Genomic DNA, 72,089 nt, shown 5'->3' with positions numbered 1-72,089 from the left:
ATGTTGGCATGAGCTGCCTCATTCAGGGGAATAACCAAGAAGTCCTAATATTTGAAGTGTTTCACACCCTCTGAGTAGACCTCGAATATATTGGTACACTACATTAGATATATCAGTCCTTGGTTCTACGATGAATCAGAATAACTTTGTTAAGATTTAAAGAGAGGTAGGAAGATAGACATGGTTGGTAAATTCTTCTTGTATTCACACCAATACTAGAAAACCTTGACATAATCCAAACTCACATGATGAAATTATGAAGGAGAGATTAATAAATAATTAAAACATTGACCTCAAAATCATTGAAAAGAATGGGGAATCTTATAAAAAAGAATAAGAATTTAAGAAGGGGAGCAACACACCTGTCATATTTGTTGTAAGTCCTTTTGTCTTCTTCTGGGAAAATCACCCCAAATCTTCAGAAGGTCCCACCTTTGTAAATGCATGATATAGGCAGCCCTCACGAACAAAAATAGAGGAAGTCTCTAGTGTGTCTTGGTTCACCCACACCGATGAGTTATCCCATGTGTTAATTTGAACTTCAAGTTGGATGTCCTCCATTATAAGAGATCATGTTAACACATGAAAGAAATGAATACAAATATCAAGGTGAGGAAAGTTCAAAGCTAAGTCTAGTGTTCCTACTAAAATGTATGTGAAATAAACCATTAAATCATCAACAATGTCCTTCATCAAGCCTCATGATCTTATTCTCTAAAAGCCCTAATAAAGAAAGCAAGATTGAAAGAAAGAGGAATATGGGCATTACCTTAAAATAGGAAAATTTAGGGGCTTACACTCTGGAAGAAGGGGCATCAACTAGTAAATGATAAAGACCTATACAAGAAACTTGCAACAATGGAAGAAACCATAAACCAGGAGTAATAATAAGAGTTTCTCAAAAACCATAAGCAACAAAAAAAGAGAAGATTAGTAGTCCAAGAACTTCTTGTATACATTTCCACATTAGTGAATTGTGCGATATACCACATTGGAAAGTGTGAATCATATCACCAACGATCAAGATCTCATCGGGGACTATTCAGAGCATTCGAGTATCTTAGGACAGGCAGAACATCATTACCATCCGACATAGGTACTCGCATCAGAGCCTCCCTGCAATATATTGTTAATTAAGTGAGAGACATTTCATGCATCCTTTCTAAATGAGGCATGACGTCCCATCAAGAGTCTTCACATAAATCAACTAAGTAGTCAGCTTAAAGATGTAAATTTAAAAGACTTCATTCTACAGAATAGAATAAGGGTTCGGGGGGCAACTTTTATGGATCGTTCACAAGACCCATAAAAAAAGATCCTAGAGTGAACCTCAAGTTGAAAGGCATGCACAATAGGTAGACCTTCATTCTAATCATAAGCAGAAAATTTGGCTATCCAACACATCATTCGATCCAACCTAATAAATGTTTGCGCAACACGTCGCATCATATGTGAGCAGTTTCAACCTCTCTTAATTTATAAGGGCAAAAAATATCATTTTAGATATTCAAATTGATTCTCACTCACACTTTACTTCTAATTTATCTCACTGACTTGGATGTTAGAGTGCTAACTTTGCAGTTCAGTCCTCTCTTTGTCGCATCTGAAATAGAGTGCCACCGCAGCAAGACACGACTTCACTACTTCCCCTTTTATTTCATTTTATTTCTTCATGATCATCTTTTAATTATTAAAAAAATACTCAAATTTAATGATCATCGGAAAATAAAATGAATACAAAATAAATGAGATCCTTAAAGGTTTAGAAAAGAAAATTAGTTTTTTAATAAAAATTAGAAGAAGAAAAAATGTTGAATTTCTTTTTAATGGTATAGTAAATTTTAATATCAATAGTCTTTTCCATAATTATCACAAAAACTCTATCAAACAAATAATCATCAGCAAAATTCTTTTGAAGTGTTTCTTTAAACTATGTTTGTATTGATTGAATTAAATTATATAAATTTTCATCTATGTTCTATCATTTCAATTAATCAGAAGGAAAACAAGAAAGATAGAATGAAGTAAGGAATGTGATGGAAAATATTTTATCTCATTCTATCATGTTTTAATCCTTTAATTTGAACGCAATAATAAAATTATTTTATTTTATTATAAAATAATAAAATAAAATAATAAAACATTTATTCCATTTTGCTCAATTTTAATTTGCTCCACTCCATTCGTTTTAGAATATATTCGTATATTGAAGATGTGTTGTGTTGAAAGTATAATTCTTTGTGTCAAAGCAACATTTTTGACATAGTCTGTTATTGCCGAAATGCTCCGTGGGTCGAAATGTATAGATGTCGAAATATCAACAAAATTTTAGACTTATATTTACTTTTTTTAATTTTAGCTGAGTTAGTTAGGTTAGTTGGAGATTGTTTGGTGTGCAAGCAATCCCAACCTATAAATAGGGAGGTCCCCTATCATTAATTATAACACAACATAACACAATGAATGCAGTTACATAGCTGAATAAAGTTTCAGTGTGAAAAGTAAAGAAGATTCTCTATAGAAATATTCTTTTTCTTCCCCATTTTCTCCAAAACCCTAATTTCCCTTTCTTCCCAAATTCATTTCTTCTTTTCTTCTTCAATAATCATTGTGCAGTAGAATAATCTTGCAATCAAGGTTGGTTGATTTACTCGAGTGAAGAGTGAAGAACAAGAGGAGTAATTAATCAGAAGTATTGATTTTTGTTCATCAAGATTTGGTTTGGAATTCTCCATGGGTTTGGTGAAATTCCACATTAAAAATTTGGCAAATTTTCAACATTTGGTATCTAGAGCACTTGATGTGTGATTCTCGGGAATAATAATGTGATGAATCATTTGAATGAGCATTTTCTGGAGAATCTCCCCATTCTAAAGAATCAGAATTACGAGAATTTGTGCAAGCAAATAAAGATTATTTTTTGTTATCAAGATCTTTGGGATCTTGTGAAGGAGGAAGTGACGTTGCTTGCAGAAAATGCGACAAATGAAGAAAAGGCTACACACAAAGAATTGAAGAAGAAATATTATAAATATTTCTTTATGATTTATCAATATGTTGATGCAGATAATTGCGAAAAAGTCAGTGATGTTGAATCAACAAAAGAAACATGGGAAATTCTGGAGAAGTCATTTGGAGGCGCTAAGAAGGTGAGGTTACAAACTCACAAAAGAACGTATGAATTTCTTTAGATGAAAGAAAGTGAAAGAAAAACTGATTTTTTCACTAGGGTTACGAAACTAGTGAATCAAATCAAGATATGTGGATAAGCGTTGACATCAAGATCAGTTATCGCAAAGATATTGAGGTCATTGGCTCCAAAGTTTGACCACGTGGTAGTAGCCATAGGAAAGTCGAAAGACTTGTCAACATTGACAAAGGATTAGCTTCAGAGACACTTGAATCTCATGAACAAATAGTGGCTGAAAGAGCTGCAAGCAAGTCAAAAAGTGATGTGGCTTTATAGGCGCAATCAGTAAGACAAAAGAAAGGAAAAGGAAAATGGTTTGAAAATAAAGGTAGAAGAGGCTACAACAATTCGACTGGTAGAAAAAAACAACAAGAAGGAAATTCATCGAATGAGAGAAGACCCAAATACCAAAGTAACCACAGAGGTGGTGCTACAAGCAGAGGAAGATGTGGTGGTCAAAATCCTGGAAAAAAAGTCACATTCAGTGTTTCAATTGTTAGAAGTACGGTTACTACTCCAATGATTGTAAAAACAAAAGAATCAAGATAATGATGCAAAGTTTGCAAAGCATGAAGAAGAAGATATGTTGTTGATCTTCAAAACAAGAGATGAAGAAAGATTTAAGGACCAATGGTACTTGGACTTAGGATGCTCATTACACATGACAGGTAGAAAAGATTGATTTGTCAACATAAAACCCTCAATCAAGAACATGATAAAATTTACGAATGACAATATTCTAGCAGTTGAAGGTATTGGTTGTGTTATGATTATGAGGAAATATGGAAAAAGGTCAGTAATTTCCAATGTATTGTACATACCATGCATGAAAAGTAATTTGCTCAGCATATGGCAGTTAGTCGAAAAGAACTAAAAAGTGTTAATCAAAGATAAAATGATGAGAGTTCTCGACTCAGGTGGAAGATTAATCTTGAAGGCACATATACCTCTGAATAGAACCTTCAGGATTGAACTTAATATGATGGAGCACAAGTGTCTTGCAATTGCAATTAGCAGAGATGAATTGATATGGCACTATAGACTTGCACATCTCAATTTCAAAGACATCGGAGATCTGAAAAGAAGAAATATGGTTTTGAAGTTACAAGAAATCGAAATTCCAAATGAAGTGTGTGAGGAATGTGTACATGCAAAGCAATACTAGAACAACTTTAACAAGTATAAAGGAAGCAAGTCGAAGGCAATTCTTGAAGTCATATACTCTGATGTACGTGGTGCTTTCTAGGTGGATTCAATTGGAGGTAAAAGATACTTTGTCACATTCATAGATGACTTCAGTTGAAAATTATGGACTTACTTGATTGAGAAGAAAAGTGAAGTGATCGAGGTATTTTCCAAATTTAAATATATGGTCAAAAGACAAATTGGTTGAAAGCTCAAGATTCTAAGGAATGATGGTAGTGGAGAATATGTATCAAAAGACTTTGACACATTGTGTGAGAAAGAATGGATTATGCATGAGGTGGTGCCACCCTACACTCCACAGCAGAACGAAACTACAGAAAGAAAGAATAGAACCATCATGAATATGGTGAGAAGTATACTGAAAGGCAAGCATCCACCCAAAGAATTATGTGGAGAAGTTGTGTCGACTGTAACAAACATACTAAACAGATGTCCGAAGAAAAGGCTAGAAGGAATCACGCAAGAAGAATGTTGGTCTGGTATCAAATCTAGCTTGAGTCATCTAAAAGTATTTGGATTTATAGCACATAGACATGTGCTTGAACAGTTGATAAGAAAACTTGATGGCAAGTCGAGTCAAATGAACTTAATAGGATATCATTCGACTGGAGGATACAAGTTGTTCGACCCAGTGAATAAGCAAGTAGTGATTAGCAGGGAAATGATCATAGATGAGCTTAAGGAATGGGATTGAACTGAAAATGTAAAGAAGGATTCAGTGAGAATCCCATGTGAAGAACCAGCAAGTGAAGTTGAAAGAGAATTTCGACAAGAAGAAGTTAGAGGTCAAGCAAGCACAAGCAGACCTCAAAGAAAAAGAAACATGCCTGCAAGGTTGAAAGAATGTGTGATTACATTAGATGATATGGTCAATGAATGTAGTTGAGGCATTAAAGGATTCGAAGTGGATGAAAGTAATGAACGAAGAACGGAAGTCCATCGAAGTCAATAACACTTGGTCACTTGTCAAACTGCCTCAAAACAAGGAGGTATTCGATGTAAAGTGGGTATATATGGTAAAATTGAATCCCAAAGGAGAAGTAACTCAACACAAGGCAAGACTTGTGGCGAAAGGATTTCTTCAGAAAGAAGGAACCGACTTCGATGAAGTTTTTTCACCTATTGCTAGGATCAAAATAATCAAGTTGGTTGTTGGTCTAGCAAATATGAACAACTGGAATATATGTCAGATGGATATGAAATATGCATTCATGAATGATCCCTTAGATGAAGAAGTTTATGTCGCACAACCAGTTGGGTTTGTGAAACATGGAAAAGAAAACAAGGTATACAGGCTCCATAAATCCCTATATGGACTTAAGAGAGCTCTAAAAGCTTGGATAAGAAGATAGATAGTTTCCTAAGGGATAAGGAATTTGTGAAGCGTACAACTGAGCATGGAGTATATGAAAGAAGAAGAAATAGTGAATTACTTATACTATGTCTCTATGTCGATGACCTATTGATAATAGAAAGTTGCAAGAAGGAGATTGAAGACTTCAAACATGACTTAAGTGAGGAGTTTGAAATGTCAGACTTTGAAAATCTCTCACACTTCCTTGGTATTTAATTCTACAAGAGTGGTTGAGGCTTTATGATGCACCAAAGAAAATATGCAGGAAATACTCAAGAGATTGAGATGCAAGATTGCAACCCAACTTCGAATCCAGTTGTGCCCAGATTGAAAATGTCGAAAGACACAAATGAAGATGATGTCGATCTAACGCAGTACAGAAGACTCATTAGGTCACTTTGATACCTCTGCCACACAATGTCAGGCTTAGTTTATTGTGTAGGTATGGTGAGCAGATTCACACAGAAGTCAAAGGTATCACACCTAGTAGCGACAAAGAGGATACTAAGGTATCTGAAAGGAACTCTCGACTGTGACATTTTATTTTCTGCAGCTAATGAAGGAAAAGAATGCAATCGAGTGGATTACACTGACTCAAGTTGGTGTAGTCATGTTGAGGATAGAAAATATATAGCTGACTATGTGTTTATGCTAGGTGGTGCATCAGTTGCTTGGAGTTCCAGAAAAGAACCAGTAGTAGCACTGTCGTCGTGTGATCATTGAGCAATTAGCATGAATATCGACATGAACTAGTGGTAGTACATAGTTGCTTCCCTCTGAGAATGTCAAGCAATATGGATGGTGAATTTGATCGAAGAGTTACAGCGAGGGATCATTGAGCAATTAGCATGAAGATCGACATGATGTCTGTTATCAATCTGGCGAAGAATTTGATAGCACATGGAAGAAGCAAGCACATCGAAATGAGGTTCCAGTATCTTCGAGAGCAAGTGGAAAGAGCGAAATTGAACTTAGAACATTGCAGAATTGAGAATCGGATTGCATACATCACAGCGAAAGGCGTACATGTCTAAATGTTCAAAAGATTAAAAGCAATGATGAATGTAGGTAGCTTAGGCATAATGAATTAGGTGGTACATTGAAATTATAATTCTTTGTGTCAAAGCAACATTTTCGACAGAGTCTGTTGTTGTCGAAATGCTCTGTGTGTCGAAATTTATAGTTGTCGAAATATCGACAAAATTTTAGACTTAACTTTATTTTGTTATTTTAGCTGAGTTATTTAGTTTAGTTGGATATTGTTTGGTGTGCAAGCAATCTCATCCCATAAATAGGGAGGTTCCCTATCATTAATTGTAACACAACACAACACAACACAACAAATGCAGTTGCATAATTGAATAAAATTTCAGTGTGAAAATCGGAGAAGTTTTTTTGCAAAAATATTCTTCTTCTTTCTCTTTTCTTAAAAACTCTAATTTCCCTTTCTTCCCAAATTTATTTCTTCTTTTCTTCAATAATCATTGTGCAGTACAATAATCTTGTAACTAAGATTGGTTGATTCACTCGAATGAAGAGTGAAGAACAAAAGGAATAATCACTTAGAAAATCTTATTCTTATTCATCATGATTTTATTTTAAATTCTCTATAAATTTGAATTCCACGTTGAAAACTTGACTAATTTCAAATATATTGTTCTGGTGACACAAATATCTTGCTCTCAATAATATTAATTAGTAATTTTTATTATTATTTTGATCCCAACATTGACGAAGCATAGAGACATGTTAAGGAAAAAGAACACAGGCGATGGTTAGGTGACTTTATACTCCACCTTTTTTCATATTTTTGTGTTTACAATAAAAAACATATTATATTTTAAAATTAAGCTTAATTTCTTTTCTAGCTTATTTTTAACGTGTAAGCTTGTCTCATAATTTTTACTAATATCATTTCGATCTTACCTTTACTTGTGTAATCCATATTGATGCTCTTTCCATTTATGAAAATGGATTGCATACTTTTTCTTTTTTCTTTTAGCAAAAAGAGAGCAATAGCCCAAGATATAATAGAAAAAGGAAACGAGGTACAAAAATAAAGGAATGTTAATTCAAAATCTCAAATCTATTTAATTCTAAAATTAAATAATTCAAAATTATTTCTATTAAAATTCAAAGATAAATCAAATTATATATATATATATATATATATATATATATATATATATATATATATATAACCACCACATAAAATTAGGTAATTTTAGATTATTTCTATTAAAATTCAAAGATAAATATTATATATATCTGAGCATCACATAAAATAAGAGACTAATAAATTTAAGTTAGTTAACCTAGATGTATAATGATTTTCTTTCCTATAAATATGAGTTGTTAAAAAATTTAAATTCCTCATACTAAACCTACAGTTTTCTGATATGATTTACCAAAGTTTTTATTATTAACTTTTCAACCATAATTTGTCCAATTTTAAATTATTGCATATTCCATGGCTAAAATAACTCCCATAATCTCTGCAATAAAAACACTAACTGAATACAAATTACAAGCAAAATTCTCCAAACGGTCACTTCTACGATTTCTAAAAATTCAGCGGCAAGCTGCTTGCGGAGGGAAGCCACCACAGGCTCATCTATGATGACCTTTATCCAACTATGCTGAGGGAGACACCCCTTGATAATTTTTAATTTAGGAGGGTGAATAATAACAGAAATTTTTTAACACTACAAAATCCTGGATGGAAGAATTTGCACAGCCAAAAGTAGTATGACCTGCTAACTTTATCCAGGATTCTATGGTAGAACAAGCAGAGTTCCAAAAAATAATTTTATCTTGAGACCTGGCCAAATTACGGAACTGCCAAATACAATAAACAGAATTTATGATAGTCGAAATCAAAACTGCCTTGCATTGAGGAGAAGCAGACATATTCATAACAGACCAGCAGTCCTGCAGGCAAGAGATATGAAAATCAATTTTGTTCCCCAACCACTTCCAAACAGATTTAACATACTTACAATTAAAGAAGAGATCTAAAATGGACTCCTCATGATTAAAACACAAACTGCAGATCGAAGGCACGTGAAATCCCCTCTTGGAAACTTTGTCATGAGTGGAAAACAAAACTAGAGTCAATTTCCAAAGTAAAAGAGAATTGGAGAATGGAATAAAAGAGCGCCAAATCATCGTTCTCCAATCACTGGTTTGAACATTATCATTGAGGAAAATGTAATCATTCTTGACCGCTTCCAAATTCTAATATCTTCCATCAAATTATTAAAAAATACATTTAAAACAAGATGTAGCACAGCCGGACACAGTTGAACAAAACCTGCAGCAATAGCAACTTGCTATGCATTATCTCCCTCAATTTAAACTTCAGGAATTGTTGTCTATCCGCAGGAATTTGCAAAATTGAAAATTGTTGCATACCTTTGTGGCAGAAAGGTAGTCATAGTTTAATGTATGATATGAGAGAGAAAAAGAAATTCTAAAATAAACTAAAAGACAATACTTTTAGAATTTTTATTCAAATACCCTTGATTTAAAAAATAATAATCAAAATAATCCTGATTTCAAAAAAAAATTCAATCTACCCCACTTTTTAGAGGAGACGTCATATCAATTGGCATCTGCTCTTAAACTTAGAGAGGAGACGCCAATTGAATTGGTTAGTGCTCCTTGTGTTGTCAATCCAATTGACGCCTATGTGTTAAACTTTAAGGGATGCACCAATTGGAATGACACCAGTGTGTGTTTTGTAATTATTTTAAAAAATATATTCTAGATGATAGACAAAGTCGAAATCGGACCAATTCATATTAATATTAATACCCCACTACGCCAAAAACTGGAATAGACAGCGCCCCTTAGAGGGCGCTTTATTACAAAAGCGCACTCTAAAGTGAAGAGAAAAAATAAGGAGCATACTACTAGAATAGACAGCGCACTTTAGAGGGCGCTTTTGTAACAAAGCGCACTCTAAAGTGAAGCGAAAAAATAATGAGGAAATGGAGGGACACCAATAGAGGACGCTTTATTGAAAGCGCCCTCTAAGGGTAACCTTAGAGGGCGCTTCTAAAAAAGCGCTCTCTAAATCCATGTACATTTCCAGTTTATAAGGCGCTTTTGGAAAGCCTTAGAGAGCGCTTTTAGAAGCGCACTCTTAGGCCCCCTTTAGAGGACGCTTTTGTAACAAAGCGCCCTCTAAAGTGAAGCCAAAAAAAAATAATGAGGAAATGGAGGGACAACAATAAAGGGCGCTTTAGTGAAAGCGCCCTCTAAGGTTACCCTTAGAGGGCGCTTTTAAAAAAGCGCTCTCTAAGTCCATGTACATTTCCAGTTTAGAAGGCGCTTTTGGAAAGCCTTAGAGAGCGCTTTCAGAAGCGCCCTCTTAGGCCCCCTTTAGAGGACGCTTTTTTTACAAAAGCGCCCTCTAAGGTCCCCTTTAGTAAATATTAAAATTATAACATATACTGCATGTCTCTTTATTTTCCCTCTCTATAAGCTATTTCGTTTACGTAACTGGGTTTTCTCTCAACTGCGATTACTCTCTACTGCGATTACTCTCGTCCTCCGTTCGTTCTCCCTCCCTCACCGTCATCGTCGCCGTCGCCTTTTTCTGCTGCTGCGTTCACGTTCACTGAGTTATCCTCTTCCACCGTCACTGTTCACTTTCTTCTCCATCGTTATCGTCACCTTTAAGGTATTTCTCTTCTCCATCGTTACCGTTCACTTTCTTCATGTGTTTGATTAGGGCATTTTCTAAACTTAGTTTTTCATTTTGTGCATTATGTTGATTAATGTTGTTTAGGGCAAACTGAGTTTTTTATTTCTGATTGAAAACTGATATATTTGAAGTGTGTTTGAGCTTGTGCTTGGAAGTTTGATGATTATGGATGCAAGTTTGTTCATGTTCCAAACACCATAAGTTTGCATTGGTCTTTTGCATGCAGTAGGTGTGTGTGAGTTTGTATTCAATAATGATAAAAAAAAAGAGTTTAGATTGTTGTAACATGAGAGAAATGGAAGGTATATGAATGTGTTGACGTATTGAATCATTGTCTTACTTGGGTCTTATTGAATCATTTCTATATTACAGATAAAATGGTTAACCAAGACGATACCCATGCCGCGAATGAATCACGTAATAATGTTGAAAAAGAAATCAAACGAGGATTGACTGTTATGAAGTCAATCATTCGTGCATGAGACAAGGGTGTAAAATTTGAAGTACATTGGAGTGCTGAAGACCAACTAATTGAGCCTAACGGTTCAATGTTGGCAAGTTACATTGGTTTCCTTGTTCGACAACATATTCCGATTACATGTGATAATTGGAGAAGTCCGGACTTGAAGGTTGGCAAGGAAAAAATATGGTCGGAGATACAGGTACTTACCATATATTGTTATATGTTTTTTTGTTGACTATTTGTTAACCATATATTGTTATAATATTACTTTATAATAACACACTCCATTTGTATGTTTTTTAGAGATCCTTTCACATCGATGAAAACCGGCAAAAATATTGTATTCAATTGGCCGGAAAAAGACTCCGAGGATTTCGATCCTTTTTGTGCAACAAATTTCTCAAGGATGAGGAAGGAAAATTTGTTGAAGGAGAACGGCCAATGAAGTATGCCGAGATTATTTCAGCCGATGAATGGGATAACTTTGTCGCCAAACGAAGAAACGAAAAATTCCATGTAATGTCTATTAATTATGGTATTATACAATTGTTAAGTTACTTGGTTCTAATATGCCTTAAACTTTTTTATCCAGGAATTAAGCGACAAAAATAGGAAAAGGGCATCAAAACCCGCGTATCCGTACAAAAAAGGGCGTACGGGTTATGCACGGTTACAACAAAGAATTGTGAGTATATTCAAATGCTATGAGCTTATACATTGTCACAATATGTTATAATTGATGATCTTATAATCTAATTCAATGTGTAGCTAGCCGAGGAGAAAAGTGACGCAACATCTCTTCCGGAGCACATATTATGGAAGGCTGCTCGGGTTGGGAAGGATGGGGCTGTCGTTGAAGCGGTCCAAAATGTTTATGACGAATGTGTAAGTATATGTAACATTATTTCTTTAATTATATCGAAAATTTTGTTAGACATATAATTCAATTTTAATCTCCTCTAATAATATTTCATGAGACTTTATCCCAAACCGTACCTTCAACCGAGGTCCAGGATTGCAGGAGCGTACTTAGTCGAATACTAAATGTTCCTGAGTATTCCGGTCGTGTGAGGGGTAAGGGTTTTGGTGTGACTCCGTCGTCATTTTATAAAAAACCAAAAACAAAAAATCCTACCAACAAAGAGGTGATGGAGACCTTGGCGGAGTTAAGGGCACAAGTACTCCAACTGCAAATCGAGAATGCAAGGTATAGAGAGGAAAGGTGCGCCTCCGAGGCAAAAGATACTAGTGACCGAGCTAGTATCAATTATCAACCGAAATTTTCCGAGGTAATTATATATGTTATTATGAAATTAAAATAGCACTTTTTTACTTGACACATATACAAGTTAACAATAACATTTATTATTGGTTTAGGGCATTTCACCTTGTCAGTTGTATCTATCGTCACCAACTTATCGCATGGTTGGCAAGGAAAAAGTGCACAATACTTCGGGTGAATTACTTCACCATAATCCCCTCCCGGTGGGATTTATGAAAGTTTCGGTTGACCTCGTATTAGATACGGACGCCCGTCTACCATTACCTGACGTTGTTTCAGAGAGAACGTTGATGCGAGATGCAGTCGGATCCTTTGTTGGTTGGCCGTCAGATCTAATTTTCCCTGATGCCGAGGTATATATGTTCTAAATGATTATGAATATTTAGTATTCACATTTCAATTCAGCTACAATTATGATATGTAATCAATTATATGGTAATGTTAGACTCCTACAAGACCCACACATAAAGTTGGTAAAGGGATTTCAAGACGCATCGAGTCGGTTGCATCTCAAAAAGAGGTACAAATATATATACCCATTGAATTATATACGCAACGATTCTGTTGCATCACAAAAAGTCATGATTTATTTTATATGAATTTTTAGGTTCCCGGTCGAGAGTTGAAAAGCGCTGCTAAGGATATTCCAACAACGTCCGGGACAAAATCTCAAATTATGATGCGTCTTGAGAAAATGGTGGAGGAGTCCGATATTATGCATGGGGCCATTCGTACTATAAATTTTGATGAAGGTGTTTTCGGAGCTGCTCATTTCGAAATAATTGGAAAGGAGGACTTCCAACAACTTTTTGAACACACCGAATTGGGCATCGCTGTCATTCATACATACATATGGTACTCCGATCAATTTATAATTTACTTAGTTGAACAATTTATTTACACATTTCAATGAGTAGTCTAATGTTTATTATGTTTCTATTTAAGGTATATGTATGTAACATTGATGCGGGGAACTGAATTGTGTAACCGTTTCAATTTTATTGCTGCTTCCCGTATCAATGCAACGTTAATAACGAATAATCCAACATCCGTAAAGAATGATCTAGTCGATATATTCATGGCGGCCGGCGATAATACTACACCCAGTTTGTATTTTTTACCGTTTAATTCTGGCAACGGGTTAGATTTTCTTTCTAATAATTTCATTCTAATCTATGTATATCTTTTACGTAGAAAATTTTCATTCATCTAAATTTTTGTTTTATTTTACAGTGGTCACTGGGTGTTGGTTGCTATGGATCTTTCGAGACTAATAGTGTATTATCTCGATTCTTTATCGGGTGATTGGAGTAAATATCCGAATATGAAGAAGACGATTGACGCGTAAGTGAAATTCCCCTAAATATTCGTGTGTATTTGTATATTTAATTATGTCTGTCAGATTGATCTCAATATACGTTTTTATTTTGTTAGGGCAATAATAAAATTTAGATTGAAAAAGAAATACCGCAATAGGAAGGACATTACCTGGATCAGAGTTCAGGTATATATTAAGTATCTTATTTTTGCTTATAATAGTGTTTGTTTTTTTGCTTATAATAGTGTTTGTAAGAAATTAACTATATATATATTGTTTGTTTTTCTGTGTAGTGTCCTCAGCAAAATAATTCGGTCGATTGCGGATTTTTTGTATTGAGATTTATGAGAGACATCATTGCGTTGAATCGTATAGACATCCCAAAAATGGTATGGAATAATAACTTAGGGTTTATTTTAATATTATCAAATATTTCATCTAATTTGTTACTAAATCATGAATATGTTTTATTCTCTTAATTGTAGTACTTTGAGGAATACAAAACTTACTCAAGAGCAAATTTGGATGAAATCAAGGATGAATTGTGTCAATTCATTGTTGATCAAAGAATCATATAGCTAGGTTGTATATTGTTGTACATATATGTATGGAATGTTGTTGTTGTATGCTGTTGTTGTATATATGTTGTATATTGTTGTTGCAATTTTACTAAATCATGAATATGTTGTTGTATATTGTTGATCAAAGAATCATATATTAATGTTGTATATATGGAGGATTAATGTTGTATATAAATGGATTCATGTTGTATATATCAATGGATTAATGGTGTATAACATTGGATTAAAGGATGAAATCAATATGAATTTTACACTTTTGCAGCATGCGAACAGGTTACCAATTAAATATCCACTGTTTTTCAAACAATTTTTTTTAAAATAACTAACACTTTAGAGGACGCTTTGTCCAGAAAGCGCCCTCTAAACACTTTACATTGACAACTTTAGAGGGCGCTTTTTCCTGAAAGCGCCCTCTAAACACTTTACATTGACAACTTTAGAGGGCGCTTATTCCTGAAAGCGCCCTCTAAACACTTTACATTGACAACTTTAGAGGGCGCTTTTTCCTAAAAGCGCCCTCTAAGGTGTCCCTTTATGGACCACTCCATAGGGCGCTTTTTTCTGAAAGCGCACTATAATGTGGCCACTTTAGACAGCGCTTTCTCCAGGAAAACAAAGCGCTGTCTTTACCTATGCCAGCGCCACTTTAGAGGGCGCTTAAAAGCGCTGTTATAGGCCAAAATAAGCGCCCTCTTTTCCCTTATTTGGCGTAGTGCCCGTTGTAGCACCTCAAATTTGCACCTATCATTATACATACATTTTCATGTTAGGTCATAGCATATCATGGTCCATTGCATAGCATAGCATTGCCTCTTTTGCCTCAAGTGCAAGCCAATCAAGGAATTAGGTCAAACTGATCAGGAGATCAGTCAACCAAGCAAGCAAGTGCATTTCTCAAGGAGCCAAGGCCCTAGGGTTGGTCCAACATGTTCACATGACTTGGGGATCCATTTGAAGTGTTCAAGTCAAGGGTTGAAGGCTCAGAGGTCATCAGTTCATACACAGACAGTCAAAAACCCAAGACAGTCAATAGTCAGTCAAAGCAGTGGATGGTGGCCATTCTTGTGGAATTTGGGCACCATGATCAATAATCAAGAGTTCATACAACTTGGGACATCATTTGAAGCCAAGTTCTCAAGGAATTAGGGTTTGGAATTCACCAGAAGAGGTTCAGTCAGCCAGAAACCCTAAAAGTCAACTGTTGGTCAACTATCCATTTAATCAGTGATTTGATGATTAAATTTGGTTTGAGAGAGTTTATTCATGTCCAAATAGGCCTCATATATCATGTCAAACACCATCATGGAAGAATTTGAAGCCAGATCAGAAATTTCCAAAAATGGAAACTGGACCTGTAACTGAAACTTACCAAAAATGGAAAGTCTTGATCCTCAAACTTACATCATGATACAAGCTTCAAATGAATTTTTGCCCAACATGAAAGTTGAAGATCTTGTTCTCCCATTTCCAAAAAGTCCAAGAACTCTCAATGCCCATGTGTGGTTGGCAAGTTATGATCGAATCGATTTCAGAAAATCTTGAACTTCAAAAGGTCATATCTCCCAAACCATTTGGCCAATTTTGGTGGGGTTTTTTCCTACAAGTCACATTTGATCCCCTCTTTCCAAAAATATAAATTTCATAAGCCAAAACTTCACCAATCAAAATGGCATTTTTTGACCTATCTCATTTAAATGCAAGTTTGACCAATGTTTGACTTTTTGATATAAACATTTTTCTACCATTTGGCCAATTGAAATAGCTCAGAAATGTCATTTAAAACATGTTTGCCAAGTCAAATTATGCAGTACACATGGCCATTCCTTACTTGCTTGAAAATTGGCAAAGGTACACTTTATCCATACTATCCACCATGCCTTGCTTTGTACTTCTCTAAAGCAGAATTTTAGAAGCACATTTGCTGTCATTTGAAGCCTCATTTGCAGCAAAATAACCAACAGAAAAAAGCCATGCCAAGTTGCTTGGGATTTTGGAACAAAAGGACACTTTCACCATATCCATCCATACTCCCATGGACCATACTTGGTACTCTAAAGCAGCAGAGTTTACTCATCTGTTTCTGTCATGGCCAGACCTTAATAGCAGCCCACATTGCACAGAAAATGACTGTTCCTAAAAAAAACTTCATTCACCTTGCTTTGGCATTTGAGAAGAAAAGTTGTCAAGACTCCAAAGAAAAGAGCCATGCCTTGTACTGTCCAGCAGACTTTGATCATCATTTTCTGTCAAACCAATCCTAATAGCAGGCACAAAAAAAACCACCTTGGACAGCACAAAACCAACAGAAATTCATTGATGCTAAGGGATCACTTTGGCCATTTTGCTAAAAACCCTGTCAAACTCCAAAGAGAAAGCTGGGCTCAATACCATATCCTCCATCATGTTTCTGTCATGAGTAACACTTAGCAGCCATCAACTCTGTCCAAAAACACCAAAACTCTCATTCTAAAAACCTTCATTTTGCATTGTCTTCCTCATGACCTCTACTTTTTTATCATGATTTTTCCAGAATTTTGTGATCATTGGTTTTTGTTTGGCACTAGGGTTTGTGACATGTATGCAAATATTATACACTTTGCCAAATCAATTGTGAAATGATGAGGATGTATCCAATGGTTCCCAAATTTTTTGTGCTTAAACTAGACACACTCCTGGTGATTTTTGTGTAGAGTTTGTGAATTTATCTTATGTGGTTTGTGAGTTATGATTTTTTGAATTAGGGTGTGACAATTTGTGTCACACCACTGATGTCCAACTTCATGATTTTCATTACCATGCTTCTTGACCTCCAATTGATCTGATTTTTTGCATGAACCTACTCTTGTATGTCTAGTTTACATGTGAATTTTCTTGGAATTATTTGTGGCATTTCCTAATTGTTTGAGATTTTCTCCCCTGCCTAGTCAAATATTGACTTTGTATGACACATGTTCCCATTTCATTTGTGAAATTCTCATACTTTATTAGATGGACATGAAATTTTACATGAGATAACTAGACATCCTCATCTTTGCCATGATTTTAGTCCCATTCATTTATCATACACCATCTCTGATTTATGATTTTTCTAAGTTGATGCATATTTGGTTGACCTCTTTGAGCATGTTCAAAATTGCTTTGACTTTCTGATTTTCATTGATTGCCTTCCACTTGTCCAAATGAGATGAAATTTGACATGCTTACCATGCTATGTGTTAGGACTGATCATGATTTATTTGGTGATTTTTGGTAATGTTTAAGATTGCTTTTGAGTTAAGTCTTGCTGTTGACTTCTATGAGCTTCTGTTTGCTATACCTTGACCTAATTTGCTCATGAAATGATGATAGTGATTGATATGCACATGAACCCAATTGGTTGTGTTTCTTAATTGTTTGAACATGATTTTGGATGCTTGTCCCTTGCTGTTTTGACTTCTTCATTCATTTTTGACCCTAGGCTTGCCCTAGTGGTCCTGTTACTCACTTTTGAGCTTGTGCTTTCAGGTTGACCATCAAGTGGCCATTGAGACCAATTCTTTTGATTGAGCTTGCTTAAATATCATTGTCTAACTTGTTTGTTTTGTAGGTGGCTTGGCTCACGTACCCTAAGCCTTGTGCCTTGCACATCCATGTGCCTCTAATTGACTGTTGGTGTCTGTTTCTGTTTGTTTTGTTTGAAGTTGCATACTAACATCTGCTTGACTGTTTCAGGTGTTTTAGTTGCTTAGTTCCTTGTGAACTTTTTGCTTTGCTTTGCTTGTATAAGCAATTTGCATTGAGGTATGTCTCTTTTACTTCATGTAGTCTGGAAGACCTGGCCTGTTACTTGGCCAGGCAACTGTCTGAAGTCCTCCTTAAGAGGCAATGTTTGTGGATGTTTAATTTTGTCCTTGCATAGAGTCAAAGTCCTCCTAAGTGAAGAGGCAATTGGTGGAAGGTAGGGATATGTAATCTATCCCCCACTATTCAGTGTGTCATCTGCTTTGCTCACACCACTGTGTTGATGCATTGCAGATACAAACCCAAGATCTTGTGCAATTGCACAGTTGAGTCAGTTTTAAATGTGTAGAAGGGTTCCCACTTTCTGAACCCACACATTCTTGTCTTAAGCTCTCCCAGGCCAGGGATAAGAGCTGTGAAGTCTTATCTTCACTCACCTTTCATCTGCTTCACCTTAGCCCCTCAATGGCAAGGTTAAGAGCAACATTTACCCAGTTCCAGAGGTTTGTTTGTTGAGGTTGATATGACCCCTCGACTAAAACCTAGCCTTGTTTGAGCCACTTGCTTGTGTATAGTGTGTGCTATCTGTGCTTGTAGGATTGTTTGACTTGCTTCCTGTGCAAGTTAGGATTGTTTGACTTGCTTCCTGTGCAAGTTAGGTTTAGTTTAGACTTGCTTCCTGTGCAAGTAGGTTTTGTTTGACTTGCTTCCTGTGCAAGTTAAGTGTGTGTGTGGCTTGCTTCCTGTGCAAGTCATGCTTAGGATAAGCTGGCTCCCTGTGCCAGTTAGCTAGAAACCTTAACTTAGGGATGATTTGCATGATAACATCTAGGCTCGAGTCGTAGTCTCCCTAGTTGTGTCTCCCTCTGTTATCTGGTTAGGCTAGTCCTTTATCCCTCTGTAGGGGAACTACATCGCCCTGATCTTCATACCAGATGAAGTATGTAGGCAGGAGATTGAGCTGATCTCTCCGGGCGCCCTTTTCTTTTCTGTGTGTGTTGTCTGACCTTTGCTAGGCTCGAGTGCCTGACTCCTTAGCATTTGTTGCCTGTTTGTTTGAGTGTGTGCCTGACAGTTATAGGCTCGAGTCCCCGACTCTCTATTAACTTGTTATGTTGTTGTGTGCTTGGAAGCCGATGTAAGTCCATCGAGTGGCATTTGGGTTCCAGTGTGCGTGTGTTTAGGTTCGGATGTCAATGTAAGTCCAGTGATTGGCATTTGGGCTCCATGTTTGCCTCTTTGCGTGTGTTTTGGTTCGGATGCTGATATAAGTCCAGTGATTGGCAGTCGGGCTCCACGTTTGCCTGTGTCTTGTTTTGTTTGTGTGCGTGTCAGCCGAGCTACGAATGCTCTGATTCTTCTCTCGTCCGAGAAGATACGTATGCATAGGATGCGATATCCTAGCGAGCATGTGTCGTCTCCCCAGTCCGAACTACTTCGACTCTGATGTCTATGCCCGATAGACTAAGTAGGCCCAGGATGCGATATCCTGCCGAGTCAGTCTCAGTCAGTCTCTCTTGTCTCTTTCAGCCAGTGTGTGTGTGTGTTTGAGCAGTGTTTAGCAACCAATTTCCTTCCTTTTGTGCGTGGATCCCGTAGAGTACTACGGATGCGTAGGGGTGCTAATACCTTCCCTTCGCATAACCGACTCCCGAACCCATCCTCTTTGGTCGCGAGACCATGTTCTTTCCTAGGTTTACTCTGAGCGTTTCCTTTCCCTCTTTTGGGATAAATAACGCACGGTGGCGGCTCTGTTGTTTCTTTCTTTTCCCGCCGGTTTTTCGCGTGATGCGACACCCGTTTACACAAAAAAGACTAATGTTGATGACCGGGATCACCTAACCGACCTTCGGTCCCACATCGCCTAGCTACCCGAACTCGTGGTTCTAACCCACGTTGATGCTTCACCCCAGGTGTTTGAGTATCTGAGGACCCAAGAACATCACCATCAACTGCAGGAGATTGCCTTCGATAGTCAGACAAATCAGCATAGTCTCGTGTATGCATCGAAGGGATACCGTCATAGCTGAGTTCACGACCCATGCCAGAGTAGTTGGGATGTGTTTGAGTTGTTAGAGGGCGACTGGGACGATTGAAGGGAGACATTGGTGTGAATGATGCGTCAAGGAAAGGTTGAAATGATTGTTGTGGTGTTTGATAGATATATGGTTGTTGAAGGTTTTAGTTTTGAGATGTTTGGGCTTCTTGGCTATGGTAGGAGGAAGGACGGTTGGTGTTAAATGATCGTTGAGTGTTTTGGCTAGGCGACTATGGTAGGGTGATGTGTTGGGTGCATAGCGATGTTGGGTCTCTTGATGACGATCTAGTTGTTGGTGGTGGTACGGGGTATGCTCTTGGTATTGTGGTTGGGTGTATGGCATGTTAGGGTTGTATGTTTGTGTGTTTGTGGATCGGAAAGTTTGATGGATATGGGGTTGTAAGTATTCGGTCTGACAATGTTGTTAGGGTGTTGTTAGGGGTTAGATGTTGAGCCTTCTGGTGTGTAAGTTGCCTGACGTGGGTCGTATAGGTACATATCATCGGCGATGAACTCAAATCCAACTGATCTGTACCAAGCCATATAATTACGACTTGGTTTTTCTTCAGTTGGCATCACAGTGTCAGTTAAGACATGGTCATGGCGGTGCTTCCATTTGCGACACTCATATCTAGCGAAGCTTTGCCATGGGTTAAAGTTCCATTGGTCGTTAACTTTGCGTAGATGTCATTCTCCTAGGTTTACTAGGGGATCTAGGATGTGTTGAAGCATACTGAACTGCAATTTAACACGATCACTATTGTGCATCTCCACAGTGGTGAATCTTATGATCGGTGTGCATGCAGTCCAAACGACTGTCTCTTGTTGGCTGATTTCATGGTCATGTTCCATATTTAGATATGGACGCCAAATGAACCGAAATGTGAACATATGTTAGATTATAAATTTGGTAGAAAAAATTAACAAATTATTAAGAAATAATTAGGTTAATGACCATACATTTGTCGGTCGAAGGTGATCCAAGAGATTACGATACTGGGTAATACAGTGTCTAGGACATCTGTTATAACTCATACCATGTGCCGACCATTTGCACCATAAAGGTAAAAATATTATTTAGAGATAATAATCGGTAAAGTAAGTAAATATAGTCCATTTTTAAGAACTTACTTTTGTACATACGGGAATGTGAAAGGATTGTTGTTGACGGGCGTTAGGGACGGTAGTCTGGACCAACCTCATGCTTGGAGCAAAACAGCACATCCAGAAAAGGTAGATGTGTCTTTGTGTGAATTTTTACACAAAGAAGTATAAAGATAAGCCAGACAAGCGGATCCCCGACTGTAACTTCCTATTCTATCTACATGTCTTAGTAAAGGTAAATACATAACATGCATACTAGAACCACTACCTTCGAGAAATAAAAATGAACCAATTAAAAGCATAATGTAACACCTAATTTTTATTATTCGATCATCTTCGGTAGAATTCACATCTAACTATAGTTGTTATAATATGCCTTAAGGCGTGAAAGGAGTATACCTTGACCTCTCGAGTTATCATCTAACAAATCAGCATCTAAGAGGTTCATGCAAATTGAATTTGCATAGTTGGTTTTACTATTTACCGCCTTACCTTCGATAGGCAATTCCAATAGCATGTATACGTCTTTTAATGTCACAGTACATTCACAGGTTGGAAACCAGAATGTGTGTGTCTCGGGACGCCATCTTTCACATAACGCAAGAATGAATTTATTATCCACCGACCAAGACATTATTTTGCTTATATGTCCAAAACCGATGAGTTCGACATACGATTGAATCATCGGGTCCATGTGACATATTCGTAGACCCGAGTTTGAAACCTTGAAACATCCTATAAAAGAAACAACAAAATACGTTACTTTATAAAAGATAAAAAAACAAATTAAGTATTGTTATTAAAATGTATTCTAGACAAATAATAGAAGAATTAAACGCTTACATAAGTTGTTATGTTTTCAACTGTATCTCTGTGTGATTCACCCATTGTGAGGAGAGACATCTTGTCGGTGTAAATGTTGAAAAAGTGTTTATTGCATATGAAAGAGGTTGTTGCAGATGAAAGAGTTGTTGTTGAGGAAGAAGTCAGTGTTGGTGTGGAAAAAATATGAGAGTTTCTTGGCTATTTATAAGGTGTGACATGCAAAAGTATGGATGCATGGATAATGGTGATTGCATGTGCAAGCCAAATGGTTTGGCGCCCATGTGCAATTGTCACATGCTAGCGCCAATCAAAGTGGCGCCTCCCCTATGCTCATGCATGCTACATCTTTACCTAGTATGGCGCATGCATGGCTCTGCATGCTTGGTTATGAGGTCCGCATGCAAGACAAGGTGGCACCAATTGGACTGGCGCCCATGTACAAGCATTACAAGCTAGCGCCAATTGGACTAGAGCTAGGTATTGCATGATTGACACATGACTTCTCTCTATCTTGCATGTTTGACACATCACTTCCGTCTTGCTTTTATGTTTGACACATCACTTCCGTTTTGCTTGCATGTTTGACACATAATTTTTAACTTGCTTGCATTTTTGATACATCACTTATGTCTTGCTTACATGTTTGACACATCACTTCTGACTTGCTTGCATGTTTGATACATCACTTTCGTCTAACTTTGCATGTTTGACATATCACTTACCTATTTAAGTGTCTTATTATCTACATCCAACAATCAACACAAATTCATCTGCACCAAAAAATTAATTTCCGCCTGCACAAGAAATATTACAATGTCATCTTCACCAAAATATATTATCAATGCTTAATGCAATGATGAGACGTATGAGACTGAGTTATACGGGTTTTGTTTTTGAAACATCGATACTATCCGACTTACGATCAAGAGAAATTCAAATTTCTTGCATTTGAAAAAACGAATTGAATCCTGCATAGGATCTGGTCTTGTGTCAAAGATCACGTATCAAAATCCATTTTTTTTTAGAACTGTCAATGCAAATTTTTCCCGCTGAAGGTACGGGATGATGAAGATGTTGAATATATGTTTGTTAGTCACGAACATTCTGGTTGCAACTCTATTGAGTTGTATATTACTCTTCAACCAAGTATACCATCTCATCAATCTCAAATAACTAATCAAGTTGAATCTGATGAATTTGATTCAGAGAACTCGGATGACGCTGATCCAGAAGCAGAAGCAGAAGTCAACGATGTTGATGAAGAAGAAGAAGAGAATGAGACACAGGTCGATCATATGTTGAACAACAACATTGAAGATGATGATCAACCAACGTCATTACCTCCAAGCCATGTATACAATCTGACTCAACATATGACAAACATGGATCTGCATGACGATGAAACGTCAAACAATGTTTTTTATAACCCGTATCCATGATCAGATGGTGAGTTAAAAGTGGGAGACATGTTCCGCACTAAAGAAGAATGTGTGCGAGCTATCAAAAAGTTTCACATGAATAACTCTGCTGATTTCACTATGAAACACACTTATTCGAGAAGGTATGTCATCGAATATCGTAACATCCTTTGTAAGTTTCGGTTGGCTGTGTCTCACAAAAAGAGAATAGACTCTTGGGAGATAGCTTCTATAGACCCACCTCACAGTTGTATTGCAACTAACGTTGAACAAGATCGCCGTAAATTAAGCGTTGCATTGATATGTCAAGACATTTTTCCGCTTGTTAACAAAGACCCATCAGTGAAGGTGAGTATAATAATTTCTCATATCATTACAAGATATAATTATACTACATCTTACAAGAAAGCGTGGATTGCAAGGACAAAGGTTGTTGAACAGGTATTCAGAAACTGGGAGGATTCATACAAAGAATTGTCACGTTTTTTATGGGCCCTAAAAACATACGTATCAGGAATTTATTGAAATTATGGAGACATTTCCAGTAGTTATACCATACGGAACCCGTGTTGCTGAAAATAGAATCTTTCACCGTCTCTTTTGGGCGTTTGAACCGTGCATCAAAGGTTTTGCATTCTGCAAACCTAATATTCAAATTGATGGAACATGGTTATACGGAAAATGCAAGGGTACTTTGCTTATGGATGTTGCACAAGACGACAACAACAATGTATTTCCCATTGCCTTTGCTCTGGTTGAAGGTGAAACCACTGGTGGTTGGGGTTTCTTTCTTCGACATCTCAGAATACATGTCGCTCCAAAAGTCAATCTCTGTTTGATTTCAGATAGACATGTTATTATTGAGAGTGCTTACAATAACCATGATAATAGATGGCATGATCCTCCTTCTACCCATGTCTATTGCATTAGACATATTGCACAAAACTTCATGCGTGCAATCAAAGATAAGAACCTTTGCAAAAAAGTGGTGAATGTTGGGTATGCTCTAACTCAGTCGTTATTTCAATATTACCGTAATGAAATTAGATTGTCTAATGCAGATGCAGGAAGATGGATGGATAACATACCAGTAGAGCAGTGGACAAGGGCATTTGACGAAGACTGTCGATGGGGCCACATGACAAAAAACCTTATAGAATGCATGAACGGCGTATTCAAAGGCATTAGAAATCTACCAATAACCGTTTTGGTCAGAACAACCAGTTATAGGTTGACTTCTACCTTCGCAACCAGAGGTGAAAGATGAAGTGTAGTGTTGATGTCGGGTCAAATATTCAGTGAATGTTGTATGAAAGTGATGAAAGAGGAAAGTATCAAAGGTAGCACACACGCGGTTAGAGTTTTTGACCGTCATAGGCAAAATTTCAGCGTACAAGAAACAATGGACAAAATGAGGGGAGGCCAAATTTATCCTATATTGTCAAACTAAACAGAAGTTGGTGCGACTGTGAAAAGTTTCAGGTCTTCCGTATTCCTTGCTCCCATGTCATTGCGGCATATACATATACTCGCCAGGAGGCTTACAGTCATTTATATGATGTTTACAAGGTCATTACCATCATGAATGTGTATAACAAAAGCTTCTCGGTGCTATCAATGGAGGAATATTGGCCTCCATATAAAGGTGGCATAGTTTGGCACAACGATGATATGCGAAGAAATAAAAAAGGACGCTAAACAACACGATATTAGAACAGAAATGGATACGACTGATAAAATGATAAGACTATGTAGTATATGTCGTCAACCAGGACACAATAAGAACAACTGTCTAAATCAAGGAGCAACATCTGCATCATAAGACAGTATCTCCTTTTAATTTTTGTAACCTTGGATTTTTATATATCATTATCTTTTTGTTACAACAAGGTTAACAACAAACATCACTACAACATAAGCAATTTTAAAATAGAAATTTTTTAACTGATTACAACAATCAAACTTATGTCATCTCTTCCGAACATCATTTCTCTAGCATCCTTATCAGTTTTGACTCGCACACAACCAAATATACTATCGAGTCTCTCAATACTTCTAATTTTCCCCCTTCTGGTATTTTTCCATCTAACCAACAAATCAGCTCCCTCTTCAATTGATCGAAATTACTGATGTTCCAGAAGAGCATCAACATCGGAGGTTTGTCTCTCGAATAAACCATTTTTCCATAGCGGCGACGAACACCAACATGTTTGTAATATGATGAAATGAGATGTGAAAAAATGATTCACACAACACCTCTATTTATAACACAAAAAAATGCACATTACACTGAGACGTCAGACTAATTGACAGCATCATGTGTTGTAGTCAATCCAATTGGCATCTCCTCTCTAAGTTTAGGAGCAGACACCAATTGGTCTGGCGTCTCCTGGGTAGGTTGAGAAATTTTTTAAAATCAAAATTATTTTAGAAAAATATTTAAAAATCAGAAATATTTGGATAAAAAATTCACACGAGAGAAATCTATAAAAAAAATATAAGTAAAATAAATAAAAAATAATATGAGAGGGATGGAGACAATACACGATATCTTTTTAAAATAGACTATATGAATCCTTTTATCACATATATTGTAGTATATAACTTCAATAAAATATTATATGACATCTAATCTGATTTTGTTCGTCTCTAAATTTTTTAGTTTGTATGGATGAGTGATTTTAATAAGAAAAAAGATTTTTTTTAAAAGAATTTAAATGATTTAATTAAAAATTACTATTTGAATAAAAAATATAAAAATAGATTAAAATGATGAAAATAAAAATATATATATCTAAGTTAAATTTAAAAAAAATTAAATGACACAAAAAAGTAAAAAATTTAAATTTTTTGTCGCAAAATCTATTATGAATGTCGAATTAATTATTATTAATATTTTAAAAAATTTAAATTTATTTATTTTCAAACTAGCTTCTAAAATTTTCAAAAATTATAAAATAGTTCTTTATAAATTTTTTAAATTTTCAAAACTACAAATTGATTTCTATTTTTAAAATTTCTAAACTTAATTTTAAATTTTAAATTGTATAAAATAACCTACAAAATTTTAAAAATACTCTTTCTTTTTGTTTGATAAAGGACCATATATTAGAAAAAGAAAAATCATACAAAAAAAACGTGGGAGACCACGTTAAACCTCACTCAAGAAGCTATGAATCTAAGAAATGGCTAACCAAGTCTATTTTTTACAAATCAGCTATAATATCGAAAGGAATAGAATCAAAATATGACAGGGAATTAGTTCTGAGGCATATATTAGAAAAAAAAATCCGCAAAACTATTTTCCTCTTTATATATATATATATATATATATATATATATATATATATATATATGTGTGTGTGTGTGTGTGTGTGTGTGTGTGTGTGTGTGTGTGTGTGTGTGTGTGTGTGTGTGTGTGTGTGTGTGTGTGTGTGTGTGTGTGCGTGTGTGTGCGTGTGTGTGCGTGTGTGTGCGTGTGTGCGTGTGTGTGCGTGTGTGTGCGTGTGTGTGTGTGTGTGTGTGTGTGTGTGTGTGTGTGTGTGTGTGTGTGTGTGTGTGTGTGTGTGTGTGTGTGTGTGTGTGTGTGTGTGTGTGTGTGTGTGTGTGTGTGTGTGTGTGTGTGTGTGTGTGTGTGTGTGTGTGTGTGTGTGAGAGAGAGAGAGAGAGAGAGAGAGAGAGAGCAGAACATCCACTTGTTCCTAGGCTGCCAACTTTAAGAAAGTTGATGATTGTGAATCGTCAAAGCAATCATGGAAGATCTTAGAGAAGGCATATGCAAGGAATGACAAAGCAAAGGTGGTGAGGTTACAAACTCACAAACGTCATCTCGAATTGATTTAAATGGAGAAAAATGAGACAATCAACAATTTCACAACGAGAATCACTCGGTTGGTGAATCAAGTTAAGGCATGCATAGAAACCTTTATGGAGCATTATGTTATCGCTAAAATCTTGTGTTCTTTAACACTAAGATTTAACAATATAGTTGTGGCAATTGAGGAGTCGAAGGATCTGACGACGATGAGCAAAGAGGGGATGTAAAGTTCTCTTGAGGCTCATAAGCAAAGGATGGAAGAGAGGAATAATGATAAGACAAAGGCGGAGATCGCTTTGCAAGCTCGTTTCAATGAGAAGGACAAGAGATCGAAAGGAAAATGGCCCATGAAGAGCAAAGGAAATTTTCACAATTTTGTTGGAAGAGAGTCCCAAAATTCAAAGAATTTGACTTTTCAAAAGGGTGAGAGCATCTAGAATAAACATGGTGGTCAAGGCAACTTTAGAGGTGAAATGAAGAGGTTTGACAAGAGCAATAAGCAGTGCTATAAGTGTCAACGGTTCCATCATTTTGCAAAAGAATGCAATACGAACAAGAAGGAATCTCAAAGGGATGAAGCCAAGGTTGCAACACAAGAGTTTGATGAAGAGAATACACTCTTGGTCATGATCACATAAGGGAATTGTATAAGCAAACAGTTGCGAGACAGTAGTTGCAGTAGCTCAAAGAATGCTAAAAAATTGAGTTGTGGTCGGTTGAATGATACGATAGTTCGGGTGCATGAAGAGGAATATGTCATGATGAGTTTGAAAGGATTTCAATACAGTGATGAGGTATTTGGACTCAGTTGTTCAACTCGTGTGACATGAAGAAAGGATTGGTTTGTCAAAATCAATCGTGCCACGAAGAACAAAGTAAAGTTTATGGATGATACCACTCTAATGGCCGACGGGATTAGTGATGTTTTGATCATGAAGAGGGATGGTGGATATTCCTTGATAAAATATGTCTTGTACATTCCGGGAATCAAATGTAACCTTCTAAGTATTAGCCAATTTCTTGAGAAGAGTTACAAGATTCACATGGAAAATAAGGGATTGCGCGTTATGGATGCAAAGGGAGTTTTGATCCTTAAAGCGCGTATGGTTGTCAATAGAACCTTTAAGGTTAAGATGAAGTTTATGGAGCATAGATGTCTTTCTACTGTAGCAAGTAAAGAATAGTGGATATGGCATTATCGTCTTGGGCATCTCAACTTTAGAGATCTCAAAGACTTGCAAAAGAACAAAATAGTAACGGGGTTGCCATCGATCAACATACCGACTGAAATTTAAGAAGAATGTGTGGAAGCAAAGAAACATAAGGGAAAACTCAGCAAGGATGCAGACCGTAGGACCAAGAATCGCCTTAAGGCGGTGTTTTCGGATGTCTGTGGTCTGATGCAAGTAGATTATAATGGTGGTAATAGGTATTTTATCACATTTATCGACGATCATAGTAGAAAGCTATGGACATGCCTAATCAAGATAAAGGATGAGGTATTAGAAGTGTTTAATAATTTCAAGTCCATGGTTGAGAGGGAAAGTGGTCAAAAACTCAAAGTGCACAAAACGGATGGTGGAGGTGAATATGTCTCAAATGACTTTGGAAAGTTTTGTGATCAAGAAGGGGTTTTACATGAGGTAGTACCACCCTATACACTGTAGAAAAACAGTGTGGCTGAAAGGAAGAATCGATTGATCATGAACATGGTGAGAAGCATGTTGAATAGGAAGAACATGTCGAAGGAGTTATGGGGAGAAGCGGTATCCATACTGCCTATTTGTTGAGTAGGTGCCCTACAAATAAGTTTGAGAATCTAACACCGGAGAAAGCATGGTCAGGATTCAACCCGAATCTGATCCATTTCAGAGTATTTGGTTCCATTACATACCAACATGTTCTGGGTCAACTTAGAAAGAAGTTGGATGACAAGGGAGAAGTGGTGATACTTGTTGGATATCACTCTACCGGTGGTTACAAATTGTTTAATGCTGTAAAAAGGAGGATCGTGATCAGTCGGGACATTGTAACCGATGAATTAAACCAAGTGCAGTATGGTGTAACTGGTTACTAGCAAACGTTAACCGGTTACGTGTAGGATATAACCAGTTACCAGAAATTTGTAACCGGCTACAGGTTCGAAATTTCCAATTTTGAGGAAAGTGGAAGATCAGAACAGCATGTCGACGAAGCCCAAAATAAATAAAACATTAGAAGGTCAACAAGTTCAAGGGGTATGCCTCATAGACTCCAAGAATGTGAGTTGTTCCGAGATAACAAAGTCAACGATGATGGTGATTTCATCCATTTTTCACTTATGGCCGAATTTGAACTCGTTAATACGGAAGAGGCCTTGAGTGATCCAAAGTGGATTTGTTCTATGAAGGAGGAGCTGGAATCCATTGAGAAAAAGAGTACTTGGGATTAGTTGATCTACCAAAAAGGGAGAAGCCAATTGATGTGAAGTGGGTGTTCAAAGTGAAAGCAAATCCTAAGGGTAAAAAATAATCAAGCATAAGGCTCGATTGGTTTCTAAAGGATTTTTGTAAAGATAAGGCATAGACTTTGAAGAGGATTTTACACTGGTTGCTAGGATTTAAACTATTAGACTTGTTATTGGTATTGATAATAACCACAATTTGCATATCTACCAAATGGACGTCAAATCTGCGTTTTTGAACAGACCGCTTGAAGAGGAGGTATATGTAGGACAACCTCTGGTTTTGTTGTTAAAGACAAAGAGCTGAAGTTCTACAAGTTGAAGAAAGAATTATATGGTTTGAAGCAATTTCGAAGAGCTTGGAATAAAAGAATTGATGGTTTCCTAAAGGATGTTCGCTTCAAGAAGTGTGTATCCGAGCATGGGGTGTATGTGAAGACGGATACGAGTTAAGGAGTAATTATCCTTTATCTATATGTAGATGACTTATTGGTCACAGGAAGCAACGGAAAGTATATTTGAAAGTTCAAGAGTGAACTTATGGAAGAATTCGAGATGACCGACCTTGACCTCATGACATACTTCCTTGGCATTGAATTCCACAAGTCCAAAAGGAGACTGCTCATGCGCCAAAGAATGTATGCTATTGAGATATTGAAAAAGTTTGAAATGGAGCATTGCAATGTTGTCATTTATCCATCTGAACCAAGGTTATAGTTGTCTAAGAATGAGGATGAGCAAGATGTTGATCCAACTCAATATAGGAGGTTGATTGGATCCTTGCGTTACTTGTTCAATACGCGACCGGACTTGGAGTTTAGTGTTTGTATTGTAAGTAGATTCGTGGGGAGAGCGAAGGTGTCTGTCTTGGCAGCATTCAAGAGGATCATACACTATGTCAAGTTTTCTGTTGGCTACGGAATTCTCTTTCCCGCAGCGGATACGGGCAGAAAATGCAATTTGCTCGATTTTACTGATTCTAATTGGTGTCGAGATAAAGATGATTAAGAGTCTACATCTTAATACATCTTTATGTTCGGTGCGAAACTAATCTCATGGTGTTCAAAGAAGAAACCAGTAGTTGCATTCTCATCTTGTGAGGCAGAGTACATTGCAGCTTCGTTATGTATGTACCAAGCCATGTGACTTATGAATCTATTGGAGGAGTTGGGCAGTAGTGAGGGTGAGGTTGTCATACTGTTAGTTGACAATGTTTCAGTAGTTAATCTTGCTAAGAACTCGATTTCACATGGGAGGAGCAAGCATATTGAGATGAGATTTCACTATTTGAGGAAACTTGTTAGTGAAGGAAGGTTACGATTGGGATATTGCAGAAGTGAGGACCAAGTTGCTGATTTTTTGACTATTTGAGGTTTCATTATTTGATGTGTTCAAGAGGTTGAAGATGAGCATGAGCATGGTAGACTTGCAACATTTGAATTAAGGTGTTGTGTTGATGCTTTTCAAGTAATTCAAGTGTTGTAATTAGTTAACGCATAGCCTTATGTAATATACTAATTGGTGGAATGTTGATAACTTAAAATATAATGATCAATATCTAGCTATGACAAAATTTGTTCTTTTTCTTCCTAGACATTCTCTAAAGTAAACTTATAATTCAAATATAACTAAGACTTCATTTTGGTATCAAAACCTTTCATTTTGTGGCTAAGGTTTCTTAAATCATAGATTTTGCATTTTAAAAATTCTTCTCATTTTAATTAAAATATTTGTCGTTAAGAATAATAAGTCAAGTGTGAGTTGGAGTCTCACATTGGTTATAAATATGGAAACTTGAGCATTTATAAGTAGGAGAATCCCCACACCTATCACCTTAAGGTTTTTGGTGAATATGTGATGTTTCTATCACTTGTGAATTTCTCTTAATCAAATGTTGATACCCCTCCTCATGACCCAAGATTTGCTTGTCAATCGAGTTGATTTCACCACTTCCTTTTTTATCATTCACTTAATTTTCAAAGAAAATATATATACAATTTTAATTTGAAGAAATGACCAATTCTTTATAATTTCATTTTAAATGACTTTCATATCTAGAAAGCATTAAACTCGCTCAACTCATTTTACAATGAAAATTGATTGGAAATTATAAGATGGGGACGACATAAGAGCTTTGTCATGATGGGTATGGAGTTTTGGGGAAAATGAGAGAAATGAGAGATGTCTGGAGATGCATCTCCGAAAATATTTGTTAGTTCAAATTAGAAACAACTAAGAACAAAGATAGCATAATGTAAAACCAAATTAATTTAACTTTAAAATAAGTATTTACATAGATAAAAGTTAGCGTTGACATTACTTTAACATTATATTTAATTATAAACTGGCGGTTCAGTACGTTGCAACATCCTTAGAATATTTTCACTCGATTTTGCAATTGTTTCATCCACTTCAATCGGACCCTTTGTTAACTAACGGTAAAAGGTACTCCACATAACCTTTAAATCGTCATCAGTCTTCAGTTCAAGCATGATGAAGTGTATCTTATGTTTATTGTCAATCGAGGATGAACGGTACTCGAGCTTGACAACTTTATGATTTTCTGGATATCGCAAGAGAGTATTCAGTTTGGGTTTCACATTGACGAGAAGTATGTCCTCGCAGACCCAAAATTGAAGTGAGGGTTTTCCATCATTTAAATACACAAATGCAAGATGAGAATATGTAGCCATTTTGGCTCGTGTAAAGAAAATGGAATGAGAGACCATATTTATAGAACTTGTAGATCAATAAGGAGCTTACAAAATCTATGATATCATTGTTCTTTTAATAATTTAAAGATGTGTATGGAGATGTATCTTTGGATACGCTCATGCATTATTTTTATATAAGTAAAAAGTGTGTCCATATATGCATCTTCGGACCCACCCGAACCTTTGTTCATATAGAACCAGTGTATTATGCAGTGCTGAATTTTAGAAACACTAAAATTGTCCAAAAAATACCACCCAATTTGATAACATTATATGGTACGTCACATACAAAAAAAAATTAGTTACATTGTTAGATTAAAATTAAAATGCATTAAAAGACATGTCACTACCTAAATCTATGGGTGGTTCCTTCTTTCACCTTTATTTATTTATTTCTCTTTCAATGTCGCTCAACTTGGTGAACTCTTTCATCTTTTCCCGAAAGCTATCCAACCGAGATTCAACGTCTTGTGTGAATTGTATGGTCCATGATAACGCGAAAATACATCATATATTTGCCTTGATTTACACTCAAAGATCATACCACTTTAATTAATATCCCGATTATTCCGCAAGTATTCGAGTTGTTTTTGCAGATATTTAAATCTCCAAGCATTAATGAACAAAATGAAGAAAAGGAAGAAAAAGAAGAAGAAACAGATGAGAAAGCAAAGGAAAAAGCAGAAAACCAGAATGCAGAAATTGTTGATGTGACGACCGTCACAGCCTCATGACGACCGTCACAGGCCCATGACGAGCGTCACGCGGCCAGAATTTACGCTTTGAAACAGTCAATCACAGGCACCCAAACGTGCCTAAATTCCCTCTAACAACTTGACTCCCCCGAAGATTCCTCATTCAACCAGTCTTCCTTAAATTTCTCAACCGTCAAGACCTAGAGGAGCAATATATAAAGGACCAAAGTTGGAAAAATTGGGGACGCCTAAATTTACACATACTCTCTGCAATTATTTTTTACAGCTTTCTAGCTTTTTAGTTATTTTCTTTTCAGCAACTTTGTTTCTGTTGCCTTAATTCATTTGTCATTCTTTTTAGAATTTCCTTTTTCTCCTTTCCTTCCCGTTTTCCAGTTAGCCATAGTAATAGTTTCCTACACTGGGGAACTACTACACTTTATTTAATTTTAGTAAGTAATTTGTATTGAAGAAGCAGAATCCTACCGACTTGTGGAGGACTGCTCAAGTACTCCGAGATTCGCTATACTCTGTTACTTCGATTGCCAGGTTTTTATTAAATTATTATTATTATTATTGCCCAGTTATTATTATAATTATGTTTGCCGCAATGTTAATCTGTTTGTGCTCTGTGTTTGCCTTATTTAACATGTCCGGCTAAATTACCGGTATCGGTATGTAGCAATTTAATTAGATGGGATTTAATAATAATTGGTGAAAACTCTTTTTCTCAAATAATCTTTTAGGCTGAGGTTTTTAATTTAAATTTAATTAACTTTATCAGAAAAGCGTGAGAAGCTATTTAATACGATTTTGCCACAAGAGTGGGAAATTAACTAAGGTGAGAACCAACAATCGCGAGAGCGTGAGGCTCGAGCTGGATAGTAAAAATTAGGCATTGAGTTTAAAAACAGCGAGAGCACTTTAAAAGCAATTAGAACTTATTTATTTTCAAAAAGTAATTTTAACTTCAAATGGGACAGCGAGAGCGTACATTCTGACTTAAAGCTATAGGTTGAATCAACAATCACGAGAGTGTGAGATAAAGCTTTTTAAATAAATATTTTCTACTGAGAGATATTTGGCATTTAAACTATTCACCGGTGACTTATCGAATCCCTGACAATTAATGCGTTGCATACTGATTCCTTCCATCAATTCTTTCTTAAAACTAAATTTCCCTTAGATTTACTATTCTGCACCCGAACTTCTACTAATCATTCCCTTAGCTAAACATAGTAATGTTAGTAACACTAGTTTGACCATAGGTCCCTGTAGGATCGATATCTTTTAAAACTAAAGTGACTAGACTGCGCACTTGCAGTCAAGTACCCGATAGACTATATTTTATATATAGTCAGGTCAAACAGCAGTCCACTATGGTGATGTCTTTGGTATAGGACATCCTGGTTTCGAATCAAACTAAACAAAGTATTGTGTTTTTGATAGCCAACCAATACACGTGATGTGTTTTGATGAATTTTGAGGTGACTTACTCCATAGTGGAAAGAATGTTTCCGATAAACAATATCGTGTTAAATCAATAGACACCCTATCATAAGCAATTGTTATAAGAAGTCTCATTTCCAGGAAGCGCATCCATTTTTCAAACGGTGTCGGAGCACTAAGACAAGGAACAAGAGCATTGCATCATCATTTTCTTTGTTCCTGTATAGCATTGTGTATGATTCCATATGCGTCGTCATCTCTTGTATAAGATGACGGCGGACAAGCTGGCAGTCGTCATCTTCTTTACCAAGCAAACCCAAAACAACTCGAAAACTGTAATTGTCGTCACGACTGTGAGTAAAGGATGTTGTCTTTAAATTGGTGATCTAACACGCTAATACTTTGACCAAAAGATTGATGTATCTCATTATCTTCGTTTCGGAGCATTTGGTTCACGGTCTCCCAATCTCGACAAAAATAACCTTTACTGTTTTTCAACCAATTCATCAGTCTAGCATGTGCATATTCAACTTTGTTAGTTAATGTATTGTTAAAGTGTTAAACTTGATCGGTCCATACACAAACAATCTTCTCTTTAACCTGGTCCAAAATAGTGCTCTCAACGTATTTCAACAAATATGGACATCTCGCACACACACTCCTAAAATGTTATATGGGTGGAAGAATTTATTATACCATTCCATACATCCATTATATTTTACACCACCACACCAGGTTTGACCATTTTTCCATCTTGTAGTTTGACTTGTTTCGTGCCAACCGCAAGTTTTACTCGACTTCTCACATTTTTGGTTATGTAATACTTATAAAGTAATGTTGACGATGTAGGAAACACCGTTCCAACCGGGTTCATCAATGTCGTGTCGCATCCAGTGATTATTACCTGCGACATGTTTTCGTTGTCCTTCAAAATAGTCTTGCACATTTCTAAAGCATGTATAACATTGTCCTCTTTTTCGGATTCCAAAAATGCAAAACCAAGTGAAAGTTTATAGTTGTTTGTTTTATATGTTGAATCAATAAAGAGCACAGAGGGAAAAGTGTTGAACAACCTGACGAAAACAGGATGACTCTAAAATATATATCTAACGGTGACTTTATCCTCACAAACTTTGTACCTCGAAACATAGTCGTCATCTTCCAAAAGCTTCAATAGTTGTTGCATCTCAGATCTTTGTCCTCTTACCGCCTTGTGGTCTTGAGCATGCACGTTGAATATTTGCTTGATATTTGAAACATTTAAAGGTTTTTTCTGTTTCAAATATGTGAGTATGTTTTTTGGCGACACCATGTTTAAAGTTGTGTCTGAAACAAGTTCCCTCTCCTCCGGAACAAATAGACATACAATGGGACGATTGACTAACTTGTCAGTCAAAACATGAGTATGTATACCGGAAATCACATTAAATTTCCATGTTTCATCCGACATATGGTATCCTCGCAATTTACACAAACACTCACATTTTCTCGATCCTGTGTGATCTCGTTTCAACTTCCTAATTTATGGTCGATATGTGTCACTTCTTTCGCACCCCATTGTCAAATGTGTGTCTTCCATCCAAACCATTTTCGGGCCTTCCGACTACAACTTTAAACCCCAATTTCTCGGTCTCCATATGGATCCATTATACCATATGTTCATAAATAATAAACTCTTATTTATTCATACAATATTCATGAACATCTACCCCAACAACGACCGGTCGAGTACCCTATTTAGCATCAATATTGACTTCAACCGGTTAACATCATGTTTCACTTCAACTGGTTTAACATCCACACTCACAATAGTTTTGAGAAACATATATGGCTGCACCATATCTAATGACAAAACAACTTTAAAACGCAAAGTATCAGGCAAATTCAAATATGCATCTCCGAATCACACCTAACTTTTTCCAGAGATACATACCTGGACTTGACGTTCTTTTTTTTAGCTCAAATATCAGATTAATGCAAGGAATGAGGGATGAAATGAACGAATTTTACATGCAATTCCACTTTCTTTTGCTCTCATTAATGTGATAAAATACAATAATGATGTTTTGATGTTGAAAAGTAGATTGAGAATGAGAGGAATTTTTTAAGGGTTTTGAAAATGGAGGATATTTTTAGCATGAAGAAGAAGACCACGCAAGATGGTGTTTTATCAAATTTCCCACTGGACATTTTCGAAGATGCATATCCAAAAATATCACTTAGTCGTTTATTAAATCAGTTATATTAATAAATGAGTACAAGGGATAATTCGGAGATGCATCTTCATATACACCCAAATATTATACGAAGATGCATCTATGAACCATATTTTTAACAATATGGAACACATATAAAAAAAAAGATGGTGTGATTTTTAGTGCATATATGAAAGAGATTTTCAAATTTTTAGAGGTTTGGTATACAAACACAAGAGTTTTAAAAACAATTTGGTGTGTATAGTTTATAATAGAATTTATAAACTTGATTAATCCAGGTATTCCTAATTATTCTTCGTAGTGGTCCATTTGTGAGGGATTTGTAGGGGCATTTTCTTAATACACTTCATATGTTTCTTATGCACCATGCAAAACTCCAAAAATGTCCTCAGTTTCCGGAGATGCATCTTCGGATGCACCAAAAGGTCAGTTAACGTTAAAATATTCCGGAGATGCATCTCCGGAGTATTTGGACGTTAAGTCGTGCCAGACTCTTCAACTTTCTCATTTCACATTACTCAAACTCAACTCAACTTCAACCTCTCTCAAATTTCTTCTCTACACCCAGTCAAATTTTATTCAACAAGGCTCAAAGGAATTCAAAGGAACATCAATTCATTTATAACATCATCCATCTTCATCAAAAACATCAATTTCTTGTAAGTTTTTTGAATTTTCGATAAATGTTTGAGTTTTGGTGTAAATGAGTAGAAATCAATTATTAGGGTTAGAAATGAGTAGAAATCATATTTAAGATAGTTTAGTCATAGTGTATTAGTTGTTTCTTGACTGAAATTGACGATTAAAATAACTTTTTTGAGCTTGTATGTGGTACATTGCGTCATTGATGCGACTTCTGAGTTGTAGAAAATTCTGGAGATGCATATCCAAAATTTGTCAGCGATTAAGTTTCCCAGTAACTGGAGATTAATCTCTAGAATTTTTCAGCGGGTTAATTTCTCAGTCTTTTTTTTATTTTCTTACTTATGTTTTTTTCCTGCACTAATGGTTTGCCTTACTTTAACTTACAAGCATAATGGCTTTAAGACATGATAAATTGAGGCATGGCAAGGTTGTTTAGCACACATCCGTTTAGTGGGAGAAGATTCAGCAGGTTCTTGAGGCTCCTAGTCCCTATGGTCAAGCAGAGTCGTCTACTTCTGAGGCTTGTGCTTCTCCTCATGCCATTTCATCTTCTTCATCCCGTAGGAAACGGGATTCACCATTTGACGCATCATTCCCCCATCCTCCCGCAGGCGTCAGATTTCATCAGTGTCACCTCTTATCAATGATGTTGTTGATCCAGTCTCATCTCATATTGATGATGTTGTTGACCCAGTGCCACCTCCGGAGGGTGAGAATGCTATAGATGCTGAGCCAGAGGCTTTTGGAGGCGGTCCATTTGATTTGTCTTTACTGCCTCTGTATCCAGAGCTTACCGTCAGACATATCTGGGACGAAGAGATAGCATTAGTTGGATTCTTTATTTATTTTTACGTTAATTTTAATTTCTGACATTGATTATTTCTGACAAATTTCAGGAGCGTAATCCGCAGAAGTTTCTTAACCATGGGGGGAAGATTGTTGCATTGCCTTAGCCGAATGAGGAATGGTTCAGTCGGTTTTATCCTTATCTGGCCTGAAGGACTTGTGCATGACCGATTATACTACGATCAACCACAGGATGCTTAATGCATTCGTGAAGAGATGGCACTAGGAGACCTCGTCGTTTCATCTTTCATATAGTGAGATGTCTATCACACTCGACGATGTCTCGTGTTTGCTACATCTTCCGATCAGGGAGAGGTTCCTAGATCATGGAAGGATTACCTAAGATGAGACACTCAAGATGATGGAAGAGTATCTGGGGGCTGATCCAGGGGAGGCGATGAATGAGTTGGATAAGACCAGGGGTGTTCATGCTAGATTTGTATACCTGAAGAAGGTATATGAGGATGCGCTTCTGAGTGCACAGTAGGTTGATGGTGATGATGAGGAGGGGACGTTCCACATATCACATGCATTGAGAGTATATCTGTTTTATTTGGTTGGCACTGCGATTTTTATGGACAAGAGTGCCACCTATACAGACGTCATCTACCCATGTTACTTTGTGAATTTCGAGTGGGCTCATGAGTGCAACTAGGGGGCAACTTGTTTGGCCTACATGTATTTGAAGTTGAGATATGATTGTATGTGGAAGACCAAATAGGTCACGGGAAGTGTTACACTACTGACGGTAATAATTATTGGTCTTTGAAGTTTCTTTCTCATTTTCATTTCATCTCATTTCAGGGTTCGAGCCTCCATCACTTCCCGCGCATCTCTGGTTGGGCGAGTGTACCTGATTAAACTGAGGATATGACGCGTGCTACAGCGTTTATCCTACTCAGAGGGAACCATGTGACCGAGCCTTACATAGTCTACCTTGACCCTTTGGTTGGTGAGGACATGCACTTCAACAGCTATGTTGATAATCGTGAGACGCAACCATTTGACGGGATAATGTTATACTCTGGATATTTGTCATGCAGTAGTTTCGCTACACTCAGGTCATTCCAAGACACCCTGATGTTTGTGCTCCTCCTGCCTTCACATATATACAGATAGAGGACATGTTTGATGATTATGAGAGTTATCTGGTACTACGTCGAATGGTACATCAGATGATTTTTTAGGGTATCACATTTGTCCATGGTGTAGGCTACTCCAAGAGATCCGCTGAGACCAGCTCATCAAAAGATACTAGAGAAGGAAGAGGAGGAGCAAGCACAACTAGATCATGTTGAGGATGTCTTGTCTAAGTATCGTTGCATACTGGAGATTATGCATGCATGCATTGATGTACCGGAGATACGGAGGGCATTAATGTACCGACGACAGCGCCAAAGGACGGGTGGGATTGATGGCCAAGGAGGCAGAGCTGACAAAGAGGCAACAGAGATATAGGAGAGATAGTTAGACATACAAAGTAGTATCTTAGTATATAATAGTAGTACTATGGTATGTATTTTATTTTGACGGTTACATTTATTTATATTTTATTTATGTATGATATTTTTTGACAATTTAGAATTATGGACATAGATTTTTATTTTTCGATCATATAATATAGTTTAAATTTTTATTTGAATACATATAAACAAAATATAAGATGGAGTAATAAATTCTAAAACATTACGGAGATGTATCTCTGAAATATACACGGAGATGCATTTTTAACATTTATTCAAACGTGATTCTTAAGAAGAGTATTAAGGGAGCATTAAGATACCTCGTTTGATGAAACGCTCGCTCTAGAAGCCCCCATAAAATATACTTCGCAATATTATACGTAAATGCTTTTACAAAAAGGCCCAAATAAATCTAAACCACAAAAAAGCCCAAATAAATCTAAACCACAAAAAGCCCCAGAGAAATTATTTTTTTTAGTTAAATTATTGAATTTCCCAAAAGCATGTAAATTAGTATAGACTATTTCGTTACTCCTAATAAAAGTTTCTATTTCACACCTTCAAACCATCTTCTATATTAAAAGAATAGATGCATAATAGAATGAGGAGAAATGATTCACCAACTTGAAGTCCTAAAGCTCAAAGCTATTTATTGGGTAAAATATCAAGACCGCTGAAGAAATAATTTTCCAGCGTGTGAATCAATTAAAAGGGTATTGTTGAATCATTTCACTTTAAGGGTTAGATAACTTCGCTTAACAATATTAAAGAATAATATAACAGCAACAGTGAACCGACCTGGTTACAGCCACTGAAATACAGATAATAGCAACACAAGAAACATAACTTTTAACGCCAAAAATATATTCCAGATGAAAATTAAGAGTAAAATAGAAGAAAATTTGATCTCAACGCATCTGCGTCCATTCTTGTGGATAAACAAACAATCAAATAAATGTGTATTTCCGTTTGACAGATGCATGTAGTAACAATCCTAACACGCAAAATTATATCATTCCTACCTAAAAAGTTTTCAGCAACTGGAAGGGATGCGAGCAAAATCATCCTACCAAAAATTAAACCAAATGCAAGATAAATGGAAACAATGTCTGAACTCGAAAAGAATATTATCCAATCATGTTTAAGAACTTGGGCAACCTCAGCAGCCCTCTGTTTATTTATGGTCCCTATTGCTGCTTTCCTGCGTTACTTAAACAAACTATAAATTGTCATCGTTGGTTGCTTTATGCCTTTACGATCTCAGCAGGAGGAGCCGCACCACCAGTTGTTGGCCTAATAAAGAGAACAAAATTTAATATGGACGTCCTAATGTAAAACGTGAAATGTATGAAACAAAATCACAGACAAGCAGTTGTATAAACTTACAGCCCCACAAAGACTTTGAAAGCATCATATATTCCCCACTGGGCTCCTGTAAGTGTTCCAATCATAACAATACGGAGAGGGAGACCTCGGGTGAAAAGACCCACCACACCAAACTTCTTAACAGCCTGCATTAAACGTTAGATAACATCACATCACATATACTTGTTGCAATCAGACAGTGCAAAACAATTACATAAATATGACCTAGAAGAAACTTACATCACCAACTGTGGCACCTTTAGCATTGTTTAGAAAAGAGACAAGGTTATCAGCAGGGTGAGACACAATTGCACAAAGAACACCAGCAACATATCCACCAGCAAAACTGACACCAAGTTGCAGAGATTTGCTGCACTCGCTCTTTGGTCTGGGGATGGCATGTTTATAGATTTGCTCAACAATGGTCTCAAAAGAGGCAAATTTCATCATTGTGTCTGCAATAAATAATATTCATTAGTTCTACAGGTCTTATTATCAGGTATCATGCCATTTGGTTCAATCATAACTTATCTTAAATTCAAAAGATATAATGACTTAAAAGAAACAAGTTACAAACTTAAATTGCAGAACAGAAAACTCCACAACCAATACCCGTATCAAAGAGTTTCATCGTTTCTCAGAAAAAAACAATCACTTTTTTTACAGACAGTTTAGATATTTAAGTAGGGATACAAAACATGTCAGCAATATGATAAAGGTGGTATAAAAATCATCAAATAATATTCAGGACATTGTCAAACATCTCCTTAAATATTTTTTAAAAAAAAACATTATTCGATCCTAACCATTCCTTGTTACATAACAGTGAGAGAAAGGTCATGATTAACTAAGATAGTCAATTATCATTATAAAGTCAATAAATAGTATTACATTTAATATCTACATTAAATAACTACATCTCTTCAAAACAAATCAGAAACTAGTCAGTTATTTTCTAACAGAAGTGGTAAAGAAAAAATGCAAGATCAATGAGAACTTTATGAACATATACATAGACAATTTAAAAGAATGTAAATTGTATCCTTGATAAACGTTTGACTTGCTCTTCAATGAATTATCAAAAATTTATTAATAGAATCAGGTCTCAATATTAAATGATAAATTCTAACAACAAAAATATCAACAAGCAGTAAACAACATCCAGTTTAAAAATTGACTAGAAGTCCAACAGCATAGTGATATGTGGATAACAAGCATCGCATGAGAAGAAACGGATAGATTGAAAAAGTGATGAACAAGCGAAAATGCCTCAGCAGATAAGCTATGTAGTGGGTGTGGAACAGCATACAGACAATCAACTCAACAAGCTAGAAATTAGATAAATACAAACTACAAATCTTTAAGATGGCGAACATACATGGAATTTGTCGTCCCCATAGAGGCACTAATCCCTTGTACAGCCTGAAACCATGAGAGTAATAGTTAGATAACAGCCTAATTCCAAGTGTAAATTAAGAGCAATATAATAGAATCACACAACATCCTCTAGTCTACCATAACAGTTCAGAAGTGACAGTTTATAAGCATACCCCAAAACTCCTTCAGATTTGACAAATTTTGGGAGTCCATCACCAAGACCTCTTGCGAAACCAGGTTGAGTTTGAACACGTACTTTCACAGCTTCGAATGGGCAAAGTGCAACATCGGCAATAACCTCAGCAGATGCTGAACCAGCAAGGTAGATCAAGGTCTTGTACTTGTTTGCATACTCTGGACCAGCAATATCAGAATAGTACTTCTTAAAGAACTCATAGAATCCAAATTTGCAAGCACCCTGTGCACTGTAACCAAGCAAGGTAGGCACCCAGCCACGGAAAAAGCCCTTAACTCCCTGCTCCTTGAGCAAAACTCCAAATCCTGATGAGATACTCTTGTACTTGGCAGGGTCAATCTGAAATCAATAAGCAATCCACACATTACAACACTACAAAGCTACAACCAACTAAACAATTCCAATTCTAACTCCAACAACACTAGTAACTAATTTGCAATAACTAATTTGCAATAGAACAGATGCACCAAGACTACTCACTCCCTGCATAATCTACAATTCAAAGATTAACAAACTAAGAAGTCGTCTAAGAAGTAAATGTACAAATCCTACTGAGAATCTCAACAAAGTGAAACACCGCTAGAACAAATTCAAAAGCCGTGTAAAAAAAACACAAAAACGGCATTACAAAGCTTCAACGTAACAAATCGGAATCGAAATTCAACAAAGAACGAATCAAACCAAAGGACCGTCCAATTTAACAAACAACCAACAGCAACCATCACAGATCTACTTAACCAAAAACAACACTATCAAAATCACAAGCAAAAACCACAATATAACGCGCCAATCGGAAAAACCTGAAAGGAAATCGCAGATCTAGAAATCACAAATGAAAACGCTACTAAACACAAGACTAAATCTAAGCAGTAAAATCCAGATCGAAGAATAACAATAGACCTGCATATTACACTTGACAAGGTCAAGAGGAGTGACGGTCATGTGAGTAAGACCACAGCTAAAAATTCCACCAGCGGTACAAGCAGCATAGAAAGCCGGCGAGTACATCTCGATCTTACCGGATTCCTTAGGAGAAGGAATCATGAAAGATCGAGTTCCAGTCAATGAAGGCGACGCCGCGGCGGAAGGAGCGGGACCGGAACTGATGATCTGGTGAATAACCGGTAGGGTTTTAGGGGAAGAACCGTAGAGAAATGAAGGAATCATGTTTTTACGGACGGAAGTTTCTGATGACGGAGCCATTTGGTGAATCGATTTCTTCTAGAAAAGCTACAAACGCAAAGGAAATGCGAGAGAGGAGGTAAGAAAATGGTTGGATTTCTCGCTCCTCAGTCTCTCCCAATTCTTCGCCGCGTTTGCACTCTCTCTGTACTATGCTTTTATATGCACCAATCACTGTGCTTCGGCTCTTTACTCTGTTATGCCGGGTTATACAAAGACCGATATGACCCCGGTACTTTGTCAGAATTATCGCGTTGACACCATAGAGAAATTCAAGTGTATTTTATCGCAATTGATGATGATAGGAAAAAATGAAATTAACTAAACTTGCGGGAATATTCCATGAATCTAGTCATAGAATTGTACTAAATTTCCAATTTTCATATACAATAATTTATCCCTTTTTTAGTTGATATTGAAATGTTATGTCTAGATTTGTATAAAAATAAAGGATACTGAAATGAATTTGTTTTTTTAAACTAAATCATGTCCTCATCCTGAATTAATTAGATCTGAAATTTCAATCACCCTCCTAATTCTATTATTAAAGTCAAAAACAAAGTATTAAATAGTGGATAGATATTCTTTATTTTTTGAGAAGTCGTTAATCATTTTCAGAAACGATTTAACATATTCTTTGAATCACACCTTGTTCTCCATATGTATATTTGGTGTGGTAGTTTCTCAAGTACTCTTTAATGGCTTTTTCGACTGGGATTGAGCTTTACCATTTAGATAATAGCTCTTTGCTTGATTGCATATTCTTGCATGTTGGCGATTTCCCGAGCTTTGTCGGATTGGGTAGTATTTAAGCTTTATTTTCATCCTCTTTTTCATTTAAATGTTTATGTCATCGTGTGGGTGTGTCTATCTCAACTAGCAACATATCATGACGTCGTAAACTATCTTGAATGATGTTTCCTTTGTAATTGAATGGTGTGTCATGTGTACGACCCAAAAATCTTGTGTCATTGCTTTGTCTGTATGCCCTTGACTTCGTCTAATTTCTTCTTTATTCCACAGAGAATTAATTTGTTTGTTGATTCAACCTGTTTGTTGGGTTATGAGTGGATCAACGAGACAAAATTTGTTTGGATTCCAGTTGATGGTTGAATTCCACCATTATTGAGCTAGAAAATTGTATTCCATTATTTAAGACAATGTTTTTTAGAAAATTGAATCTGCTAATGATCCACTTCAAATAAAAACACCAGGCCTCGATCCACTTCGTAAAGTAATCCACCCCTACTACTAGGAACTTCAATTGGCCTGGTGCTAGAGGGAAAGGTCACATAATGTCTACGCCCATTAGTAGAAAAGCCAGGGTGACGTGGCCGAGTGGAGGATTGCAGCTTGGGCATGGTGAATGTTAAAAAGTCTCTGGAACTTATCATATTTTTTAATAAATTCTATATTATATTCCATCATGGTTGGCCAGTAGTAACCGACCCTAAGTAGTTTATGGGTGAGGACTTTTCCTATGATGTGGCTTTCATGCACTCCTGCCTGAACCTCTATGAGTACTAGGAAAATTTCATTCTCACTCAGGCATTTGGGCTTGGAGAAACCATCCTCATCATGTAGAGTTGTATTGCTAATACGGTGTACTTTGTTGTCAATCTTTTAAACACTCATTTCACCTTCATTTGAAGGCAGCTCATCGATTATCAAATAACGCATTAGATGATATATCGTGTTGATCTCTTCTTTCTAAATGTTGGGGTATATAAGGTTTCACGTATCATTGTCTTGTTGTGGTAGTTTAGATCACAACCCAACAACGACTTCCTAAGGACGAATATTTTACACAAGAGATAAATTTATTAAATTACAAATAAGTCGTCACCCAAAACAAAGATCCTCACTTAGACTCAAAAATACTTTTGAAGCACTGTGGCTAAATATATGTGAGAAAATGAGAGTTTTAAGAAATGATGAGAGAAATGAGAAAGTATGACCACAACCTATTTTTTTGATGTCAAAAAGTGATAGAGATACTCTTTGTTTTTAGGCTAAAACATTGTAATAATCCATGAGTCAATATAATGTCATAATTGATCAGGCTAATCAATTAAACACCCTTAATAATTGACTGTTAAATCCACAAATGAAAATTTTTAATATTTAGATGTTACCAACCATTAAGAGACTATACCAATCGATTCTATACTCTACCAAGCATGATCTAATCGATTAGTCCATTAATCTAATTGATTATTCCATTAGAAAAAGTCTTCAAATCAATCTGACACTCCCTTAATCAATTGGCTAGGTTGTAAAAATATTTTTTGGTGATTTAAATAAATTTTGAGATGCTTCTCTAATGTCTTTAGTGTGTGTGCGTGTTTGTGTGTATATGCGTGTGTGCGCGTACGTGCAAGTGGGCATGCGTGCGTGTGAGTGTGAGTGTGTGTGCATGTTTATGTGTGTGTATGTGTGATTTATCTATAATATTTCCATAAATACCCTTGTGTATATACAATACATTGGTCACTCAAATGGACACCCGAGCGAGATTTCACACTTCATTTCTCTCACAATTATGAAGCTTCAAGTCTTGGCATCATCATCTTGAATTTTAGCATCATATAAAACTCTTTAATCTTTTTAATGAGGCTTGATATTTCTTCATGTTGAATACCATCATATGAAAGTTGAGAAGTTAAACCACAATTGGTCTTGAAAACAAAAGTATTCACTTAAATGTCGTTTAACCATAGTGTTGAATTCAAATAGATATCTTGATCTTCAAGAGCATTACTTGATTCATGAGGATCGTTTATTAAATCATTTTGAGCAACTTCGATCGCTTAAGTTATCTTCAACAGATACTGACTTCATTGAATATCGCTTGATATTAAGTGTTGTCTTCATCAAAACTAAATGTCTATTTAGTTTACGTGTAGCTTCGCTTGCCCATAAACTTCACAATCTCGAATCATCTTGATAATACCTGAAAGCACATAGATCCACAATCCAAACAGATTCACCCCTTAAGCAAGTCTTTCACAAGATAGGTCTGACGGGTCGGCTGATGTAATGGCCAATCTAGACATTTGAATTTTCACTACTACGGAAAATACTTATCACAACGGTTGGAAATGGGAAACTACCACTCTGGTTCAACCATTGTGAGGTAATACGTGTGACCGTGATTGTATCTACATAGCATGCTACCCACTATAACAGTTACTTTAAATAACCATCGTGATATCCTTTAATGCATCATATTTAACAACGGTTGTGCTAAACACCCATTATGATATATAGACATGAGTTTATTATAAATTATGTGGAATGCTTATTTCGCCAATACTCACTAACAATATAACCTTTCAATTTGCACTAGAACATTATAATATAACAAAATAAGTTAGATTAGAAGTACAAGTTCGCGTTCAACGCTAGAAAAGAGTTTTTTAACATTTTATTTGTATCTTGTTCTTTGACAGTAAGAACTTGGTTTAATGATCCTAGTTCTTTAACCACCCACGCCTTCACCTCTAGTTCTTTTTGCGAAATATTATCTACTTTGCAAACAATATCAAAGGTGAAAAGAGAGGCGGTTGAAGACCTACAATCATTAAACCAAGTTCTAACTGTCAAAAAATAACATGCAGTTAACGGCGTGAAGAATTATTGTCAAGAATTAAACGTGTACTTGTTTTCTAATACAACTTTATCTATCATATCATAATTTGCCAATGAAGTTTGGAAAGTTATATATTGGGTAAGGGATTGGAAAAACACTCAAACCACATAATATATAATAAACTCATCTTTTAAACAAACATTAACAAAAACATTCATCAACAATAAACCAAAAACAACAAATATAACATATCAAGTCATAGAATGTTTCAGAAACGTATCATACATGTCCCATAATCGTGTGTCCACAATGAAATAAGGATAAAGCTAAAGTTAGAGCATAAAACTTAACATACCTACCTACAAGTTTGCAACGCTAACTTTAGTTTCATCCTCTTTGTTGAAACAAGCATCCCTACCTACAAGTCAAAACAAAAAGAAACTTCATACATCATGAAACAAGCTATTGAAACAGATTTTGAAGCAAAAGACTATAGAGAAAACGAACTTGTAAATACCCATTGGTTAAGATTTGATGTTATGGTTTCGTTTTGGGGTTTCCATATAAGAGAGACGAGTGACAGAGTTATTAGGGTTTCGTTTGAAGAGAGACAAGTGAAATAGTTATTAGGGTTTTGTTTTGAGAAAGACAGTTGTTATGTACTGAAGCGAGAGATAATTTCGCTTATATATAAATAAGTATCACCTTTCATCACGATTGGTAATAAAAATTGTGGTGATATACATTGTGAATCACATTTTTATCATGATAAATGACTAATTGTTGGTGTTGGGATTCGAACCATTCCATTCCATGTACCTTTTACTATGGTTGCTTCATTTGATCGTTATAACATGTCCTTTAGTAAATACAAAAAAAAACACCCATAAATAAACTATTACCATGGTTAACACTAAAGGTTTATTTTGTAATAGTGTTGACGTCTTCTTCCATTATAGGAAAACACTAAAGGTCTAAGTGTTCACATACTTCATAGCAGATATAACTATGACAACGTTAGAACTAACAAGTACTTAGGTCATGTCATGGATGGTTCATCCAATAGCAGGGTAAGTAATGTTGATAATCAGATCGAGTATGAAGCCTTCATCGCCAGTATCACACTAGTTGAAGAGACGAGGGTGGGAAATGTTAAGTTGCAGACGAACTCATAACTAATGGCATCCCATGACAAAATGGGGTGTATACCTAAGATCAATTGTTGCAATAGTATGTCAACCTAACAAGGGAAAATTAGCAAAGCTCAAATCACATGAAATTCGGCATGTCCCCAGGGAGTAAAATATCATGAAATATATCTTATCTAAGCTCGCAAGAACCATAACCTTAGGTATAAACCACTCCTATATACAATAATATATATGGAATCCATGCATAAAAACCCCTAGGGTGGCAATGGCAATTACATAAGGCGCCTCATAATACTCACAGAGATTACCCATCACGGTGCATATCAAACATGGTATGCTGGCAACCGATCCAACCAAAAATAGTCTTGTGAAGATAAGATCAAATTCATATTATGTGTTAGGAGAAGTCTTATACATATGAGGCTTATTAATCCCATGCTGAAATGTATTGAATGAGATGAAGTTGTGTATGCCATTGCTAAGGTGCATGAGGGAATATATTGGCAACACCTCAAGACTAAGGTCATATCAGAGAATGTTCTCATGGCATGATATTATAGACCTTATGGTCTATGATGCCAAATATTATGTGAAAAATGTGAATAATACCAAAATCATAGAGATTTCGATAACGCTCCCTCCAAATTAAAGTTCCTCGTCATGGCATTCGATTATTCTACAAATGGAGAGAATTGGACGCCTTAGTGAAAACCATTACTGCCAACATACTAAAGTTCTCCAAAAGAAGTATTTTGACAAGGTATGTGATCCCTCTATTTGTCATTACCAATAATATAAGACAATTTATAAATAAGCATTTGAAGAAAATGTTTGAAAATCTAAAGGTCAAACATCATTTCACATTGATAGAGCACCCTCAGATGAATGGGCAGGCAGAGGAAGCGAAACAGGCTCTATTGAGAGTACTAAAGAGGAAACTATAAATATCCAAGGGAAAATGGATAGATGAGCTACCGCATATTCTTTGGACATAAAGAACCACACCACATTGGACAATAGGAGAAACCCCATTCAAACTTACTTATTAGACAAAAGTCGTCATATCAGTCGAAGTGGTAGAACTCAGTTGGAAGACCAAACACCCCTTGCCAAAAAAAGATAACATGCAAGCCATTAGGGAAAAGGTAAACCTCAAGGAAGAAATAACAACCTCTGTTTCCCTCATAAGAGTCGTCGTAAACAAGGTGATCGCCACCAAGCACAACAGGGTGGTCGAACCTCAAAGTTTCTAGTTGGGTGACCTTGTGTTGAAACAGACCAATGTTTGGGAAAAGAACACAAGAGATGGTAAACTTGTAGACAAGTGGAAATGATCATACATGATCAAGACAAGCACATGAAATAAAGCCTACATTATGGAGACCTTGTTCGGAGAACTGATTCCAATGACATGTAATGCTACTAAACTCAAATGACATTTTAGTTAGAAAAGTGTCCTTCCCATGTTATACAAATGCAAGTTAAAAAGCAAATGTCATATAAATGTAATGTCTTTAAATTAAATAATACAATAACCTTCATTGAATCATATTATTGTCTCTCCTAATGTATAGTAGGATATACGATTAACGCACCAAGACCTAAAAACAAAAGAAATAGAGCATCATTCGACACACCCACCCTTGGTAGGTATCCATAGATACATCGACCTATAACTAGATTTTCACTTTAGGGAAGGGAAATGTAACCAACCCTTGACCGGACACAGTCCTGAAAGATATCAAAACAAAGTTTGACTATCAACTCGACCACACGGCCCCAATTTTAGGCCAATCGCCTTGAAGTTATGATGAAATAAAATCATTCAAGACTATATGATGAAATAAAACCATTCAAGATCATAAGATAAAATAAAATCATTCAAGATTATATGATGAAATAAAATCATTCAAGACCATATGATGCAATAAAACCATTCAAGACGACATGATAAAATAAAAAACATTCAAGACGACATGATAAAATAAAAAACATTCAAGCAACGAATCAAAATCATGCGAAGAAAGAACATATAGTTACTCATAAAAGGAAGCTACAAAATGTCCATAAAAATATTATTATAAATATAATAATATTTAATTCTCAAAAGCGACTAAATTCCCCTACGCAACTTCTGTCTCTGCGTCCAATTATTCTTGAGGAATCTTCACATCAGGGCACAACAAATTTCCCTTCAAGTTCCTTTTGCAGCTTTGCCAGTTGTAGGCCTTAGCCTCTTTGGCACAATCATCTTTCTCTTTCTTCAGGACATCTCCTACCTTTGTCATCTTAGTCGAGGAAGAAGCAAGGGTATCCCTGACATTAGCCAAATCCTTCTTAGCTTTAGCCAGAGACTCTTCTACCTAGTCAGAATCGTCTAGAGTATTTCATAGAAGATGAAAGTGACCCGATAATCTCAGGTTTCCACATTGTTGCGCAATGGGAAACCTGTTGGGCAACTATTTTGGGTCGGTCTTAGGCCCAAAGACAGAGAAACCCAATTACGAGAAGGCCTAATCTAAAGGCATGAGCATTGAGTTGTCGAAGGTCGAGTAGTCCCACGGTTAAGAAGCCATCACCAAATCTTTGCTCACAAATGATTGCATGTCGTCAGATGTAATCGAAGGGCCCCCCACATTCCATGTCACAGAACCTGAGGATGTTCTAACCACCTCCCACATATTAAACTCTCACGCACCAAGACGTTGGTATTCTATTCATTCTCGACCATTCACTAATTTGAACCTTAAAGTGCTAACGTAACAAATTCACCCATCTATCATATCAAAAGCATGTTCCACTACATTGGAATCTTACCACACTTCATTATCATTTATGATTTCTAAAAAGAACACCAATCAAATTTTATTATCATTCCATTTTCATTCATTGAATTCACTTCAAACACCGTAAGACAATTTCAATAATGACTTTAGTAAAACAATAATCCATTGCAAAGTCCACTAAACCTATAATAAAATAATATTTTTAAACATTTTTGAATGAATTTAAATCAATTTAAATACACACACTCTTGATCAATGAAAAAAAAGCGATGAATGGCATTTGTTCTCCAATATTGACGAAAATGGTTAGTAGCAGGTGGTGGAATATTTTATTTCATTCCTCTCATAATGTGGAAGAATAATCAATCAATTAAATTTCAACTTCAACGCCAACTTGTTTTGCCTCTCAATTATCCAATTGCGCAGGCTCACTCAACTTTTGTTCCAATTGATTTGGAAAATTCTAAGACAACTTGGCAATTTGCTGCGCAAGTCTAGTCAACATATTCACATTTTATTATTTAATACCAGTATCAATTAATGAGTAATTATTAAAATAAAAAAGTAATTATATATTCATTACTATTTCTACTTCATTCTCCCTCTCTCTTTTTTTTTTTTTTTTTTTTTATGATCATAGCCACAAAATTTCTAACTTATAAACTAATATGATAATTTAAATATATTTGATAATAATCTTTTTATCACAAACTTTTAAGTTATTAACTTATACTTTTTAAATGTTATTTTAAATATTATTTTAGTTTATAATTTATTATATTTTATTCTATTTTATCCTTATTATTTTAACAAAAGTTTTCTTTTATTCTTTATAATTTAATTTAATTTAAGATAAAATAAATAAATATTAAATATATTTTATGTCATTTTACATTATAAGTTAATTGACCTGTTAGTTCAATAAACACTTCAATCAACTAATCAACTATCGATCCTCAATTATCAACTATAAGATAAATTATCGATCCTAAACCATCAATCATAAACTATAAACTAATTGATCAATCGATTATTATTTAAAAAAAAATCTAATTATCACATTCATTTTCTTCAATTCCTCTATTATTTATTCTTTTTTCATCACTTTTTTTTTACTAACACGTGTTTTAAATATTTATTTAAAATTAATCATTTGAAAGACTAAAATAAACCTATGAAATGATTTCAATCTTTATCACAAATAATTTCAAATCATAATCACATGCACATACACAAGATTCTCTAAAAAAAAACATGATAATGGTTAACGTGCTATAAATAATTTGAATTCGAATCTAATTTTTTTAATTGACCACATTTTATTTTATCTATATACGAAATCATAATAATCAATGAAAATTTATATCTTAGATTTAAAGTTCAAATCTAAATAATGATATCCAACTTAGAACTTGCAATTGACCACACATTTTAACCATACTATGTACATTCAATACAAAAAACCCTATACTGCTATAGTGATATTGACATTAAAGTTGTTACCAAAATTATACTTTAGTCATGAATGGACAATCAATCATCCGCATAATTAGTAATAATGGGATATTATATTAATTTCCATTTTCGAATTTGATAAAGAATCTACTTAACGTCTGTCCTTGGTTATATGCCAGCCAGTACCTTGATTTTCAATTTCTTTACTTGCTTTCTTTACACTTCACCTAGTTGTCTCCTTTGGGTTTTTTGATAAATTTATTTTTGATTAGGTAATGAATAATCACATCAATGTTGATGGAGAATAAAGATGGTGAATCATGGAGTTCTGCTCCTATCTACAAGTCTCAATGGCTTCAAACAACCATATCAGGTTTCTTTCTTTCATTATTCTTTCTGCTGCATTTTCCACGCTGGTTTTTTAACAAGTTGTTGGCATTTTTTCGACTTGACTTTTTGAATGAAAAGCATATAAAGTAAGGTTAGAACAAAATACTATATAGTCTAAAGTTTGAAGTCAATATAGTCGATTTAAAACTGTCCCTACAAAAAAGTTCGTCAATGGTTGATTGCGACTTTGCAAGTAATTAGTATGTGCTGTGTACAAGCTTTCCCATATATAGATTTTAGAAATATTGATTTTGATAAAATTGATTTTGAAAATGTTAATCTTAACAAAATTAACTTATATTCAAGAGTGATGTTTATAAGTTATTCAATTTGTTTTTGGAAGTGATAAAATAGAATATTTCAAAAAATAAATCAATCCTCTTGAAATCAATTTTTGCCCACTAAAGAAATGATTTTGAGAAGAACAAAAGTATGAACCAAATTATTGAAATTATTTCCTGATTGTTGTCATCGGAAACACGAGACAAAACATGCCAGAGGTGTAATTAGAGGCAGTGAGGGCATCAACATATTAAAAGTTATACAATCAATCCTTCAAGATCTTTAATATATATGCATTTTGATTCCATAAACTACTTACTTTTGATTGAGTTTTAGATTTGGATGAGAAATTGGGAGCCATGACGACTATTTTAGAAGATTGCAATTCTCCAAACCAAGAACATGTGTACTGCAAATGGAGAGAAGACCTCTTACATATGCTTGAAGAATTTGGCCGATCATACCGTGTTTTAGCCTTAGCTTATAACCAACTAAAGTCTAAAACATCTCAGGGTTCCTTTCATTCAGGATCTTTATCATCTTCTGCTACATCAAAAACTATGCGTGCAAGCTGCACCAGAAGAGCAACAGGTAACTTGGAGAATAAGAAACTCGAAAAGGGTTATAAGAGCCATATGAAATCTCTTTTGAACCATTCCAATGTCAAATCTAATGGCACTAATCTGGATTTTATGTTAAAGAAGCAAGAAGATGATGTATTCCCATCACCTGACCCTTGCAGCCTGAAACTAGAATCAGAAGTTGAGTGCTTTGACATTCAACTTGAAGACAGAATGACAGATTTTTCCACCAATGAAAATATTTTAATGAAAATTGAGGATTTGGAATTAAAACACGGAACTGAAGATTCATTAATAATCAGTTCTGAATTTGAAAGTATGTGGCCGGCATTGAAGTATCAGATGACAAAGCTTACAGATGATAATCTGCACCACTTAGAAGAGTTGGTCCAAAGAAATGATGAAAAGAGGGAAACCATTAGAAGGCTTCAGTTAGAGGTGGAAACTTTGAAGCACGAGAACCAAGCCCTCCAGAATTCGTCAAGGAACTCCAATGCTGATTCAGAATGCAGCCAATCACAAATATCAAGACCAGGAAGAAAATCTGCGAGCAAGCTCTTCAGAGGTTGCTCTCCATGATATCTTGTAGACTTGACATTCTAACAGTATTGTGCTGGGGATAATTCTGGAAGAATTTTGCTATTAAATGCTTGTTTGTATAGCAAGCAAGTGAGCACTTGTAGAAGTCGCAGCCTAGGCACAGTAAGTAACCATTTGTAATATTTGCACCTGGGTTTTATTGTACTTTTGCAGTAGAGCAATAACATCATGTATTTGAACTGAGAATAAGTGATCTAAAAGCCCAGCTGAAAATCTATTCATTGTTCTTACTGGAACTAATTGATTCACTGGATATGCACCTTCACAAATGTAATATAAACTTGTGCGCACCTTCACAAATGTAATATAAAGTTGTATCCACCATACAAGCTTCTGGTCAGGCTTTGATGGTGAACAAGTAATGCACATCCAACACCATAGATTCTGACTCCCTTTATTTCAGTTACTGTCACCAATAGTCTCCACAAGAACACACCCCATCCTTGAAATGATGAAATCGCTTTGAATCTCTGATAACAATTTCTCGATTTACTATTTTGGAAATCAATTTAATTGCAATGTGGCAGTCCCCACAAATTCTAAGATTTTTTATAATATGGATGACTGATCCAGGAACCGAATTCATGATTCCAAAGGCAACAGCTAGTTTCTCACTGTGAACTCTTAGAACCATTCCTTTCTCTTCCTCATCAACATCATGGAGCACTGATGTTACATTTGGCATATAGCCAATTTCTTGCAGCTTGACATTTAATTCGTCCAAATACTCATAGATCTTCTCATGTTGTGGATGCTCCTTATCTCCAACTAAAAATACATGTATCCTACCTTTATCTTCAACTATACTATATCCAGGAGTTTTAAGTATTCCATGATTCTTCATTAATATTCTCATCCTCTCCACATCATCCCACCTTCCAGCATCAGCATAAATATTGGAGAGTAGTACATAGTATCCACAATTACTTGGATCTAACTCAAACAGTTTTCTTGCAGCAATCTCCCCTAGTTCAACGTTTTTATGAATCCTACAAGACCCGAGAAGGGAACCCCAAACTATAAAATCAGGTCTCACCTTCATTTCTTGGATCAAACCATAAGCTTCTTTAAGATAGCCAGCTCGCCCAAGGAGATCAACCATGCACGAATAATGCTCAATCCCAGGTTCAACATCAAATTCACGTTTCATTCTATTAAACCAACTCCACCCTTCTTTCAACAGGCCAGCATGACTGCAAGCAGCTAAAACTGACACAAAAGTAATGTAATTTGGTTTGACTCCAGACCTTACCATCTCGTAGAAGACTTCCATAGCCTCTTTTCCACGTCCATGCATTCCATAACCAGCAACCATAACACTCCACGACTTAACATTTTTGTTTTTCATCCGATCAAATGCCTTCCTTGCCATCTCAACTCTCCCACATTTGCAGTACATATCAACTATAGAAGTGCCTACAAACACGTTATCCTCCAATTCCATCTTGACAACCTATAGTAAAAGAAAACAGTTACATCAGCGAGACCAACAATTCTCACCTAGGTCCTGGCTAAATATTCTGTACAAAAATACAATTACAACAAAAACAAAAGTTTTTCAATTCTATGGAACTGACTTCATGGTTCAAATGATGCCATAATGTTCCATCAAAATAATTTGGTCGATCCATGTCATGAGAATTAAACAAAGCTCTACCTTGGCTCTCAGCTACTATACACAACACTCACATTTTCTCTAAACTTAGAACTACTATGTAATGCAGCATAGGCACATTGATGCACAGACCTAAAAATACTATAAATAATTAAATCAAAATTGTGTATGATTATCAACTAAAACAATGAAGCTAGCTAGTAATACCTGATCGTGTATGCATTTCCCTATCTGCAGAGCTCCAGAACTAGCACAAGCTAACAACACCGCAGATAACGTGACAGCATTATATCTTACCTCACCTCTCTTCACCATATCACCAAACACACTTAAAGCCTCAGCCGACAATCCATCACGTGCATATATAGCAATCAAAGAGTTCCAAGAACAAACATCACTCTCCTCCATCCCATCAAACACTTTCCTAGACCCACTTATCTCCCCACACTTAGCATAAGCATCCATCAACGTATTCCCAACTGGCAAACACCCTTCAAACCCCTTCTTGATCACGAATCCATGAACACATTCCGTCACACTTTTCAAACATACCCGAGCACAAGCCGAAATAACACAACCCAAGAGAACCGAATCCACACTAACATCCTCTTCATAATCACTCTCCTCAACCAACAACAACTCTTTAAACAAACAAACGGCTTCACGGGCATACTCATTTTGAACATACCCGGTAATCATGGAAGTCCAAGAAACAACATTTCTGTTAGGAATTTCATCAAACAGTTTCCGGGCATCATTCAAATGACCACATTTAGAATACATATCAACGAGAGCAGATGCAACAAAGATATCAGAGGCGTATCCAAAGACAAAAGCTTGTTGGTGGGTCTGTTTCCCGGCGCGGAGGTCGGACAAGGAGGAACATGATTTGATGGTGCAAGGGAAAGAAGAACGATTTGGGTGAAGAGAGAGTTTGCGCAGTGAAGAGAAGGCGTAGAGAGCTTGTAAAGAGTCGCCAGTTCGAGCGAAATCGGCGATGACTGAGTTCCAACTGAAGACGCTAGTTTTGTCGACGTATTTACCGAACATGCTTCTTAGGTTGGCGTTTTTGGTCCATTCTATCGTTGTAGTGGTTGTTGTGTGCATGCGTTTATACTTATTAATTGATAATGATGATGATGATGATGATCGTGTTCTCCATACAAAATGAATCATTGTAATTAACCTGTTGTTGCTCGAGGTTATTCTAGTTTTCTCCCAACGCGAAACGTATTGTACGCCACCGCAAGCTACCACGCGCAGTCCGTGCACGGTTGCCGTTGAACCGCCAAAAAATTTAAAACTTGAACAAGTATACACCAAATATCCAATTATCCTTAATTTCTTAATCCGTTTTAATCTCATGTTTTAGGCTAATTGAAAATCCATTTTAGTTCCTCACAGAGGGAATTTTTTTTTACAATATTTTTTTTCTTCCAATTTAAATATTAAAATAACTATCTTTCGTCAGTTCATCCAATTACCATTTAAAAGAGGCGCTAATGCAGCTGACGCATCTTGCAATGTCATTGCCCTTAGGCGCCCATGCATCTGACACATGCATGTGTTGATGCACAAGCATTAGCGCATGAATACACTACATCAGTGTATGCGTCAATGCATGTGGCGCATGCACTTCCATTTTAAAAAAAAAAAATTATAATTATAATTAATTAAATACTTAAATTAAAAATTATATTATACTATAAAGTAAAAATACATAGAATCGACAAGAAATTCAATGACCCGTCCGATTGAAACGCCCCCATGTTCCACATCCAGGTGTGTTAGCATGTCTTCGAGGTCTCCCATGATTTTCCTGAGGTGTTTGAGGTCTTTGAGTGCTGACATTATGCAATGGTGACTGGTTTGAAGGTCCGGTGAAAGGTTCATCGATATTTGATAGATTTGTCATCATTTATCCCCAATAGTTGGGGGATTGTCGCCAACGATGCTTCTGTAATTAAGTTCAGTGCCTATGTTGTCGTGGTTGGGTCGTTGTGGTTTGGTGGATTGTGGATGGTATGGTTGCCCGAATTGGGACATTGGATCGTTTTGGAAACGAAGCAATTGTTCTTGTGGCGTACTAAAGTCAAAAATAGTGGTTGGGTGTTGTGGCAATGAGATGTTTGGGTGTTCATTAGTGGGGGGCTACGATAGCATGACGCTGAATCGTATGAATCATCTGGACTATAAACTGTTGCGGTGGCTGCGTATGGTTGTTGGTGGTTAGGGGTTGATTCCTGGTTTTGAGTTTGGGTGTATGGCATGAATTGGTTGCGAGGTTGGGTGTTTAGTGGTTAGGTGTATATGGTAGGGTGTTGGTGTGAGGTTGGTCGTTGGGTTTGGGTGAGTTGGCATTGTTCTTGGGCAGGGATTTGTTGTTGGGCGTATGATGACGAAGCTCGTTGGCGTGGAGCAATCAAATACCTTGGCTCAGACACAAATTGTGGCGGTGTAACCGACCTAAACCATGCCATATAATGTTGAGTTGGTCTAGCACCATGTATGACTGGTTCGTTTAAGATGTGTTATCGTTGATTCCTCAAATGACGACACATCTCTTTTGTGAAGTCTCTCCAATCAGAATAATTCCATTGGCCATCGGCTATTTGTTGATGTCAATCTCCTAAACACGTCAGAGGTTATGGAATTTGTTATTGCATGTCGAACTGCAGTTTTACACGGTCACTCTAGTGCATCACCACAGTATTGAACCGAATGATTGGTGTTTTTGTTGTCCAAACTACATCATCATCATCATCATCATCATGGTTAACCTGATGATCAAGGCCCATATATGGTCTCCAGATAAATTGTACAAGAATATGACATGATTAGATGATATGTAATTGGATAGTCTTTTTAAATCATATGTAGAGTTGTGTAGTAGTATTATATTGTCTGGTCCAATGTGGTCTAATAAATTACGATAGACTACTATAGCGTGTTCCAGACACCTGTTGTAGTTCATCCCTTTAAGTGACCACCTAGATCAAAAAGATTTGAAAAATATTATTTACAGTTAGTTATAATATAAAGTCTAATAAATTAGATGGTAAAATTTTAAACTTACTTTGTTGCAAATGGGAATATGAATGACTTCTCGTTTACTGGGGTGAGTGACGATATTCTTGACCAAACCCATGCTTGTAGAAAATAGGTGCATGAATAAAACCTACAAGTATTTTTTTTTGACATTTTTACACAACGAACTATATAGATGGGGCAAAACAGTTGAACCCCAACTATATGTGCTTACCTTATTTATGTTTCCTAACAACGACAAATACATAATATTTACCGTATTACCAGTACTTTTAGAAAATAAAAATTTACCAAATAGAATCATAATATGACACCGAGCTTTAATTATCTTTTCATACTCGATAGATTCTTCGGTTAATGTTATACTTGCATAATATTATTTAAGATATTTTAAATTAATACCTTGACCCCTAACTTGACTAGAAGTCTCTCTTGTAGTTGTGTTTTCACACAAAGGGGCACCTAATAATTCATCGCATATAGAGTTATCTTTGTTAACTCTACCATTTATGGCCTTACCATCGATACGTAGACCTAACAACATGTAGACGTCCTCAAGTGTGATGGTACACATGCCGAAAGGAAGGTGAAATGTGTGGGTCTCGGGTCTCCATCTCTCTAACAAAGCAAGAATATACTTATAATCAACCGAGTATGAGACTATGTTGAGTAGATTACCAAAACTGCATCCTCGAATATATGGTTCTATCAAAGGATCGTGTGGTACATATTCATGTATACGACATCGAAATCTCTTTGGGTCCTAATAAAACATAAGTAAGAAATAAGGAAGAAGAAGTAATAAACAATAGAGATATTTTGTTACGAAATAAGAATAAGAATAAGAATAAGTGATAACATACAAATGTCGCAATATTATCGATTGTTCCTCAATATTCATCACCCATAGTCAATAGAAACATGATGTTACAGAGAGATTGACCTTGGCAGAGAGATTAAGTGTTGCAGTGGTTGAGTGTTATATAGGTTAAGTGTTGCAGATGTTGAGTGTTGTGAGTTATTGCAATATTTATAGATGAGATAGGTTGGTAAGTTGAAACATGTGAAACATGGGAGTAGGGGCCAAAGCTAAGGGCGCATGTATGTGAAGCATGGGAGTATGCATCAAAGCTAAGGGTGCATGCACGTGTTTAATCATGCATGGTAGAAGGCGCCAAAGCTAAGGGCGCATGGCTTACTTTTAAGCATGCAAGGGAGTAGGTGCCAAAGCTAAAGGCGCATGACTTCCTTTATGCGCCATTGATAAGGGCATCTGTTTTGGATTATTAGGGAAGAAGCATCTTTGCAGACGCATGCCTTGGCTTATTAGGGAATAGAATCATGTAGGCACATGCTTTGCCTTGTTTTGTCTCTGTATGGAATCCTGCAGATTCTTTGAAGATTCTTTGCGTGATCAGTACACTTGCCTCTGCTGCCTTCACCGTCTATCCTATTTAACTGCATGCCAATATGTGATCATGCATTCATCATCAAACGTTAAACTTACTTTTAAAAAAATGTCTTCATCACCATATTACATGATCAGTCCCCATATCGATGGTGAAATATTTGAGCATCACTTATTCGATTTTTGTTTTTGCAACACAGAAGTAACTTGGTTTACAATAAATCGACGATTAAATTTTTCACATTTGAAATAAAGAATATAAAAGAAATTTAAGTGTAGTCAGGTGGGACAAATCATCTATAAAAATCTTGTATGGTTTGCAGACAACCAAGTAAAGTTTTATCAGTTGAAGATTCGAGATGATGTCGATGTTCAACACATGTTTCTCAGTCATGAACAATTCAGGTACAATGATATAGATTTATATATATTAACACAACAACATCAAGTGTCTCAGTTTATTGATCCGTCACAAGTGTTTTGTGAAACTGATGACGATGAACAAGCTGAAGTCAATGTTGTTGACGAGGAAGAAGAAGTCGGGGTATTGGTTGATTCGATGGTGAATGATGATGAAGATGATGAGACATTACTAGCTAGTCATGTATATTGTCCACCTCAACACATGATAAGCTTGAATTTGGGTGCAGATGAACCTTCTTCCGATATATTTTACAATCCTTATGTGCAAATTCAAGGATCATTGAAAAAACGAGACACATTTTGCACAAAAGAAGATTGTGTCAGAGCCATTAAAAAGTATTACATGGAATTATCAGCTGATTATAGGGTTGATCTAACTAATGCAACGAGGTATAAGATTTATTGTCGAAATCAGCTCTGCCTGTTCTGGTTGTCAGCTTCTTATAGGAAGAGGAGTGATTCTTGGGAGATTGGTTCCATGGGTCCAGTTCACACATGCTTAATCACGAACCCAATGCAAGACCATCGCAAACTCAGCTCTCGGTTAATATGCGATGGAATTTTGTCTGTCATTAGCGATAATCTGTCGTTAAAGGTGAGTGCAATAATCTCGCATATTGTAACACAATACAACTATACTCCATCATACAAGAAGGCTTGGATATCTAGGACAAAGGCGGTTGAAAAAGTGTTTGGCAATTGGGAGGAGTCTTACAAACAACTTCCAAAATACTTGGTGGATCTTAAGCATTATGCTCCAGGGAATATTACCAATTTGGAAACGTTGTCGGCATATACCCAGACGGAACTTGTGCTATTGGTAATGGAATATTCCACCGACTCTTCTGGGCGTATCAACCATGCATTAAAGGTTTTGCTTTCTATAAACCTATTATACAAATTGATGGTACATGGTTATACAGGAAATATAAAGGAACACTACTGATGGCAGTGGCACAAGATGACAACAACAACATTTTTCTAATCACCTAATTATTCCGCAGGTACGATCTAGACGACCACATTCCTGTTCGCCTGGGCTAATCAATCCAATATTATTATTTTTTCACGATGAGAAATGCAAGACGAAAAAGGAACCCATCTTTTCGACTGGGAAATGCCAGTCTGCTTGATCCACTTTCTCCATCCCACTCTATAAAAATGATAAAAAGGAAGGCGAGCTTGCTTCTTATTCTCGTGTTCATTATCTTCCATCTCTGCCCCACTCGTTGTCACCTATGTTGAAGAAAGGTTTGGAACCCTGTAGATAATTAGGAAGGGCCAAGGATCTTCCTCTCAATAGTGCTTCTCTACCCCGATTCGAACCAAGTTTCCTCTGTCGGGCATGGAGAAAGCTCCAAGGATTGACCCGCTCTACAACCCTAATTCATCGTCAATGGGGCGGAAGAAGAGTGTGATAGAAGCATGCCCGTTTCAGCTTAGGGATCAACCTATTAAATAAAAAAAATTAAGCGCGTATGCGGTTCGCCAATCTTTGACTTTCTTTGAAGGCTGGTTTTTGAGCTGAATGGTTTTGACCTTGTAATTGTGAATTGAATATAAATGAAATCAAAGAAAAAGGAAGGTTTAAAATAAATGTAAGATAAGACCAAAAATTGTCTATATTTACAAAAAACTACAAGGGTAGAAACGAAAAAAGTAAATATCGAAATAATTGAGATAATTCAGTCAAATATTCCGTTTGAAATTTTGAAATACACTTCGACTAGAGAAAGATAACTATGTAGAAAAAAGAAAGCAGTACTCTCCACAACTCTGATCCAGAGTATGCTTCCAGCCACTCACTAAATAAATTACTAACAAGAATGGAAAAATCCTTTAAAATTTTTGCATGTCCCATTTTCATAGCACAAAAAAGAAGAATAGGAAGAAAAAAAATTAGAAATCAAAAGGCGGAGAACTGTTGTTCATTGGAGCGCCGGAGTGCGGGGGGTTGTTCCCATCATTGAAGTCAGAGTGTGGGACTGAGCCTTCCGAATGATAAAGAAAAAAAAGTGCTTAGTTTCGTTGGAAAAACCAACACAAATATCATATAGACTTTATCTCGCTCAAATAGATATAAAAGGTTGGAGAGAGTTACTTTATGAAATTGTCTCCTTTCTAAAGTTGCGCAAGGCGGCCGTTTCCTTTTCCTCAACCAATTCAGTTGTGTCAGCCCTGAGATTGGTTGGTCTAACATTTATGAGCAGGCTGGCTAGACAAAGATGGATGGAAGGTAAGATAGATTTAAGTTCAAGTGGCACAGGACCTTCGATTGACCATGAGGCGTATTTTATCCTTACCGAATTAATTCTATTGAAGCGTAGCGTAAAACTAATCATGTTACATCTCTTTGGTTTGGACGTCCCAGAATGAGGCGAGGAGGCAATGGATTTATCTTGTCATGGAAGATAGACATGAAGGATAAGGATTTGTAAGAGTGACCGAATGAGCTAATAGTTTTAGTTTAACCACCCATGCCGATCTGCCAACTTTCAAGGACTTACTTTCTGCTGACACCTAGTTGTTTCCCGCGGCTCGTCTCACGATTGGGTCAAAGCGGTGTCCAACCAATCTACACATATAATAAAGCAATTGACAACTGAAACAAGATAAACTGCTCGAAAAAAGTAAAGCACTCTGATAGCACAATGCTTGTTTAAGCTTCGATCAAAGCAATCAGGTATGGTGGCTTAGGAGTTTGAGTCGTATTATCAATCTTAGCCAGCACGAAAAGGGAACTCAAAATCCATAATAGCTAGTGCTAAAGGGATATCTAAAATTTGTTTCCAATCGTAACTAAATCTTCCCATTTTTTATTTGTTTTGTATAGGAGAGAGTGAAGCAAAATAACTATTAAACGATTTTTTTAGTTTACTAGAAACATCAACATATTTTTTTAGCTCTACGGAAATTTTATTCTTTTCCTAAAGATTCTATCAAATATAAATAGAGAACTAAGTAACTAGAAAAAAGAGATTGTTCAAATCCTCGTTTTCTATAGGGATCATTTAAAAACCAAGGGCTTAGGCACCCCTCTGACTTCCAGCTATGTGTTGTGCGGCTCCCACTAAGCGAATGAAGGGAAGCTCTTAGAGCTTACGCTTACTCTCATCCTCTTTGATTGGTAGGCAGGCGTGCCCCCTACTTAAGATTCCATTCATACGGGTAATTTTCTGTTGTCGTGACGCTTTGGTTAGGCCGACTACTAGACTACTAGAGGTTACTTCTAACTTCTATAAGGGCCTTTCCACTTTGGTGTAGTTTTAGTTTGTATTGGTACTGAATGAACATATCAAACAAAGGCAAGCAATATAATCCCTTCTATGGCCTGAGAAAAGCAGCGAACCACCGCACCACTAGTCACCCGACTCCGAATCCCATTTTAGAGATCCTTCCTTCCTCTCTCTGCAATCAAACTAAAGCTCTAACGCTATAAAGCCTATAGCCTGCCTTAGTCTTGCACATACATTTTCTTGTTGGGTGAGGGCTTTAAGACCTTATTCACATAGCATTCATGACTTATAACATTTGAGTTTCTAAAAAAAAATTGAATTTGAAAACGAGTATGGCTTTAACTTCATTCATTTTGACAAGGATAAAATCAATGGAAATATGGCTGATAGAGGTCCACATGGACTTAGAATGAGGAAGTAAAATATAGAATTCCATGTGTTCAGCATGGATTTAAAGATGAGTAATATCAACAAAAAAAGAGGAAGTGTCCGGCATTAGAGATGGCTTCAGACTCGACCTGAAATGTGCCAGTTATATCTATTGGACCAGTCGGAAATACAAGTTGTATTGTAGCATGCATGGGTTCGACATATTCTTTTGCTTGAATTTGACTAGATCCCTTCCCGCCTAGTAGTTCTCACAAGTAGGCTACTGGGGAAACTCGGTGGAGCCGCAGGTGGTTCTTTGTCTCTTTGGCCCTTACGCCCTAGTCGACCTCTTCTCTTTATCAATTCCACTTTCTGTAAACCCCTGACTCCGTGTCTTGTGCTTTTCAGCCTGAATTCCATTCCCGTAATTCTTATATTAAACTACATACATCAATTAAGAAAATAGTCTAGTAATCAAAGATAAGATAGAGTCTTACTTACTTGTGGCCCTTTCGGGGACTGACTCTTGGGTGGGACTGGAAAGCCAAAATGATTATACCCTTCCCTTCGTGTCCCTCACCCGAGGTCAAATTGGATATGTCATTATTGGAATAATTGTTGGAGACTCAAATGGTGGATATGCAAGCATGATAACTTATATGTTGTTATATATCTCCATGAATCTAGGAACTTTTGATTGCATTGTGTTATTTGGTCAACGTACCGAAACTGATAACATTCGAGATTATGCAGGATTATACACGAAAGATCCTTTTTTTTGCTCTCTCTTTAGCCCTATGTATCTTATCCTTAGGAAGTCTTCCTCCACTAGATGGTTTTTTCAGAAAACTTTCTTTATTCTGGTGTGGATGGCAAGCAGGCCGATATTTCTTGGTTTCAATAGGACTTCTTACAAGCGTAACCGGCTAAAAGGGGAAGGACCTTGGGGATAAGAAAATAAAATATGATTGAGGTTGAAAGAAAATAGTCTTACATTTTTTATTTCTTATAAATACTATATTTATATATAGTATAAATAATAGAATATCCCTAGATTGTAGAATAAAGGAGTATCCTTAATCTACAAATATGTATTGTATTGACCGGGAGTCCCCAATATAGTAGAATAGTATACGATGAGATAAAATGTAATAGAAACAAACTTTACACCTCCTTTTGATTCCAAATTCTTTAATTCACTATGTATCATTTGAGAATCCAATGAATCTCTGATCCTTTGACAAAATAGAATTTAGAAAATGAAGGAATATCAAGTATATTTAGAACGATCTAGATCTCGCCAACAGAACTTCCTATACCCACTTCTTTTTAGGGAGTATATTTATGGACTTGCTTATAGTCATAATTTTCATAGATCCATTTTTTTGGAAAATGTAGGTTATGACAATAAATATAGTTTATTAATTGTAAAACGGTTAATTACTCGAATGTATCAACAAAATCATTTAATCATTCGGCTAATGATTCTAATAAAAATCCATTTTGGGGGTATAATAAGAATTTGGATTGTTAAATAATATCAAAGGGTTTTGCCATCGTCGTGGAAATTCCATTTTTCCGTAACATTTAGCAACAAAAAAATCTTTAACTTAACAAGTGCTCTCCGAACCAAGCTAGATAGTCTCCTATCACTAGGCTCACCAACGAACCTGGACTTTTATTCTGATTATTCCTACCAGATATCAAAACCATAAGGATTGTTTCCAGCTATGAGTTCCCATATTACATAAGCGCTCTTGGGTGGGCCATCCCATCAAATCTTTGAGAAGGGACCCAATCTCGTATTTTATGGTCGGCGTGGCGATAGGCTTCGCTTCTACGAATGCCTCCCCGACCGTTGCAAAGACTGAGCGAGAACGGTAAGAGCGGAGTGTCGTTGCGTGGGGATGCGATTAGCCAAGCTGAGGAAAATAAAGTTGTTCGGCCCCCTACCGAGGAATGACGGGGAGGAGGAAGGGAGTTTCGGGAACAAATCCCCCAGATTTAAAAGTGAAGCCCTACCCTAGTAATATATTTTCCTTATCTAAGCTATATTAACACATCCCACTATAAAACTAATGCGCTTGTCAATGACTTCTTGGTGTAATACGTAAATGATTGGTGTCAGAATTTTTCACTGATCAGTCTCATCCGTGTAATAATTAGGAATTCCGCTTCCAACTCATCCCGGAATGGGCGTTATGGAAAAGAACAAGAAGAACACAAAGGGAGGAATTTGTCCAATAGTAACACCTATATCCTCCATACTTAATCAACATTTGATAGATTATCCAACCCCGAGCAATCTTAGTTATTGGTGGGGGCTTCGGTTCATTAGCTGGTATTTGTTTAGTCATTCAGATATTGACTAGCATTTTTTTAGCTATGCATTACACACCTCATGTGGATCTAGATTTCAACAGCGTAGAACACATTATGAGTGATGTTAAAGGGGACTGGTTGCTCAGTTATATGCATGCTAATGGGGAAAGTATGTTTCTCATTGTGGTTCACCTTCATATTTTTCGGTCCTACCAGTCTATTCTTTGGGTTGCCTTTATAAAGTGTAAGTTTGATTACATCTAGTTCCAAGCGGTAAAGAAGGGCAAAAGAAAGCCTGTAGAAGTCTTTTCGGTCCATCTGTCCGAGAAGATATGTTTACACGCACCGATGCCCGATTTCTGAATGATGTATCTAGTGGAGGATGACTATTGGCGCAGTAAAGCCCAATTCTTCCTTGGTAGTTCCACGGATCCGAACTTGATCTAGAATTACTTAATTTCGTCAGGGAGGTATGACTCTTGGGTGTGGGGGAAGAAGAAAGAATAAGTAATAAATATGACTAAACTTTTAGCTTGAAGGTGGGATTTAGTCTTTTAACAACCGATCTTGCGACATCAAGTTGTCAATTCGGGTATCGACTTGCCTGCTTTTAAGTATCCCTTTAGAGCAGAGTGTCTTTCCTATCTCTCCAGGCTAGTCTCTTAGATAGCAAGTCAAAGAAGCTAGTTCGAGGGTTGCCCTAGTTGAAGGGGAGACTGCTGAGGGATGGAGTTTTTTCCTAAAAAATCTCCGATTGCACATTGCTCCTCAACCTAACTTATGTTTGATCTCAGATTGACACCCTTCAATAGTGAGTGCCTACAAAAACATTGGTAATGGTTGGCAGGATCCTCTATCGACGCATGTCTACTGCATTAGACATATCGCTCAAAATTTTATGCGGGAGATCAAAGACAAAACATTGCGGAAAAAGGTTGTCAACGCAGGGTATGCATTAATAGAACCTTCTTTTAAACACTACCGCAAAGACCTCAAGTTGTGAAACACATATGCAGTACGGTGGATCGACAATTTTCCATTGGAGAAGTGGACTAGGGCATACGAAAACGGTCAATGTTGGGGCCACATGATAATAAATCTTGTGTAATCAATGAACTCTGTCTTCAAAGGACTCTGAAACCTACCTATAACCACTTTAGTGCAAGCAACCTATTTCAGGCTAGGGGCACTGTTTAAGACAGACGTTCCAAATGGAGTTCAGTGTTACAATATGGGCAGTTGTTCAGTGATGCTTAAACGAAATTCATTAGAGAGGAAGCTGCAAAAGCTCACACACATGTGGTCATGGTGTTTGACCGTACTAAAGGTTGGTATAATGTTACTGAATCCATGGATCACAATGAAGGCATGTCGAGGGGACACTATAAAGTTGAACTAGATAGAGGTTTGTGCGACTGTGGAAAGTTACAAGCCTTTCGTATGCCCTGCTCCCATGTCATAGCGGTATGTTCAAAGGTTCGATAGGATCCATCGTACTTACTATCCGACGTTTAAAAGTCATAAGCCTATCTAATGTTCACAAAATTAGCTTTTCAATGGTAGCAAAAGAGGATTACTGACCTGCGCATCAAGGGGACATTCTCTGGCATAATGAAGTAATGCGAAGAAAGAAAAAGGGCCGCCCAAACATCACCCGTATTCGAATCAAAATGGATACTGAGAACAAAACGGCTAGATTATGTAGTTCATGTCGCCATCCCGGTCATAATCGTACTAACTGTCCCAGTGTTGGAACAACCACACCAAGATAATTTTAATTGTAACTCTTTTGCTTTATATTAAAAACAACATTTATTTCATATGATAACTTTGTGAGGAAATACCATCACAAACAAATACAACACATACAATACATACAACACACAAGAAACACATAAACAACAACACAACAAACTACAACAAATAAAATACCATTACTAACAAATACAACACATAAACAACATAACTATGCGATTATAACAACATAACTATGCGATTATAACCATCAAAACAATTTTGAACATAGTATACATCATCCTGTGAACGTTTCTGTCAGTCTTAATATCCATCCATACATGAACTTCTCCATTTTGGTTGAACGTGGACTCAAAAGTCATTGAATTCTTCTAATCCTTTCACCCTCTGCAATTTCTCCATCTAACCAACGGTTCAACGTCTGATTAAGACATTCGAACATTTCTATATTCCAAATTCGAATCTTTATCGAAGGCTGCACTGTTGAAAAGATTAAATCGACATTTCTCTTGTGAATATATGAGTGTTCAGACATGGTTAAAGAAAACAAAATTGAAGGAGATTGAAGGAAAATGGAAGGAGGGTAAGAAATTATGTGAAAAATTATTGGAGATGCACAATGTATTTATAGATGAATAGACATGCATGTGCCAATGTCCTACGCGCCACACACATGACACAAGCACACATGAATGTGCCAGATGCCTGGACGCACACTCAGAAGCACACATGCATGCGCCAGATGCATGAGCGCCTAATGACAATGACATTGCAAGCATGCGCCAGTTGCATTGGCGTTTCCTTTGAATGATAATTGGATGAACTGGCGCATCAGTAGTGAAAGGTGGTTATTTTGGTAATTAATTTGAAAAATGAGTTATTTTAGTATTTAAATTGAAAAAAATGGTTATTTAAAAAAAAAAATCTCATAGCGGGCATTGTTTTGGCTTTATTTAAAAATTATTTTTATAATATAATATAATTTTATTTAAAAAATCTTTTCATAAAAGATTTAAATCAAAATTTGATTTAAATAGTTATTTTAAATATTTTATCATTTTATTGAAAAAAAATTATATCAAAATTTCAAAAAATCACTTAATTTTGAAGTTATTTCAAATAGTTTTTTATAAAAATCATTTTTGAGATACAACTTTTTTAAAAAATTGCGATTTCAATTATATTTTAGTCTTCAATGATGTATGCTTATGTTATAAGATTTTAAAATTAGTCTTATAATTTAGAAAAAATAAATATAAATAAACTTGTAATATTTTGAAAAACAATTTTATAAAATTTATTTTTGAAAATACAAAGAAAAAATCTATTTTTTTAAAGCTGAAACAAAGAGGCCCAAAATCAACAAAATCCCGACTAATCCATGAATAAATAAATTCATACTTAATCTTTTAGAAATAAAAAATAAAAAACTATACAATATTCGTGAAAAAAATATTAACACTTTCATTTTAAAATTTTAAGGGATTAAATTGACAACCATTTGACCCTAACAAAAAAACTATATTAGGTTTTTGTAAACTTTAATTGATTCATGTTAGTCCTATATATTCAATCATACGTTATAGTATCATTAAATTCCAAAATATTGTACCAATAAATAGAATTTTAAAATCCAAAATATCTAGTATCATCAAAATAAAACTAATAAAACAAAGTGCCATTAAATTGCAAAGAATATTGTACCAACAATTACAACTTAAAAACGAAACATTTGATAATGACATTAAATCGAAAAGACAAACTAAATAAAATAGAAGAAAATATCAAATTGATCGCCATTGTGTAAATCCAAGAGTGGGCATGAATCCAGGATTGCTAGGTCTAATTTGTGGAGGTTAAGATGAACGCGGATGGCGAAATAGAGATGTTAGTGGTCAAATCGATGAAGTTCCAAATATTGAAGGACGTGCAATGAAAGGGGGTGGTGATAACCTGACTAAACGAGGTGGTGGCATAATAGGAGGAAATGGTGGTGGCCTAAGAAGAGGGGGCCTTACAATTAGTGGTTGTGGTGTTTCTTGCTACATAAAGATTAACATAACATTATATTGAAATAAAGTACAAACAAACGTAGAAGTGACAAATTATTACTTGTGACAAATTTTGTGATTGAGGTTGAGTTTGACAAAAACTCTCCATAGTTGTTGTTTTCTTTGCTACTTTTTTTTTCTTCTTCTTTTTCACATATCCTGGTTTTGAAGGTCCTTTGCATGTCTTTTCATAGAGACCAACTTCGTGATAATTACTTCATATCTTCTTTTAACCTTGTGTGTTCAGCTCCCATGCATATCTTCTGAAATTGCATTTTTCCTTATATGCTACTTTGGTATGCGATAAATTTTTCAACTTTGGTGGTTCTGGCTTAGAAATGCTATGTAATTTTTCAATATTCTTGGTTGTTGACCGATCAAATGTAGCAATTATAAGTAGCATTCAAAGCTTCCATTATGAAATAATATAGTGATAATTATTGAAAGAATCAATTAATATAAAAAAGATTATTCAATTGAACACGTCAAATTTTCACAGAAGAAGATGAAGATAATTTTGTGAAATTCGAAGTGTTCACTAATAATTCAACAACATTTTAAGAAGTACAAAACATCAAGTTTTGAAAGAGTCATATCATTGTCAAAGTGTTGAATAAGTTATCATAGATTTTCAAGATATTTGTTCAAGCAATGAAATAGTTAATCATCATCTCACTATTATTATAATGATCGAAGATAATCATAACATATACTGTTGAAGTTCATCTGATATCTTGTGAAGGAGTTTCTGATAATGTTCTTCAGACGTGCAGAGGAAATAATATCCAATTGTCTATGATTGATCGTAATTTGCTTTTGTTGTTTTTGTTGTTGTTTACTAATTGTTTTACACGCAACAAGTTAAAGTCTAGATCGTCAAATTGGTATAATCATTCAAATATCCTTTTCTCTTCTTGTATTGTACCCTAATTATGAGTGTGTTTGGTATGTTATGTGTTTGATATATGTTTGTGTAATTGTGTGCATATCATAAATCATCTGAGCATATCATGCATCAAATAATTTTTATTCATATCAAATTAACATCCTTTTCATAAGCGTTAAATTTTCTTTTTATTTAAAAATTCATGTGTTACTTTTGCATCTAATAAAGATATTCTTCTCATGCATTAAAATTAATTTTTCAAACAGTTTTCAAAATTTTGGTCTTTGATTCGAATCTTAAAAGATCCTGATTCAAATTAAGCTTAAATTTTTTCAAATGATTTAGCCCTTGGACGTCTGATTCAAATCATACCATCTCTTGATTCAAATCACAAAAAAATACCTTATGCTCCATGTGACTTTGATTCGAATCATAAAATTGTCTGACTCGAATCAAATACCAAGAGTTTTTTTCTTGATTCAAATCACAAGTCTCTAATTCGAATTATGGCGTTTTAAATT

At 36.0% G+C, this 72,089-nt stretch overlaps 3 protein-coding genes across 3 annotated transcripts; 1 reads left to right on the top strand and 2 right to left on the bottom strand.

Moving 5' to 3' along the window:
- Positions 1 to 40,399: 40,399 nt before the first annotated feature.
- On the bottom strand, positions 40,400 to 43,926 carry LOC127126766 (mitochondrial phosphate carrier protein 3, mitochondrial). Its single transcript, XM_051055757.1, has 6 exons — positions 43,337 to 43,926; positions 42,414 to 42,775; positions 42,242 to 42,285; positions 41,104 to 41,318; positions 40,885 to 41,009; positions 40,400 to 40,791 (listed from the first exon to the last, which is right to left on the bottom strand). The coding sequence occupies exons 1-6, from the start codon at positions 43,637 to 43,639 to the stop codon at positions 40,743 to 40,745; spliced, it is 1,098 nt and encodes a 365-aa protein (XP_050911714.1). The 5' UTR covers positions 43,640 to 43,926; the 3' UTR covers positions 40,400 to 40,742.
- An 8,839-nt stretch (positions 43,927 to 52,765) lies between these two features.
- On the top strand, positions 52,766 to 54,691 carry LOC127126765 (protein NETWORKED 1A). The gene is made up of 2 exons (XM_051055756.1): positions 52,766 to 52,975; positions 53,611 to 54,691. The coding sequence occupies exons 1-2, from the start codon at positions 52,894 to 52,896 to the stop codon at positions 54,432 to 54,434; spliced, it is 906 nt and encodes a 301-aa protein (XP_050911713.1). The 5' UTR covers positions 52,766 to 52,893; the 3' UTR covers positions 54,435 to 54,691.
- LOC127126764 (pentatricopeptide repeat-containing protein At3g26782, mitochondrial) lies at positions 54,559 to 57,458 on the bottom strand. The gene is made up of 3 exons (XM_051055755.1): positions 56,278 to 57,458; positions 54,747 to 55,908; positions 54,559 to 54,715 (listed from the first exon to the last, which is right to left on the bottom strand). Exons 1-2 carry the CDS (start codon positions 57,433 to 57,435, stop codon positions 54,865 to 54,867), a joined length of 2,202 nt encoding a protein of 733 aa, XP_050911712.1. The 5' UTR covers positions 57,436 to 57,458; the 3' UTR covers positions 54,559 to 54,715; positions 54,747 to 54,864.
- Between the last annotated feature and the right edge of the window lie 14,631 nt (positions 57,459 to 72,089).

The sequence above is a fragment of the Lathyrus oleraceus genome, chromosome 3, assembly GCF_024323335.1.
Source record: "Lathyrus oleraceus cultivar Zhongwan6 chromosome 3, CAAS_Psat_ZW6_1.0, whole genome shotgun sequence".
Lineage (NCBI taxonomy): Eukaryota > Viridiplantae > Streptophyta > Magnoliopsida > Fabales > Fabaceae > Lathyrus > Lathyrus oleraceus.
The sequence above is the reverse complement of the archived record's forward strand: the minus strand, read 5'-3'. Positions and strand labels throughout refer to the sequence as shown.

What these genes read in the sequence shown, in the direction of transcription:
- LOC127126766 (XM_051055757.1), bottom strand. Translation starts at nt 43,639, where the DNA reads ATGGCTCCGTCATCAGAAACTTCCGTCCGTAAAAACATGATTCCTTCA. An exon ending in AAATCTGAAGGAGTTTTGGG is followed by an intron (nt 42,286 to 42,413) that starts GTATGCTTATAA and finishes TCATGGTTTCAG; the next exon opens with GCTGTACAAGGGATTAGTGC. An exon ending in AAGGTGCCACAGTTGGTGAT is followed by an intron (nt 41,010 to 41,103) that starts GTAAGTTTCTTC and finishes CGTTTAATGCAG; the next exon opens with GCTGTTAAGAAGTTTGGTGT.
- LOC127126765 (XM_051055756.1), top strand. Translation starts at nt 52,894, where the DNA reads ATGTTGATGGAGAATAAAGATGGTGAATCATGGAGTTCTGCTCCTATC. An exon ending in GCTTCAAACAACCATATCAG is followed by an intron (nt 52,976 to 53,610) that starts GTTTCTTTCTTT and finishes ATTGAGTTTTAG; the next exon opens with ATTTGGATGAGAAATTGGGA.
- LOC127126764 (XM_051055755.1), bottom strand. Translation starts at nt 57,435, where the DNA reads ATGAGATTAAAACGGATTAAGAAATTAAGGATAATTGGATATTTGGTG. An exon ending in GGAAATGCATACACGATCAG is followed by an intron (nt 55,909 to 56,277) that starts GTATTACTAGCT and finishes CTTTTACTATAG; the next exon opens with GTTGTCAAGATGGAATTGGA.